At 37.7% G+C, this 72,089-nt stretch overlaps 2 protein-coding genes and 1 long non-coding RNA gene across 3 annotated transcripts; 1 reads left to right on the top strand and 2 right to left on the bottom strand.

Moving 5' to 3' along the window:
• Positions 1-39,487: 39,487 nt before the first annotated feature.
• On the bottom strand, positions 39,488-41,439 carry LOC149207591 (uncharacterized). The gene is made up of 2 exons (XR_016252675.1): positions 41,165-41,439; positions 39,488-39,702 (listed from the first exon to the last, which is right to left on the bottom strand). It is a non-coding gene; the product is annotated as an uncharacterized LOC149207591 (long non-coding RNA).
• On the bottom strand, positions 41,438-42,112 carry LOC149207590 (transcription termination factor MTERF8, chloroplastic-like). The gene has a single exon (XM_089398085.1). It carries the CDS (start codon positions 42,110-42,112, stop codon positions 41,438-41,440), a length of 675 nt encoding a protein of 224 aa, XP_089254211.1.
• An 11,272-nt stretch (positions 42,113-53,384) lies between these two features.
• LOC149207589 (serine carboxypeptidase-like 46) lies at positions 53,385-56,830 on the top strand. Its single transcript, XM_089393917.1, has 10 exons — positions 53,385-53,853; positions 53,953-54,063; positions 54,240-54,335; positions 54,472-54,564; positions 54,693-54,778; positions 55,257-55,553; positions 55,687-55,811; positions 56,074-56,166; positions 56,241-56,358; positions 56,445-56,830. The coding sequence occupies exons 1-10, from the start codon at positions 53,811-53,813 to the stop codon at positions 56,625-56,627; spliced, it is 1,245 nt and encodes a 414-aa protein (XP_089250043.1). The 5' UTR covers positions 53,385-53,810; the 3' UTR covers positions 56,628-56,830.
• Positions 56,831-72,089: the final 15,259 nt, after the last annotated feature.

The raw sequence follows: 72,089 nt of genomic DNA, 5'->3' as shown, positions 1-72,089 counted from the left end.
TTCTTGGAGGATTATGCTTAGTCTTTGGAGGGCTTATTTACAACTTTGAGGACTTGTTTACATTTACATAAACTCATGAAGATTTTCTATACACATGACATGACTCTTTGACATATAAATAAATTCTACAGACATCAATAAGAAGTCTTTCACCTAGAGACACTTCTTGCTCATGAAACCCATGTAGCAAGGCATATAAAAATAATTTATTTCCTTTTATTACATTGTTTACAAAGATCATGTCATTATGAAGGCCGAACCTAGTTACACTTTCTTCAACAAGAAATAGCCTAAAGAACTATTAATTTTGTAGCATCAGATAGGTGTTTTAGTCTCGACATTGGTTAGAAAGGCTTAGAAACACAAGAAATCAAAAACCAAAAAAACTTTCAAGAGAAAACACCTAAACATGACTCAATTAAGTTAATTAGTCAATAATTAGATGACTCAATTAAGTTAACTAGTCAATAATTAAATTTTTCCTAAGTCTAACTTAGGAAAAGTGATTAATTAATAGGAATTAATTGAGAAATGTGAGATTTCTATAGAAACTCGCGTGGATCAACTCAGAAATGTTCTTAGTCATTGATAAAGATTTAATCATGGTCGTTGGTGAGCCAACGAGAGATTATAAGAGGAATTTGATGGGGTTGGAGCAAGACACGCTAGAGATCGATTTTCCTTGGTAGATCGAGTTATCCAGCAACAACAACTAAGTAGGGGAAAGAATTTTGAGCCACAAGGGAAGCAAAGTCAATGAGGGGCAAACATAGTTCTTCTGGAGGTGAGTCCAGCTCTGGATAGGCAACAACAAGTGACAGAAGCATTCCACAATGAAGTTGTGCAATAGATTTAGAAGGCAGTTCAATTTAGCTAAAAGCGAGGTCGATTCAACTTCCAGAGGCTGGAAAATTTTTCCAGAGGTTTGGAGAGTTATTTCCAGCAGCAGAGGCATGAAGGACAACTTGATCTGTCACTGATCTGAGCCACACATGTGGAGATATGCGTAGAAGGGCATGCGCAAGGGTTGGATGACTAGTTTTCAGAGGGAGCCAGAGGCCGAGATTGCTTGTGGGGAGAGAGAATTTTCTCTCTAATTATTTTTGTCAGATATTTTTTGATTGGATAGCCAGTTGGGCATCCCATTGATTGTACTCAGATTATTCCACTGCTACATAATAATAAAACTTTCATCTACTACACTGATTTCCTCGCATTAGGTATTTCCAGGGACATTTGTCCAAAAATAATGGTGTCAAATTTTTATTATGTGTGTGCATTATTTTCTTAGTTCCTATTTTTGCTTCCGTAGTTTTTTTATGGTTTAAAAATTGCAATGTGAATTATTCGATGTTTGTCATAGCAAATAAATTGCTTCATAATTAATCAATTAGAAGAATCATTTCTAGTTGTTGCATTTCAAGGAAAATTTCACAGGAACCACTTTTCCTAAGTTATTTATGTTAATTTACCCATTTACATGAGAATAACCAATAAATTCATTAATTATAGGTTATTCTCGTAATTTTACACAATTATGTGAAGATAGTGTAAATATTTTCACAAATTTTAATTGTTCCCATATAAATAATTTAATGAATTATTTTTAATGGCACAATCTAACTAATAGACAAAATGGCATTTTCTCTTACAATTTGGTGATACAATTTTCAGCAAGATTGGTATCTCTTGTTGTCTAAAATGTGTTTTTAAATGCATAAAAGCATTCAACGCCCTGAAAATTCCCCTCCTCCCAGTCCCCCACCCCTGGGTACTTGAAATTTGTAAATTAAACAATTTAATATTATGATTCTTAAATATTTTCTATCGGATATTGGTAAAGTTGGCCATGAAAAAATGCCCCGGAAAAAGGGTCATTTTGTCTATAGTTAGACTATGTTATTTTTTATTATTTCTAAATATTTACCACTTTTTTCAAGTTGTTTGTGTCCTCTAGAGATGACTACAGGCTTAAAATTTGGCTTGAGAAACCATAACCCAGTGGCATTGCCATCAAAATCACCGAGGGATCACACCCAACCTGGCCCACCAATGCTTAACGTGACTGGATTTTTTCCCACAAAGTTTCGAACCAATGACCTTCACATCACGGTGTGTACTCTGGAGTGACTTAACAGTACACCCCATTACCATCTATTCTACGCCCTGTAGGATAATTATTTCTAAATATTCTAAATGTTCTCATGAGAATAATTTATTAAATAGTTGTGTATGAACTATTTCCAAGTATTTTACCCTTTCAACTAGAAATAATTTAATAAATAAGTTATTTATTAATTATTCTAACAATATTATCCAGAAAGATGGAGATTATCTAATAGATTATTTATGGATTATTTTCATTAATTAACTCAATAAATCATTATTTTTGAGTTAGTTACTCAAAGAAAGGTCATTAACCATTATTTTTTACCTTTTTTCTCACAAAAATAATTAAATCTCAAACTAGTTAGATCTTGATTTGGTTCAACAAATATCTTTTAATATTTGATCTCATCAAATCTAGCTAACATTTTATTATAAATGGGAGAGATTTTCCTTCTCATTTCACCATGGCCATTATCATCATCTAACTTATGATCTTATCACATTCAAACTCTTCACACTAGTTGAGTTCCTTTTATTTATTATTCTTCTTCCTTTCATTTAACTAGCTAGAGGGGATATCATTTTGCAGGTACAGGATTCACAATAAACCCTCCCAAAGAGGAGGTTTATGGAACCATTCTTCAGCATACTTCTCCATAGGTGACATCATGTTAATAAAAAGTCATCCTTGGGTTTCTATTTGGAGTTACATTTACATTATATCTGCTTTAGTTCTATTTCTTCATTGTTGTTTTCAGATCTATGAAATAACACATTAATGTGTAATCATTCTAGGGTTTAATCACTCACTTGTTGGACTATTTGCAATCTATAGTATAGTTCTTTTTGCTAAACCTTGTTGCAAAAATATACCAACAATGGCTCTAAAATATCCTTTGCAAAATTTTGCACTAGGAATACATAAGGAAACTTAGTATAACACCTTGACCTTAAACCTCCAACTGATTGAAAATCATTGAGGTTTTGTTTGAGAGGTTAATCCATATGCCCAAAAATTTATTAATAAGCAAAGGCATGGATCCTTCATTCTCCATCTTTTTACACCTTTTGTAAATCACTCAAACCATTTTTCTAGGGTTCCACCCTCTTGGGAATCTTGTAGTTATGATGTTTGGGGATATTCCCTTTGAACTCTCACCTTGATCACTCTAAGAAATCTAGCAATCTTATTTTTCCACCAAAACCCTATTAGTGGAGTGTGATGTAGAAGTTTTGGAGGTCTTTGGACCTAGTGTGGTCAAGCCATTAGATCTTCAGGATCCATAATGGCCCCCTCTAAGTTGTAGAGGGTCTTGTACTTGAGATATTGGACCTTATATCCACAAGTGCGAGATTTTGTTGTAACAATTATCAACATTGTTTCTAAGTGTTATAGTCATAAATTTCAAGCTCTTCATGTTTGGAATTCTATAGGAATGGAAATTTGCAACAACACATAAAATAAACATGGAAGACATCCAACTAAGGAAGAAACTATTGATCCATAAATGTGTTTAATGCTCTAGTTCTACATATTTTCATATATAATTGCACTTGATTTACACACGTTTATCAATGATTTGTGGCATCACGAATTCAAAATATCTAGAAATATTAAGAAAATGCACCTTTAAAAATTATATTTATTACTAATGAGTCATGTTACAAATCTTATCAACGGGGTTACAAAAGTCTCTACAACCTACTAGGATGGGCACACAGGGTAAGGGGCCATTGTCACCTTGGCCCAAACCCCTACCCTTAGGCCCAATTTTCTCCTAAAAGACCAAAGGAGGAATCCCACTCAATATCTCAACCCTCCCAAGCCAGATCTGTGCCTTAAATGGGGTCAAAAGTTGAGGTAGTGGAGTTAATTCAAATCTATCATATTGGTTTTTGTATATAAGTATGCAATAGAAAAATAAAAAGTAGCAAAATACTATATCCATTGATATTATATACAGCATGTGAGTACTCAAATTTGATGTAGAAAAAATATTATAATTAGTTTTGGAGTTATTAGAGTTATTTTCAAGTTTGGGTTACTGGTTGGGGGGTTACCAAAAAAAAATTGTTGCCTTGTAACTGCAAACAACAAACTCTACAATAAATCGTAGGGACAACAACCAAATTATCCTTATCAAACCACCCAATGAGTTCTAAGAATTCCTAAATCGCTAATATAAAGGCGAGGAAACTAAAATATGGTAGATATATCTTTAAAATATCACTCCTAAGCTTATGAACAAGAGTAAATATCAATTTCTAGCAAGCTATAAATTGTATTTCAACATTCTTGGGATCAATTCCCATTGGATGTTATGCCTAGAAAATTTAAGTAATTTTATTTTATTTTTATAACACCTAGAATTAAGTGTGTTTTTTTACTATAAATCAACAATATAAATTTATACTAAAGTTTATGTGCAAGTTCCAAATGAATAACTTACTTGGTATGAGCAAATAACCTTAACGAATGTTGCATATTCCTTCTATAACAACCAATAAAATGCAAAGTTCTACAATCAAATCACTTGATACATAGGGGTAACGATATACAAAACTAGTTCCAACTCAATGTATCAAAACTCCACTTATATTTAGTTTTACTTTAATATCTCGAGGTAAATAATATTATTGTTTATGGTAGCATTTTGAAAAAAATCAGCAAGTAAGTTTCCTAAAAACGAAATAGAGATGGAAATTTTTTTAGTTTCTTAAATAAAATGGTAGCTGCAATTTTTAGCTTGTACCAAAATAACTTTACCTCAAAAGTTGGGTTGTTAAACACACTCCTCTCTAAGTTAATCTTGTGACACCCCCCTTGTTGCGTTAGGCACGGCGTAACAACATGTGGCACTAGTCATGCAAAGTATATAACGCATACCCAACAAACAAGATCTAGGACATCTAATACAAGTCCTTGCATGGTTCTTATAAAGCTTTTGACTTTTGGCCTTAGGCTTACAATGGTGGTGAAATATATTGTGAAAAAATAAGCGTACCCTTGTTGACATGAAAGGTAACAAGTCCCTAGTAACTTCCTTAGTATCCATAGGCTTCGATATCAAAATGAAGCACAAAAATGAAAAGATTCTTGTAAAATTTCCGTAATTGCAGCATAAATTAAGCTTTTAACTTATGCAGTTTATTTGTCTTGAGAAATTATTATGGAAAATAACAATTAATTCACTATTGTAATCTTCACAAATAAAATTCAAGCACTGATAAAATAATGCACACATGAAAATTTTGGACACCAAGATTTTTAGACAATATCCCCTAGAAAAACCCCAATGTGGGGAAAACCTGTTCAGTGTATGAGGGCTTTATCATTATTCTTCAGTAATTTGAGAAATATAATTTCTTACCTGATACAGGTAAAGCTTCGACAAATAATAATCTCCACTAGAAAAATAATCTAGAAACACATATTCTCCTCTACAAACAAAATCAACCTCGTCTAGAGTACTCGCACTCCTCTAGGCAATTTGCATTGTTAACTGGAAATGTGCATTGGCTTCTCCCAAGAAATCCACTCAACCTCTAAAAATCATTCCTTGTAAGTAAAATTGCCTCCAGCACTTTTCTTGACCCACTCTCTTTGCCTTCGGGTGATAGATCTGGCATTGGCACACTGAAATGAACTCCTCTCTACAATTCACACTAGCTAACTGGTTAACTGGCGCCACTGATTCGACCTCATATTCTGCAAATAAAATCGATCTCCTTCTTGCCTCTGGAAAATAGAAATCATTATGGAAATATCCTCCAGAAATCTTCTCCCAAATCTTTGTTGAAACCTCGTTATTGGTGTCTCCCTCTACTTTAATTGTGCCCTTGTTATTTTTCTAAATTAGTTAAGTCAAATTGCTCAAGTGTGTCTCTCAAACCCCATTGACTTGCTCTTATAATCTCTCATTTAGCAATAAACAACCTGATCTAATCACAATCGATGTCTAAGATCATATTGACCCCATCAAGTGACTTTTATGGAAGTTTCTAGAGCAAAATCAATTTTCCTCAATTAATCCAATTTAATTTAACCAGTTTTCCTAAGTTAGGCTTAGGGAAATAACTAATAATTGGCTAATTAATCTAATTGAGGTGTTTCTCATGAAACCTTTTATGGATATTGGAGAAAATGTGTTCCTTGGCCTCTTAGACACCATATAGACTAGAACACTTTTATGTTGTTACCAAAAGCTAACACTCCCTCTTCCCATATTATCCCTGAAGTAAACAAACGTTTCCTTACCCAAGGCCTTCGTAGGAATATCTGCAACTTGTTGCTCTATGGGAACATGTTGTAGCCAAATTGAACTGTGTTGCACGCAATCTCTGATGAAGTGGTATCTTATGTCGATATGCTTCGACTTATCATGGAACACTAAATTCTAAACCAACCTAATGCAACTCTAATTATCATAGTAGATATTGGTCAAATCCAATCACTGACAAAACAAACCCACTAGCAGCTTCTGAAGCCAAATAGCTTCGCATGTAGCCATGCTAGCTACCATGTATATTGTCTCTACAAAACTCAATGTCACAGACTTATGCTTCCTGTTGCAGCAAGATACCACCTTTGATCCAACACTGAAGCAACACACTGAAGTGTTTTTTCTGATCCACTGAACTGTGTGCCCAATCTGCATTTGTATATCCACACAAACTGACACCATCACCTTGAGCATATCTCAATCCATACTTGAATATGCCACACACATACCTAAAAATGTGTCTCGCTATTGTCCAATGCACCCTCTTTGGCTCTCCCATAAACTGACTGAGAGTGTTGACCACGAAATAGATGTCTGAGCTTGTGTTGACCACATACATAAGAGATCCAATGAACTGCCTACATAAGGTTGAGTCCACGTCTATGTCCTCCGATGTGTCTATCTCCCTCCAATTGGTAATCATAGGCATGGACATAAGTCTACAGTCCTGCATCTTGAACCTCTTCAAGATATCCATGGTATATCTCTCTTGTCCAAGGTAGATCTCCCTGTCTGTTTGTCAAACCTCTAGTTCTAGAAAGTAATGCATCAACCCCAAGTCCTTCCTCGGATTATGACACTGGATGACATAGTGACCACATTGACTGCAACCAAAAAATTTGACCTTTGATAGGTCATTTTTCTTCTTATCTCTTTTCGAGCCTTGTCCCTTATTGTGACCCTTCTTCACTTTTCCCTTCCCTATTAGGGACACATTTTCTTATTCCTCCTTCACCTTTATTGCCTTGTCGCTAGCTCCTCCTAAGTGAAGTCACTCCATAATCAATCCCAATCTGGAAGTTTATCTTACCCAGAAATCACTTGGACGAACATATGCCATTCCTTGGTAAAACCATTGAGTGTTATACGTAATAGCTCGTCATCACTCGGCTTATCTCCAACTGCAATTAGTTCATCTCTAACAGACCGAAGTCTGGTGAGATAGGAAGTAACATCATCACCCTTATGCATCTTGATGATCCTCAACCTTTCCTTGAGAATCATCTTCATGTTTTCTATAGGATCGTGGTACAATTTTATGATGGCATCCCACATTTCCTTCATTGTTCCATTTTTTGCGATATGTGAAATTATGTGATCCCTAATGTGATCATTGACTCCATCAAGAATCATCTTTTTTGCTTTGGAATTCTCTTATATGCTACCAATTGCTATGGATTTGTTGGTATGATAACAACATTCTCCACAAACTCCTTTAGACCATACTCATCCAGTAAGAACAACACCCTAGCCTTCTGTTGATGGTGTTGGACCCACCAACATGTAAGGGGATCTCCCCGGTAAGAAGTCCCAATTAGACCTTAGACAGTTTGGTGTAGGAGTCCCAGTAGTGGGTCATACGGTAATGCCTTGACTGTGATTTCGCACAGAGGCAAGTAAGATAACTCTGTTGGTAGCAAGGGTGTGACAGCTACAGCAAGCCAATGAAGGTGCATGAGAGGTTCTAACACACGGGGGTTGAGATGAGTGCACCCGTTGGAAACCTATAATAGTACTCGGCTTGGAAGGAAACACAAGAACGAAGATGCATCACAAGTTGGAAAGCAAGTTAGCGATCAATCCAAAGTGATGGTTAAACCAACAGAACATTTCAAAAAGATTCATACATACTTATACAGAATAGTCCATACATGCATGCATAAGCAAACAATATATATATCATTTAGAGTAAACCAGATAGCATAGAATACAATACAACATATGCATGAAACGTGTTGGATCTGTTATATTGAGAAGTGTAAGTTCCAGTCATACAATACATCCATGTCCAGCCACCATTTCCAATAGTGGAACGTCACATCCACAACCACCTGCTCCTCCAAAGAGATGTACTAGCTTTGCGCAGTGGAGAAGCCAAGGCTCGTTACAATACTATCCAAGCTTTTTCTAAGATACTCCTATCGAGGCTTGGCTAACCAAAATCCTTTACAATTAGTTATGAGGTTCTATTCATAGCAAAGGGTGGGGTGACCCTTGACATTCCCCTTTGTGACAATTCATCTACCCTCATGAAACTTCATCTACTCTATGACTGTTACATTCAACTATTGACATTTGAATTTCCACTTGACAAGACGTTACATTGCAATGCACATGTGCTCATGTGAGACAAAATGGCTTGAGCAAGCCAGGCAAGACATCACTGATACTCGGTCTGTTGCGGTTAGACCAACTCTTTGACATGCTTGTGATGGTGAAGGTGGTGCGCTGATGCCAAGCTTGGTCGTCCGTGATGGTGCGCATGAGCTCCATGGTGACATCTTGCTGAAGCGAACTCTTGCCTCCTTTGCATCTAGGTGCATTGGTATGGCTCCTTCATCCAACTCGTCTGCTATCATGCGCATGGTCTTCTTGGTGCAACCGAATCGGAAACACACTGATGCATAGTGTCTATCATGATCTTCCAATGTGCGCTAGTGGTCATGCGCACCAATTGTCAACTACATGCTCAGCTCCAGTCAGACTTGCTTCTTGTCTCCGCCTTGGTCATTGTGCTGAATGGGTTGGATCGCATGCATGTGCACAATGACATGCATGTTGTTCAATCCCTTGCATGAGATCAACAACACTACTCACCATGTCTGCTCCGTGCAAGCTGCTAGGATGTATCTAGAACTTGTACAGGCGCAGTTTCATCTGTGGGTGCACGTTGCGCCCCCTATTGTTCCTATTCCTCCTGCAACTAATTCTCGTGTCTATGCAAATCATGTTCTTCCTTGAGTTGTTGCTTCAGCACATGCAACTCCTTCTTTGTTCCGTTCTCTATCTTCGTGCGATTGCGTCGTCACCTCATAGCCTGACTTTCCAAATTTGCTTTCATCATCAGTGGATTTGCTTGAGCTTACAACTTTATTCCGCCTCTACGTTGCCAACAACCTTCCCTTGTGTTTGTTGCATCCGATATGCTGCGTTCAGCGGCTGTTCATGATGATACTCGTTATGATGTTGCTGCCATCACACCTTGATGTCCTTGCCTATGAACAACTTGATATCTTCGTGAGTAGGCAAGCTCATAGACACTTGATCGACTGCTTCCCCAAGTGTGCTCTTAATGGTGTCTTCGACTCTGCGCTCCTGAAACCATTGTACCTGTATTGTTGAGAGGCATATGAACACATGCTATACCTAGAGACATGGAAACATTCATGGCAAGCAATTTGTCAGTCGAAAATCAAAATGAACTTGATAACTGACTTGCAACATAATTGTGTGACTAATCATGAAGGTTGCGCAATTTCCGCCGAGAGATCGGGAGACTGACTGCCAAGACTGCGCAAGGCATAGTCTGGGCTGCTGGGAGGCTGACTGACTGCTGGAACTGTGCAATGCATAGTCCAGTCTGGCTGCTAACTATTGCAATTGTGCAATGCGTAATCTCAGCTGGCAATGGTTGCAGGGTCAGTGAATGCATTGCCCAATTCTCTAAGCCAGTGGTCACTGTCGCTCATATTTGCGCAAAGAAAGCCTAGAGAATCGCTCCTAGGCAGAAATGTGCATTTCTGGAGAGGAAGGCAGAGCCTTCCCTCCCAGGATTGCGCAATGTTGTATTGGTGAGGCAGAGTCCAGGCCGATGCTGCCCAGACTTGCCAACAGGAAATTTAATGTAAATGTGAAAGCGAATGCATGGCGATATTGAGTGTAAGCATGAGAGAATTATCGTGCATGCAAAATTGACGATCGTTCATGAAAAACAATTTCATGCATGCGACAACAGTGAGATTTTAATGAAAACTGAAACGGTGCTAATACAAGCTAGTATGGATCAACATGACAGCGAACGCTCACTGAAATCAAACAGAGATCGTTCATACAAAGAAAAAAAGAAAAAGCACTAGAAATGAAACACAAGACATGGAAAGTGGGCTTACCCCAAAACAACTGAGTTGAATGTGTCGACAACTCCTAGATGTGATGTGGGATGTCAGAGCTACAAGGTTGATATGAGGAATGAGCTCTGCAACGTCCGATTGATGAGTTTTTACAAAATCAAGGTTGTGACGCGCATCAAAAACTAGGGAAAGCGACACTTGGTGGGAGGTTTCTGAAATGATCCTTGCATATAACCTCCAACTGCCAAAAATAGGTCCCTGAAACAAGGGATGTCTTTTCATGCCGACTTGGGAGAAGCAGCTCATGCATGCAAGTCTATTTTTCTCGGTCCTAGAGGAAACTAGTCAACCCAGCTGCACATGCAAGACATTGCTCAACTACTGGGAGAAAATGTGCATTTTTGGCTAGGAGCTGGGCTGGTTGCTCAGAAGATTTGCGCAATTTCTAGGCAGAGTGACTGACTGCTACCTAGATTTTCGCAAACTCTGGGCTGACCAGCCCAGCTGAGAAGGATTGCGCAATTTTCTGGGTGAAACTTGCTCAGCGGAATTGCACAATTATGGGGCCCAGCAGGCTGTCAGTCACGATTGTGCAATTTCTGGAGGGAAGGCTCACTACCCTCCAAATTTGCGCAAATTATTGAAGGAGCTACTCAGCGTGCTGCTGGACCAAGTCCGGATGAACAACTTGTGAGGGGAATGCATCAAGGTTTGATCGACAATCTGTCTGTAAGAAAATCACTGGAGCGTGTGTACTTGACGAAGCAAGACATGTTGTTGTGAAAGGTTGGTAGGGAGGATCCAAAACGAAATTAAGGAAAAATTTTGGAGGGTGGTTGTAGTTGCTACAACACTTGGAAACACACTGGTAGAACTCCAGCTCTCTTAATGGACCTTGTTCGTGAAAAACAAGTCTAACACCTCCGGAAGTATTGTTTAGTTCTCAGTTCATCTTGGTTTCCACACTTGCTTGATTGTAAGATATAAGATATGCCACGCTCTTGGTCGATGACACACATTCCAAGCCAAATCAACACAGTTGTTTCGATTGGGTTTGGAGGGTATATTGGTGCACAAGCAATATAGTCGTCAGAGTCTTAGTTTCATCTCTAGTGTTGCTTCGCTGCCAACAGGGCTAGACAGTATCCCGACGGAGTCACATAGAAACACAAACATGGCTCTGCTACCATCAATCTTGGTCAGTACCCCGGTGGTATTACTTGCATCACCTCTCTGCACAGGAAGCCTTTTTCTTCTTTCGCCTTATTCATTTTTCATTTTTCAAACTTTTTCACTTTTTCATTTTTTCATTTTTCATCTTCATAATTGTGCATAACACTTATTCATTTCAGAGGCGGAAGAGGGATCCCCACTTATTAAGAGCAGAAGAGGTTGTTCCGGCAGAGGAGTAGTTTATTATACCTTTGTCATTCCTGTTAAGTTTTTCCCCCTCACCTTACTCTACTTTACTAAGCTGACAAGGATTAACCCAAAAACAACCGACTAGAGTGGGTGACACTAGTGAGCGCGCAAGTGTTGTGTTTTCACCAAGGTTCACTTCGAACAATACGTATTTTCCATTGATGTATCATGGACTGAAGAAAACAAGTTCTTACATAAGAGAGTGGACAACAGATAACCAAATGTTGATAGTTGTACAAGTCCTCTCATACTTTACCCAGCTTGTTTCAAGAGTCATACATGGTTTCATGCGAAACTAACCTACGAACAAAACAAGCAAACAAACAACAAAGAAAAGCAAAAGCAGAAGCAAAAGCGAAAGCAAAGCGAGTAAGCAAACAAGCAAGCAAGTGAACAAACCAACAAAGCAAGTAAGCAAACAAGCATGCAAGCAAACAGACTGAAAGAAAACACTACTCCTACTCCTAAGCTAACGGTGCATGGGCCATCTCACGTGAAGTGATACTTCCAATGCAGCCACCGGCACATTGGTTGACCCATGTTGGTGAAGGCATGGTTCGCGAACAAGACAACTATGTGAACCAGCAAACAAGAAAGATATAATAGTGAAGACAAACACACTCTGAGTTTACAAGTGACCATAGAACAGAGATGAGTGAAAGCGCATGACATGCACTATGTGGAGCTGCCATGGTGTTTTGCTACACTGCATGCAGATGTTGAGTATGTGCATTCTCTTGACTGTGACATGCAAGCAAACGTGAGAAAGTTAAACCACTTATGTTGTGCATGTGTGCTTGTTGTGTAAGATTCCTCCAACGCATGAGCGATGGGATCGTGTAGTTCAAGTGGAGGAAGTGAAATCTGGGTGTTTGGTTGATATTCAATGCAAAGTAGAGAGTGATGAGGATCCTTGAGTGTTTCAACAATTTCTTGACTGGAAGTGAAACCAACCTCAGGACAGCGAGGGCCTAACATAACCATCAGCTCAGGCTAAAGTGCCTCGACAGTCTGTGGGGTTTCGACTTCGTTGACGGATAGATAATTGTAGACCAATGCCTTATATAGATTAACAATAATTGAATCAACATCATGATCAGGTGAAGAAGTAGAGGGATCACGATAGCCAAGATCAGAAAATTTAGGATGTTTGTCAGCATCCTCATGATTTGATGAATCGGGTAGAGGGGTAGATGAGAAGAAAAGATGTTCACCCTCTGTGTTTCCATAAATCACAGATGACAGATTGGATGGATTTCCGGAGGAAGATGTGTCCTCTATGCACTGTGATGATAGACTCATATCCGACGTGTCCTGTGAATGATCGGAAGTAGAAATGTCCGGAAATGGGTTTTCACAAGGGAAATCAGCAGTGGGAAAATCACAAGGGATGTCAGGATGAAGCGGATGAGGCGCGTTGGAAGGGATTCATCCTTCACCGCGGGTTATTCTTTAGATTCCCGCACACACTCATCATGAATGATGGCACAGGTTGGTTGCATAACACCAACTCCGTCGACAACTTGATCCTCGCTCACAACAGGTGAGGAGTTCAGAATGGAAGAACACAATACAGTACAATCTGTAGGATCAACAGAACGCAAGGACGAAGGTCGAGGGAACAAATCCACGAGATAACCGACAGGTTGCAAGACAAATATGCGCGGATATCAAGAGCAGGTGGGGTGGGAGGATGTGACAGTTCAACAGAGGTATGTGCATGATCTCCCACATCACTCTGCAGTGGTGGAGCTATTTGATGAGGTGAGGGCGGACAGTCACTTGTGATAGCGACTGTGCCTGCTCATGATTGCGCAATTCCATCACCGAAGTATGAGTGAGATTCAAGTGATTTCAAGAATTGCAGATTTTCAGATATGTAAAGAAGATACTCAACCTCCCATCGAAAAATTCCCAATCAATATCATCTTCAAGAAAACGGTATACAAGATTACAAAAACGTGTGTAAAATTGTTCAACGGATTCATCGGTGCTTTTTGTAATTCCAAAATTTCTTTGTTGAGTGCTTGATAATTAAAGTGATTGAAAGCACGGTCTATCTCTGTGACCAAATGAGCAAGAGAATGAACAGATTTTTCGGGTAGCGTGGCACACCAATGCATTGGGTGCCCTCGAACTTTTCCGAGATGATGAAATCGTTTCCATAAGACACACTTCGGAAGAGAAATTCGGTAGTTAGTCATGATAGATATGTAGAGATTCCAAACAGATGTGAGGACTCAGCTTATCATCTAGCCCTCCTTCTAGCGCCAAAATGTTGACGGTGCTTGTTAATTTTAGGTATGTTCTATGCTAGAGAAATTTATTTCAATTTTCACAGTTAGCTCAATATCTTTTCCAGATTAGAAATCACATCAACATTAAAGTAAACTGCAGATAGAACATAAATATAAATCGCAGAAGACAAGCCAAGACAAGAGGACACAAGATGTGGCGCCAGCCAGGGACAAACCCCAATATGGGGAAACCCTTGATCAATTCTTCTTTTATATTCTTCAATAGTTCAGCAGAGAAAGAGAGAGAGATAGTACATTTACAATAGAAGTCAACACTTTCACTTTCTATATTTGTATGAGATCAGTTGAAGACATGTTGCTTCAACTGATTCTCCAAGGTAACTCCTTCACCTATCATAGCGCTGCCTTTCATCCATTTGCTGCACATAACCGTGTGACACCATGTTGTATTGTCACAGTTTTGAACCTTGATGACTGCGCTGATCTCATCTACTCTCATCATCATGTTGCCCATTATGTTGCATCTTCCATCATCATGCAGCCCTATTCATCATCATGATTAACATGCCCATCATGCTACATCTTCCTTCATCATTCCTTCCGCTCAGATCATCATGATGTACATTCATATTAGTGTCATCGAGATCAAGTTTGTGAGATCATATTTTATACCATAAGTCAGCAAATCATGGCTTCTACATGCTGCTCAATAATCTGATTCAAAACCGGTCAAAACATTGACCCAATACACAACAACCTTGCCTCCAAATCTGTTGTCCTACGCTGCCCTTGATTGTTCCTAGTTAGGGCCCTTTAGCACACTGCAATAGCCCTCAAACAATCCCTGAACAGTGCTCAAACAACCTTCAATCCCTGCGGCACACCTTAGTGTGATCCCTCTGCTTCCATGCTAGAGATTAGGGCACAATACAGCCCCAAAACAGACCCACGCAAGTGTTTTGCTATGGTGGTATGGCTTGCGGCCTACCACACAGCCTACCTGTAACTTACGTTCTACCCAAATAGAGTTCTCTTGCCCTTTCAACGTTCCACAACAGACCTACCCTTCTCCTTACCTAACTCGGCCTCCCAACAAGTGTGAACAGACTTCAATACAGCTCCAAAAGGCTCCTACGCTGCCTCTTTCCCACGCTGAAGTGTCCTCTGCCTACAGCCCAATCTAATGTAAGAAGTTCGAGTTCCTTTTTTGCGGATTAGGCCTCTTCTTAACAATGATATGACCTGTGTATAAGAGTCTTCAAGAACTACGTATAAGGTCTCCATGATCAACGTATAAGGTCTCACCATGAACAACGTATAAGGTCTCTGTTTGCTGCATAGATCATCCTCATAAGCCTACGGCTTACTATGGTTAGGGCATCATCTTTGGGCTAGCATATCTTCATTGTGTCTCTCCTTCACCAAAACCCAAAGACGTGGAGAGGAGGAGACCACACATGAAGAGGATGTGTGTTCCAAATGATTTCAAGTCCTCTATATTTATACTAAAACGTAGATGATGAATAGACACAACTATTGGGCTTCTAAGCCTACATTGGATGCTGGCCGACTTGACAATATGTTTTATAATACAAATAAATTCATAACTTCATAAATATTTATCAGAATCGGATGATCTTTAGATCAATCCTACACCTCTCGATGAGAGGGATCCAATAAAAATATCAGCTACCATAAATAAGATGACCCACATGGAGTTTGGCCCTAGTTGTCAATTTTAACACTCCCTCTCAACTAGGGAGAACTCCATCTGCTGATCCATATGTTCAATTGTATTATCTCTACCTTCAGTGCCATGCACTTCTCTGCTCTACTCAGCTCTGCTCTGCTCAGCTCTCTGCTCTGCTGAACCATGAAGAAGAAGAATTGATCGAGAATGTGTCATACCATTCTCCACTGACCTGAAGTCAGTCTCAGAGTGTGTACCACTGGTCCCAGACCAGTCCTCAACCGACCCGAAGTTAGTGTCATAGTAGGTACCACTCTCATTGGTCTCAGACCAGTCCTCTACTGACTCAAAGTCAGTTTCAGGGTATGTACCACTGGTCCCAGACCAGTCCTCTACTTACCCGAAGTCAGTGTCATAGTGAGTACAACTCCTACAACTGGTCCCAGATCAATGAAGGTCATCCTAGCATAGGGAGTACGGTAGATACAAAAATGCGTCCATCGATACTACTATGGTCCCTATCCTCATTTCCCTGCTCATTGATCAGATGAGAGGTACTTCCCATGAGTCCCAGACTGCATGGGTAGGATGCCTCGACAGGAGAACTAATCATCCTGTCCACAGGAGAGCAAATCATCTTGTCCCACAACAGAGCAAATCATCTTGTTCACAGGAGAGTGAATCATCCTATCCACACGAGAGCGAATCATCTTGTCCTCAATCGCCATGGAGAACAAATCATCCAGGCTCACATGAGAACTAATCATACTATTCATCGCGCGCCACTAGGGGAGGGTGAGTCACCCTATGGTCGTATGTTGCTCCAGTAAGAATCGCAAGCCCCCAGAGCTCCCAGAGCTCAATGTATGCAACATGCAGGATCCTTTTACAAGGGTCTCTCGACGACTCCAAGTCATTCGGGAAAATCACAAATTTGATCTTTCCCTGGGGCTTTGACAAAGTGTAGCGAGATGTACATCATCTCAGTGTGATGGAGCCTCCTTGTTCATCGACTTATCATATCCCAAATATGTCAGTATCTAATGTCTATCTGCTGGAGCAATCATCAAATACGAGATTCCTCTATAATCGAATCCCACCTCTGGTTGTCACAGAGAATCACAGTGGTACTCATCATGTGTATAATCAACTCACTTAAGCGCTACTGCAACCATGCAGCTTCACACGAGTTCATACTCGTAGCTATGTATTCGATCTTGATGGTGCTTATTTCAACCGACTTCTGCTTCTTGCTCATCCATGATATCGAAGCAAAATCCAAAGAGAACCAGCACTGAGAAGTGCTCTAATAATCCTCCACATTGCCTGTCCATTCAGCATTCGAATAATCATGCAGTTTCATTTTCGGCAGTGTATCTCAAACCATGAGAGATTGTGCCCTGAAGATATCTCAGAAGATTCTTGGCACCAACCTAGTGAGGCTCAACCAGATATGAGCTCACCATGCTAACTGCAAAACATATGTCCGGACAGAAGTTCACCAAGAACATCAACATGAATGAGTTTATGAAACTCAAAGGCATTTCCCAAATCTAGTATGACATCACTACCATATAACTTCTAAAAGTTAAGATCCTCGAGGTAGTCACAGGCATGCAGTTCACCATTCCACATCTGGAATCCAACTCCCTCTTACTTCTGCAAGTGAGAGGGTCTGCACCTGTTTGAAATAGGTCGTCCTCAGAAGGTGCTGGTATGAGAGGTCTATCATCCACAACCTTCAATGGTTTGGATCGATTTCACTCCTAGTGAATCTCAGCTTCATCAAACAGCTATTGATCCTCTCCTACTAAGCCCGGGATGTTTTGCTTCAAGCCATAGAGGGCTTTCTTCCACCTACATACATGAGATTCCTGATTATCAATCTCAAATCTCTTGGGTTGTTCCACACCTGTTGACCTGCTACATGAGGGGAATGGTCTCATTGTAAGATTTTCCTTCGGTAAATCTTAGACATGTACTTTCATAATCATTTTGAATTCAGGCTTCCCTGTCACCATCTGACTTACAGACCTCTGGTGTCAATGGACATGGTCCCTAGTGGACTTTTTGTAACTTGATACAACCCTGAACTCAAAAACATCTTGAAAATTATATTTTCAAACATGTACCTTTCCATCGACGAGTGCCACCTTGAACTCTTCGACTTCCATTGCTAAAATGTGTTAGCCTCCTGTTGCAACAGGTATTCATCTTTCATGATCGACATTTTTACATGCAAAATATGTCATACTTTGCATGCTGCAATGTTCCATATTTCCTTAAGAGGCCATCAGAGTGTGCTAGTCCAAATGCCACTGTTGTATTCCAAATTTTGATGAGTTAATCCATTTTGATGAGTTTTCAGTTAAGGAAAGCCAAACAGCTTAATCTTGGCTTCCCTAGGTTTAAATTACTTGTTTTAGAAGATAGAGAATGAATATCTGTCCAAATAGCTTAAGCTTGGCAGATGAGTAGCTAGGTAGAGAAATGAAGGAGCCCAACTGCTTAATGTGGGTCCTTGGAAGAGATAACAGTACATTTAGATAAGAGGGCAGTCAAAAGAAAAGAAGATAATCAGGGTCTGCAAGTCTAAATGCACCCAAACCAAAAAGAAGAAAAAATGTTAGGTAAGTAGGCTGGGTAAGTAGTTTTGAGGTTGCAGAATGAATAAGTGTGATCAATTTTGTATTTCAAAGTGTTATTTTACTTCAGATCACAAGTGCAAGGGAATTTTCCCTTGGAGCTGCTCAAGCGAGGCATGATTAACTTCCCTTTCTTCCTTTCCCCCAAATCATTCACTAACTTCCCCTAAAGATGTTAAGATGCGCTTGATATCTTTAAAAATTCATCATATTCCATAGCATTTGCCTAAGCAAATATCTACTTTGCTTAAGGATGCTTATATTTCTTATACAGGTCCTGCTTCCCCTTAAAGCCTAATATTTCTATCCTTGGCGCTTTCTTTACAAAATTCATATTAACTCCTAAACTCTATTATGTAAATTCGTCTTGATTTCTCCTTCCCATACTAAAAAATATAGTAAAAATCTCCATTATTTACATATCCCCTCCTCTGGTTGAAATATAGCCATAAATATTGCTTGGGAATTACTAAGTTTACTTGAAACTTAGTAAGAACCCTCATTTTGCTCAAAAACCATCTTCCTAAGGTATTTGGTTTCCTTCCAAAACACAAAAAACCCCCTTCAAATGCTATCGGACCCCTTCCAATGCATTAAGGACCCTTCCTAAAGCTTAAAAATCTTCATCCGATGCACTAAAACCCATCTCCGATTGCATTAAGCCTTCTTCCGATCGCATTAGGCCTTCGCCGATTAACAAAACATTCCTCTGATCTGTATTCCCCTCCCTCCGACACGATATCGCTGTCGGAGATGGCAATGACTTTGTTGGCCCATATATATTCACGCCCCGATGGCAAACCACTGATCGCGAAGTCGCGATCGGCCGTCGCAAGGTTTCTGTACCTATATATATATGCCCCCCTCTCATCCGCCGATGCGATATTGCTATCACACCCGAAAACATATCGCATCGCGCTCCACTCATTTTCGCAACTGCATCATTTATCCATATATACCTCCGCCTCCCCGTAAAACTTGGTTATATTGCAAAACTTAAGTTTTACCGCTAACGTCATTTTACCTGAATATATGGCATTTCCGCAATATTTCCTATTTTCGCACAGCCGCATGCCTTATCGCTTTTCCGATATCGGTGATCGCTCCCATCGTGTTGTATATATAAAAGCCATCGGCCCCTGTCCCCGCCGATTGTTGATCGCCGATTTAATCCCTGCCATACTGCCACGTCACCCTGCCATGTCACTGTTGTACTGGGACCCACCGCTGACGTCATACCGGCGTCATCACTGAAAGAAGGCGCGAAGGGCGAAAATCGCAGCAAAAGAAGCCAGAAACGAGAAACAGAGGCAGTTTCTAATCGCGCATCGCTAAGAAAAAATGACCAAAATGGAAGGCTTCATATTGCTCGGCTACCAGCAGGCCCGAAAATTCGCAGTTTGACAGGATTTCTTCATTTATGTTCATATTCAAATCGGCCAGCGCCGATAGCATTCCAGAGGCCACGAAAAGCATTTGCAATAGCCATTTTTGCCTTGAAATGGAAGAAAAGGGGCGATTTGACAGTTTTTAGCATATCAAGGGAGAGAAAGTGGCCTGATTCAAGTGTTAAAGAGTATCAGAGGAAAGATAAAGCCCAGATTAAATTAAAGAGTATCAGTGAAGCAACGAAGAGTATCAGATCGACAATATCAAAGCAGGTGAACATTAAAGGCCTCCATCCAAGTCAAAGAAGCAGTAAAGGCCATTCAAAACTCATCAGATCGAGATTAGTGCACATTAAAGCCACCTAAAAGCAACAAAATCGCCTAAGAGGTGCAGATGAGAGAATAAAGGCACAATTATTGCAGAAAACATTGCACTGAGCCACCAAGGGCACCATATTAACTCATTTTGATGCAACTACCTCTAGCGCAGCTCAAATAGATATCTTCTTGCATTAATTTCAGGGCAAGATTAGATTAAAGAACTTATTTCCCTCAGATCTGTTTAAGATCTGCTGTAATAGATATTTTTGGATATTTTCTCTATATAAACCACCTTGATTCATTGATTAAAGGGTTGGTTGGCTGGTAATCCTCATTCTGGACTTGCGTTGTATTTTCGAGAAGCTCTGTAATCAAAGACTGTTGTAATGCTTTGGATGAAGAACTGACTGTTGTGTTATTAATGGCCAAAGAGTGACTGTGGAATTCCTGTGCTACTACATGGCTTAATAAGTGTTTTTGTAACTCTGTTTACAGTTTACATACGTTTATGCCACCATTGTGTTACCATCTAAATAGCAAGAAAGAAGAATAGCCTAGGTTTTGCTTGACTGCACCCTATGCTCAGTTCTTGTTATTTCTATATGTTTTCTTCAGAAATGGTTATGAACATGCATACTTAAATGATCATGTTTACCCTGTTTCTTTCGCATATGACTGTTATTTAGGAATTCTTGATTGCTCCTAGAGAAACTATCATTCACCTTCCCTCTCTGTTAGCTAATGAAATATTCTCAATTGCCTTTCATCTCTGACCTTCATTCCATCTTTATTCCAACCTGATATTGTTCTATGTGTAGCTATCTTGCTCTATATTCCTCTTGTGACCAAGAAAATGCAACAGTAAGCCCTAATCCATGACTCCATGCCCAATGGTTTGAACTTCTCACTCTATGCATCCCAACTCTGCTTGAAAACATCATCCTTCCCACCAAAATCAAAACAAAACCCATGTACACCATAACTAGCCTAAAATCAACCCAAAACAAAGTTAAATCATAAAGAGAGAGCTCTCTCTAACTGCAGGTACGCTAGGACCTGCAGCCCAAAGATTGGTTTGTGGTTACCTCGGTCGTATCCCTTAAGGAGCTAAGGGACAACCTGAGTGATAACAAAATGGACACCAGGTTCTTCTTGCGATCAGGTATATAAAAGAGATTTTGTAAATGAATCGAGTTACCCTCATTCAATTCAGAGGTAACATTCCTTACACCCTTTTTCGGAATAGGTGGCATCAGCTCCAAGTATAATCCCACAATTGTTTCCGTCTCTACCAAATTAGAGACTGCACCCTTCTATCTGATGAAGTGTCTTGAAGCACTACAATCAATAAGCCAGATTTCCAAAGAATCTAAAGGAGAGGGCCAATCCAAAATAACGCTTCTTTATCTTATCAAAAACAACATTTGATTCTTCATACTTGGGGTTCCTTGCTTTCTATGAAGAGTCTGCCACTACCTGTCATTCCTTTGATCATTGAAGATGTCCCTGGAACGATTGGTAGGCCATCAGAAACTTTCGTTGCGCCAGTGTGATGATATTCTCTACTTCGACTTCACCCTCGATGAATTTGAAGAGGGATGAGGAACCCATTGATTCTTTTGTCATGTCCCAACTGTCTTTGGTGGTTGCTCTTTCACTCTTGCTCGGGCATTGTCTTCACCTCAGCTCTGATACCATGTTAATTTTAGGTATGTTCTATGCTAGACCAATTTATTTCAGTTTTCACAGTTAGCTCAATATCTTTTCCAAATTAGAAATCACATCAGCATTAAAGTAAACTGCAGATAGAACATAAATATAAATCGTAGAAGACAAGAGGACACAAGATGTGGCGCCAGCTAGGGACAAACCCCAATGTGGGGAAACCCTTGATCAATTCTTCTTTTATGTTCTTCCATAGTTCAGCAGAGAAAGAGAGAGAGATAGTACATTTAGAACAGAAGTCAACACTTTCACTTTCTATATTTGTATGATATCAGTTGAAGACATGTTGCTTCAACTGATTCTCCAAGGTGACTCCTTCACCTATCATAGTGTTGCCTTTCATCCATTTGCTGCACATAATCGTGTGACACCATGTTGTACTGTCACAGTGTTGAACCTTGATGACTGAGCTGATCTCATCTGCTCTCATCATCATGTTGCCCATTACGCTGCAACTTCCACCATCATGCTTAACATGCCCATCATGTTTCATCTTCCTTCATCATTCCTTTCGCTGAGATCATCATGATGTACATTCATATTAGTGTCACCGAGATCAAGTTTGTGAGATCGTCTTTTATACCATAAGTCAGCAAATCATGACTCCCACAGGCTGCTCAATAATCTAATTCAAAACTGGTCAACACATTTACCCATTCCACAACAACCTTGCCTACAAATCTGTTGTCCCACGCTGCCCTTGACTGTTCCTGGTTAGGGCACTTTAGCACACTGCAACATCCCTCAAACAATCCCTGAACAGTCCTCAGACAACCTTCAATCCATGCGGCCCACCTTAGTGTGATCCCTTTGCTTCCACGTTGGAGATTAGGGCACAATATAGCCCAAAACAAACCCACACAAGTACTTTGTTGTGGTGGTATGGCCTGCAGCCTACCACACAGCCTACCTGTAACTTACGTTCTGCCCAAATAGAGTTCTCTTTCCCTTTCAACGTGCCACAACAGACCTGCCCTTCTCCTTACCTAACTCAGCCTCCCAGCGAGTGTGAACAAACTTCAATACAGCTCCAAAAGGCTCCTACGCTGCCTCTTTCCCACGCTAACGTGTCATCTGCCTGTAGCCTAGTCTAAGGTAAGAAGTTTGAGTTCCTTTTCTGCATATTAGGCCTCTTCTTAACAATGATATGACCTGTGTATAAGAGTCTTTAAGAACTGCGTATAAGGTCTCCAAGATCAACGTATAAGGTCTCACCATGAATAGCGTATAAGGTCTCTGTTTGCTGCATAGATCATCCTCATAAGCCTGTGGCTTACTATGGTTAGGGCATCATCTTTGGGCCAGCGTATCTTCATTGTGTCTCTCCTTCACCAAAACCCAAAGACGTGGAGAGGAGGAGACCACACATGAAGAGGATGTGTGTTCCAAATGATTTCAAGTCCTCTATATTTATACTAAAACGTAGATGATGAATAGACACGACTATTGGGCTTCTGAACCTTCATAGGATGTTGGCCGACTTGACAATATGTCTTATAATACAAATAAATTCATAACTTCATAAATACTTATCGTAATCGGATGATCTTTAGATCAATCCTACATCTCTCGATGAGAGGGATCCAATAAAAATATCAGTTTCCATAAATAATATGACCCACATGGAGTTTGGCCCTAGTTTCCAATTTTAACAGTGTTGGACCCACCAACATGTAAGGGGATCTCCCTGGTAAGAAGTCCCAATTAGACCTCAGACCGTTTGGTGTAGGAGTCCCAGCAGTGGGTCGTACGATAATGCCTTGACCACGATTTTGCACAGAGGCAAGTAAGATAACTCTGTTCGTAGAAAGGGTGTGATAGCTACAGCGAGCCAAGGAAGGTGCATGAGAGATTCTAACACACGGGGGTTGAGATGAGTGTGCCCCTTGGAAACCTGTAATAGTACTCGGCTTGGAAGGGAACACACAAGCGAAGATGCATCACAAGCTAGAAAGCAAGTTAGCGAGCAATTCGAAGTGATGGTTAAACCAACAGAACATTTCAGAAAGATTCATACCTACTTATACAGAATAGTCCATTCATGCATGCGTAAGAAAACAATATATATATCATTTAGAGTAAACCAGATAGCATAGAATACAATACAATATACGCATGAAACATGTCGGCTCTGTTATATTAAGATGTGTAAGTTTCAGTCATACAATACATCCATGTCCAACCACCAATTCCAATAGTGGAATGTTACAGCCACAACCACCTGCTCCTCCAAAGAGATGTACTAGCTCTGCGCAGTGGAGAAGTCAAGGCTCTTTACAATACTATCCAAGCTTTCTCTAAGATACTCCTATCGAAGCTTGGCTGACTAAAAACCTTTACAATTAGTTATGAGGTTCTATTTATAGCAAAGGGTGGGGTGACCCTTGACATTCCCCTTTGTGAAGTTCATCTACCATCACGAATCTTCATCTACTCTATCACTGTTACATCCAACTATTGACACTTGAACTTCCACTTGACACGACGTTACATTACAATGCACATTGGCTCATGTGAGACAAAATGGCTTGAGCAAGCCATGCAAGACATCACTAACACTCGGTTCATTGCGGTTAGACCAACTCTTTGACATGCTTGTGATGGTGAAGGTGGTGAGCTGATGCCAAGCTTGTTCGTCCGTGATGGTGCGCATGAGCTCCATGGTGACATCTTGTTGAAACGAACTCTTGCCTCCGTTGCATCCGGGTGCATTGGTATGCCTCCTTCATCCAACTCGTCTACTAGCGTGTGCATGGTCTTCTTGGTGCAATTGAATCAACAACACACCGATTCATAGTGTCAGTGTTCATCTTCCAATGTGTGCTGGTGGTCATGTGCATCAACTGTAAACTACATGCTCATCTCCAATCGGACTTGCTTCTTGTATTCACCTTGGTGAGTGTGCTGAATGGGTTGGATCGCATGCGTGCACACAATGACATGCATGTTGTTGAATCCCTTGCATGTGATCAACAACATTACTCACCATGTCTGCTCCATGTCAGCTGCTGGGATGGATCTATAACTTGTACGGGCACAGCTTCATCCGTGAGTGCAGGTTGCACCCCACGTTGTTCATGTTCCTGCTGCAACTCATTCGCTTGTCTGTGGAGCTCATGTTCTTCCTTGAGTTGCTGCTTCAACACATGCAACTCCTTCTTTGTTCCATTCTCTATCTTCGTGCGATTGTGCCGTCACCTCATAGCATGAGTCTTCAAAGTTTCTTTCATCATCAATGGATGTGCTTGAGCTTGCAAATTTGTTCCGCCTCTGCATTGTCAACAACCTTCCCCTTGTGTTCGTTGCATCCGGTATGCTGCCTTCACCTGTTGTTCATGATGTTGCTTGTTGTGATGTCGCTGTCGTCACATATTGATGTCCTTGCCTATGAACAACGTGATATCTTTGTGAGTAAGCAAGCGCATAGACACTTGATCGAATGCATCCCCAAGTTTGCTCTTAACGGTGTCTTCGACTCTGCTCTCCTGAAACCATTGTACTTGTACCGCTGAGAGGCAGATGAACACCTCCTATACCTAGAGACATGGCAACACTCATGGAAATAAATTTGTCAGTCGAAAACCAAAATGAACTTGAGAACTGACTTGCAACATACTTGTCTGACTGATCATGAAGGTTGGGCAATTTCCGTCGAGGAAGTTGGGAGACTGATTGCCAAGACTGCGCAAGGCACAGCCTAGGTTGCTGGGAGGCTGACTAATTGTTGGAACTGCACAATGCATAGTCCAGTCTAGTTGTTGACTGCTGAAATTGCACAATGCGCAATCTCAGCTGGTAATGGTTGCAGGCTCAGTGACTGTATTGCGCAATTCTTTGGGCCAACAGTCATTGTCCCTCAGATTTTTGCAAAGCAAGCCTGGAGAACACCTTTTAGATAGAAATGCGGATTTCTGGAAAGGAATACAGAGTCTTCCCTCCCAGGATTGCGCAATGTTGTCTTGGTGAGGCAGAGTCCAGGCCAAGGCTGCTGAGACTCACCGACGGGCAACTAAACGTGAATGTGTAAGCGAATGCATGGTGATACTGAGTTTAATCATAAGAGAATGATCGTGCATGCAAACGGTGAATGAAAGATTCAGAAAATGGAACAACATGCATGTGGGTGAGGCAAGTCGCCGAATCAGCGACCGTTCGTGAAAAACAATTTCATGCATGCGACAGCAGTGAGATGTTAATGAAAACTGAAACAGTGCTAGTACAAGCTATTATGTATCAAAACGACAGCAAGCGCTCACTAAAATCAAGCAGACAACGTTCATACGAAGCGAAACACAAAAAGCGCCAGAAATGCAACACAAGACATGGAAAGTGGGCTTACCCCAAAACAACTGAGTTGAATGTGTCGACAACTCCTAGATGCGATGTGGGATGTCAGAGTTGCAAGGTTGATGTGAGGAATGAGCTCTGCAGCGTCCGATTGATGAGTTTTGATAAAATCGAGGTTGTGACACGCATGCCACAAATCTAGGGAAATCGACACTTGGTGGGAGGTTTCTGAAATAATCCTTGCATGTAACTTCCAACTGCCAAAAATAGGTCCCTAAAATAAGTGATTCCTTTGCATGCTTCCTTGGGAGAAGCAGACCATGCATGCAAGTCTATTTTGTTCGGTCCCAGAGGACACTGATCAACTCAGTGGCACATGCAAGAGGCTTCTCAACTGTTGGAAGAAAATGTGCATTTCTGGCTGGGAGTTGGGTTGGCTGTAGAAGATTTACGCAATTTATGGGCAAAGCAGCTAATTGTTGCCCAGATTTGCGCAAATTCTGGGCTGAGTAGCCCAGATGGGAAGGATTGCACAATTTTCTGGGTGAAGCTTACTTAGCAGAATTGCGCAATTCTGGGGCCCAGCAGGCTGCCAGTCAGGATTGCGTAATTTTTGGAGGGAGGGCTGGATGCCCTCCACATTTGTGCAAATTCTTGAAGGAGTTGCTCAGCCTGTTGCAGGACCAAGTTTAGATTAATAGCCTGTGAGGGGAATGCATCAAGGTTTGATCGATACGATGTTTGTCTGCAAGAAATCAATGGAGCTTGTGGACTTGACAAAGCAAGACACGTTGTTGTGAAAGTTTGGTAGGGAGGCTTCCAAACGAAGCTAAGGAAAAAAATTTGAGGGTGGTTGTAGCCGCTACAACACCTTCCAAACACCAAAGTTGGAGTCTCCATCCAACCTATCCCAATCTCTCAATATTGGTGTGGTCATCTTTGGAAAATCAGTAAAATCAAATAGACTCGAGAAATCAAATCGAAGAAATTGAAATGAGTAAAAACACTTGTATGCTTATCTTCTTATGCCCTGCGCTAATTTACCATTGCAAACCCTTTGTGCCTAGATTTGCTCTGATACATGTAAAATTTCCCTAATTGCAACAACCGAAAATTAATCTTCTAACTCATGCAATTTATTTGTCTTCAGAAATTATTATGGCAATAATGATTAATTCACTATGTAATCTTCACAAATAAAATTCAAGAACTGAGAAAATAATGCACACAAAATTTTTATACAATAGTCCCTGAAAAAAACCCAATGTGGGGAAACCAATTCAACAGATGAGGGTTTTATTATTATTCTTCAACGATTTGAGAAATACAACTGCATGCATGATACTAGACAATCTCTCACAAATAATAATCTCCATTGGCAAAATAATCTGGAAACACAAAGTCTCCTCTGTAAACCAAATCGACCTCCTCCTAGCCTACTCCCACTCCTCCTAGCACTTCACACTACTAACTGGAAATGTGCACTGGCTTCCGCAGGAAAATTTGCTCAGCGTCTGGAAATCACTCTCTGCAAGTAAAATGGCCTCCAACACTTTTCTTGACCCACTCACTCTGCCTTTGGGTGATAGATTTGGCACTAACACACTAAAACGAGCTCCTCTTTACAGCTCGCACCATTGATTCGACCTTTTCTTTTGCAAATAAAATGGATCTCCTTCATGAATTTGGAAACGGAAAATCAATGTACAAATCTCCTTCATAAATCTTCTCCCAAATCGCTCTTGAAACCCCATTGTTGGTGTCTCCCTCTACTTTAATTGTGCCCTTGCTAATTCGCCACAATTTGGTAAGTCGAATTGTTCAAATGTGTCTCTCCAAACCCCGTCAACTTGTTTTAATAATGTCTTATTGAGCAATCAACGACCATGATCTAACCACAAATGATGGCTAAGATCATCTTGACCTCATTAAGTGACTTTTCCGGAAGTCTTTAGAGCAAAATTGATTTTCTTCAATTAATCTGATTTAATTAACTAGTTTTTGTAAGTTAGACCTAGGGAAATAGTTAATAATGACTAATTAATCTAATTGAGGTGTTTCTTGCGAAAACTTTTTTAGGTATTGGATAAAATGTGTTCCTTAGCCTCTTAGACAACATAAAGACTAGAACGCTTATCTGCTGCTACCAAAAGCTAACAATTCCAATGTATCTACACAATAGAAACTAGTTTTTATGGTTTCTTGATAGCACATCATGGATTTGGATTTTAAAGTGACTTATGCTAAAACTTTGAAACTTGAATATTAGCAGCAAACAAAATATTGTAATCCAAGTAAACACTCTGAAACTTGAATATTAGTAGCAAATCAACTATTTTAATTCAAGTAGACACTCCGACTATCATATTATGCATACCCATGTTAATATGATAAGGAGTACATTAATTGATGTTCATGTTCTTGTAAAGCTAAAGTATTTGATCTCCTTCTATTTTAAATGAACTTAGACTTGCTAAAATGTGCTACGCGTGATGCCATAGGATATGAAGATGCATATCCTACACTAATTATAGGGTGCTTGGTTGTAAACTTGTAACTCATTGATAGGATATCTATTTTTGATATTGATAATATGACATTGGGACTGTTGAGAAATGTAACTCGTTTCGATCTTCACAATTGTCATTTGACTCATGTAATGATGTAAATCTTATTTGGAGAAAGAAAATGATGTAAAGAATAAATTGTTTTTGGAGCATGGGTTTCATGCTCAATTTATTTTTCATTAGGTCTCCTATGGTCTACATGAGACAAAGAGTCATTGTTATATTTTAAAATACTCTTTTAAGCACTTGTATCAAAGAAAGAAAAAATATTTTGTATATGGAAATGTCAAGAAGGCTCCTAAGAACCAAGTCGGTCAGCCTACATGAAGTCAACCTTGTGAGGGATATTTGAGCCCTAAGAAAGGCTATAAAAGAAAGAGCATTCGACCTATTGAGACACACATCATCACACGTCATCTTGGATTCAATCTAAAGTTAAGAAGGAATGTGAGGGTCCTAGGAAGGCATTAAAAGGTTAGTGAAGGAAGCGATAAGCCCTTGAAGAAATCGAAGGTATGAATTTACATGTTTTTGCTCACACATGCGAGAAACCTAGAGTTTTTGATGCACTTCAGGTTCCAAAATTGCAGGATAAGTTGCAGACTTCACTTGGAGAAACAAAAGGCTAGAAGAGCCTTGCTTTGAAGGAACATTGTCTCACTACTCTTGGAAGACCTTATCTTGCATTAAAGAAGAAAGTTTTGGTGGATTACTTGGTTCTTGGTGGTAGCCTTGGTCTAGGGTTTGATCATGGAAGTCTATTTTGAAGTTGATTCTATAAAAAGAGAAGTTATTTTGGGTTTTCCCCTTGGAGGGGTTTTATTTTGACTTGGAGCCTATATCTTGTGTTTTGATGTGTATGGCTGTGATCTTCTTGTTTTGGCATTTATTTGATGATAAGAACATATGCATAATAGAAGAAGAATAATAATATAATGTCACAAATAATTGTCATGAATGGAAAAGATTAATTAAATGTTTCCCTAATCAATTTTCCAACATGTTATCAGAGCTAAGGTCAGAAGCATTAGCAGCTAGCTAGGGGGATCACTAGTAAGATTTTGTATTGCTCCTAGAAGCCTAAAAGAAGGGATTGATTATGCACCTTGTTAGTGTCAGTTAGTTATGCCTTTCACCAATGATCAAATATGTTTTTACCAACTTTTGTTAGGGGTCTCAAGTCAAATTTTATCATTTCATTAGGTTTGAAAATAAAATTTGGTCATTCGCTGTTGTGTCTAGGTCATTGTTTCTCCCTTCACTTACTCATGGTCTTCATCACTCATCATGATCATTGTCTTCTTCGAGGTATCATATCTTCAGTCAAGTGTCTTGGGTCATGAAATGGTTAAATTCCTCGTTTTAAGTCATGGTCTAAGGTTTCACTCCATGTGTCATCATGACACCATATGTCAAAACAAAAAACATGTCCATCATGTGATTCAATGGGTAAAGGGAGTTAACAACTTAGGGAAAGCAAAATAAAGGTAAAGGTAACTTTTTATTTCAAATAAGACAATGTTGCAGTACACTACCTCGTCTCATCATTTCTCAAAGGGACATATGATGTCATCCCACTACCAAAGCAAAAATCAACTTTCAAGCTACAAAGGACCATCATATGCATCCTTCATTTTGAAGAACTCAGTGAAAAGCCCTCTCCTAGGGTTTCACTGTGCTTTTGGTCTCCAAATGCTTTTGCTTCATTGCAGTGAGAAAAAACCTAGTTTTTATGTTCCATAAGCCCCACACATACCTTATATACCCCTCCCAACCATTTCCCATACCCATTCCCTTCATTTCCCCTAAACCCTAGCTCAATGCTATGTTTTTGCAAATTTCTATGCTAGGACTGTGTTTTGGATATTTTCACACATTTCCCTCACTCTTTTCAAGAAATTCCACCTCCCTACACTCCCTAACATCTATCCCTACCCCCAAAAAATTTCCCAAGAATTTAGACACTCTTAAACCCCTTCATCTCTCTCCATTTGCAAAAAATGTCCATTTTCTCTTTGAGGCCATTCGCTGCACATAGGGACAATTTTGTTTCAAAATATGTTTCTGACCAAATGGAGATGAATTTTACAAAAATGAAAGAGGTTTTTGTCAATAACAGGCCAAGGAACAAAACCTCCTTCAGTTTATGCACATGTGTTATGATTTGAGAGAAATGCCCAAAATACACTTGCTACGAGAGAGTTGCTCAGTATTTTAGTGACCAATTACAAACTTAGATTCTGAACAAATGGAAAAATATTTGGGAAAACTAGAGGTTTTTGTTCACAACATGCCAAAGAAAAAAAACCTCTCTCGGATTTTCAAAATTATTTATGGTTAAAGAGATATCGCTCCACCTTTCACCCCTATTTTCGCAAAAAATTGGTAATTTTTGGCAATCATCCTGCCAAAAGCGTAACGTGGGCCACACTGCGCTTTTTCTGGAGATATCCAAATGGCAAAAACTCTACATGGTTGGATAGCTTTTGACCCCTACATCAACTTTGGACACCTGGCAGCCCAATTCATCAACTTTTACAGGGTGAAAATGGCCAAAAACCACCTAAAAAACACCTTTCTGCCCTGTTTTTAGAGGCCACGCTACGCTTTTTTACCAATCTTGGGAGAATTGATTTTTTAGGGGCTATACTTGATCATTTTCAGTGTTTGAGGAGTCCATTGTGTAGCAGACAGAAAGAGCTTTCCAATGAGCTATCATGAGCTCAATTTGGAGTTCAGGAAGGCCTCCAAAAGTGACATGCAATCTCACATTGCGCTTTTCACAAAATTCACTACGCTTTTTCCAGGAGGCTAGTTTCTTTAGCAGTTCGACCTAGTTTGACTTTTTCACTTATGTAAATGATGTAATTGAGTAATCCTAGTGTAAATATGATGTAATAGTGGGTGATTAGTCTTTGTAAGTGGTTTTGATGTAAATTTGGCCTCATTTATGAGAGTGGTTGGAGTCAAAGTTAATTGAAGAAGTTGTTTTTAACTTCCCTAGATAATAGCGTTTGGTTAGAACACCTTATGGAAAAGTTCCTAGAGTCGTGGATTCGACCCTTGAGAGTGGGGAGATGTTGTTCTGGTCTTTATGTATCACTTTTTTAATGATAGAATAGGTTGGACATCAGAGGAGAGAACTATTGTAGCTTGTGCTTACATTTTTTGGAAATCAAAGGATACAGTTTGCAACGATTATCTAGGAATTCATGTGCAGTAAGTTTGTGATGTTTTTTTATCTGTTGCAGCGTTATATAAGAGATATTCATCTTCTCTTTCCATTCATCAATTATTCAATGGTTTTCCTTACAATTTATAAACAGAATTCTTTGCATAAAGCTCTATTTTGATGGAAATATCATTATGTGTTAATTTCCTTCTTGTTTAATGAATTCATGTTTCATGCTCATTAAGAACTTTTTCTTCTTCTAAACACTACACTGCATCAAAAAACCCTAAGATCCATCACAGAGTTATTGCTACCTTGCTCCTCCATATCTTTGTTGTTGTAACCCTTTGATCCTTTGACCTAGCTACGTTTTTATCCCTTATCCAGCATCAACACCCTAATTTTTCCAAAACCTACTTGAGCCTAGCTATCTAGCCTAAAATTTATTATTTTTCCAATCAAATCATTGGTTGTGATCATAGAGAGAGCCCTCTCTAGTTTGGTAGGGCTAGCTACCAAACTGAAAGCTTGGTCTATGGTTACCTCCGTCGATCTCCTCAGCCTAGAACATTGTGGAGGATAACACACCTGAAGTAGCTGAGCTCAAGGAGACTAGGTTGAAGGCTTACAAAAGACTATTTTTAGGTTTATTTTGTCTCTATAACAAGATCGAATAAGGAGCAGATGCTAGCCACGGGCTTAAAGAGCAAAAATAATTATGGTTTGGGGTAAATCTTCCTCCCAGGTCATCTCAAGATATACAACACAAATAAAAGAGGGTTTATCAAGACATGTCAAGGGCAACTACATACCTAAAATGAAGGACGAAGGTCGAGCTCCTATAATGCCTATCAGAGAGGGACGAATAGGCCTAACTAAGTGATATAATGTCTTCTTAAAGGACCAAATTTACCAAAAAAAACTACAGTAGGTTAGCAATAAAATAAAGGGACAACGAGTTAAGAACCTTGTTGAAGAAGCCTAGTCATAGTCACTTGAGAAGGAATTAGGTCGAGTTATAAGAGTTGTAACAATGGTTACAACATGCCCTAATTAGAGCTTTGATTTCTCAAGGAAGTGCACAGAAGCCTAGTGACAAAAAGAGCAAATGAATAAGCCTAGTTGCATCCACAATTGAAACACAAATATCTGGATGGTTTTTGGATTATCTTTGCATGGTAAATGTGTTCACTCTCTCTATGTTTTTTTTTCTCTGTAAAGACTAATTCTATTAAAAGGAAAGAAGAATATAATTACAAGGACGCAGAAGCCTCAGTCTAGAGCATCTGAGTGCTTTCAGGTCATCAAAACTATCCCATAATTGGGAAAACCAGTTACAGTGAACAAAAAACCATACATAGGAGCGGGAATACAACGACAAAACCAAAATGAGGATTTGAGATAACCCCTTTTGAAGCAGTCGAGACAGACACCGAGAGACAGAAAAGCTGTACATGTCAGCAATAGAACCACAGACTACCGAGCCACAGAAACATAAACAAAACCACAAAACCATGAACAGCCGAACCTAACCAGTGAGCAGTAAAAAAACTCTGAGTAGACATGAGGGGGTCCAAGTGGCATCACATGGGGACGTCCTGGTCCAGTGACTCCTCAACAACGGGGCAAGCATTGCCATACCAAATTTCGCCATCCCTCGCCACGTCACCAGCCACGCTGCCACCTGGAGGATCCAGCGTTGGACGAGTTCCGCTTGAGCTGCCCGCAATGGCCATCGAAACTGTGGCACCATGAGAGCTGCCACCTGGTGGTCGGGTGTTGCCTAGAGTGTCACCCTCCTCATGCTGCTCGCCACGCCTTTCCACCTTGCCTTCATCTGTCGGGTTCTACTCAGAGCCATGGCTGCCCGCAACTCTACGAACACCCTGAGAATGCTCTGCCGAGGTACGCGCAGGAGCATGAGGCTGAGCTTCTTCTTTAGAGAAAATGATGGTGATATTAGTCGTGATGATGGGCTTGTTCAGGCTGCTCTGAAATTTGAAATGAGTCGACTGGAAGGCATTATGCGGGAAGGTTCTGTTGGACGGGTTGGAGGGGGAGAATTAGCTTGAGATGAGGTCAGAGAGGCAGGGGTGGTGGCTGATCAACGGACTGAGCAGCCTGAGAATGCACGCGACCACCACGGCTCCCTCCATGGCGGCTTCTCATGCGATGACGGACCATGGCTAAGCAGCGAAGGGGAAGCTCAGTAGAATGGGGCTCTTTGATGGGAAGCCGAGAATGCACAGCAGGATCCTGGACAGGGTTCAGAGAGCAAGGCTGGGAATGGGAGAAAGGAAACCCAATTCCAAAATCAAGAACCAACAGGAGCCAACAGCAATTGCCTGTAACTGTTCTGTTGCAGGGGATTCCTGCTTGGAGCGGGCAGAGGCTAGAGGACGAGGTGCGAACAGTGGGGTTGAAGGCCGAATGCGCCATGTTTAAACCATCAGCTACCTTGTCTCAGCCGAAGTGAGCATTTAAGTCATTCTACAGGCGGACCTGCTCTCGCCTTAGGTGAGCCTTCATGTGCCAAGTCTGGGCATGGATAATTGTGCTAGCCGGCAGCTGGCAGGGCCGAGCGCCGTCACACCTATTTAGCGCCATTAATGAGCTTGAGAATCACCCGCATCCGGGGATCACTCTCTCTATGTTATGAGCCAAAGTCTGTTGGAATAAATTGCAGAAGAACCTAACTTTGTTAAATGACAAAGAAAGATTCCAAAAAGCCTATTTCTAGACTGAATATTAGCCCAAGTGTCAACGTATGGGAGTAAGAGGCTAAGGAAGGAAGGTCGCAGCTATAAGTGGCCTATTTGGAGCCTATAATTAGCACTGACATGGAATAATGAAGCAAAATTGGAGGGCTACATAGATAGAAGATGAAATCCTTATGGAGGACAAATTAAAAGGCATCCTAATAAGGACAACTAGTGGATTTTATAGCAGCTTCCAATAGAGGACAAATGTACGTACTCCAAGGTATGTATGATTGTTTCATGACTAAAGGGTCAGTATAATGCATTGGGGTTTTTTGCTAAAAGTCTAAGGTTTGTAAATTTTGTTTTGTTAAAAATTGTGATATGTAGGGATTATAAACCCTAGATGAAACTTGGATAAGAAAACCCTAGTGAAAACCCCTAACCCTAACTGGTTTGTTCCTCATAAGATACCCTAGATCTTGACTTCTAGGGTTTGTAGAAAATTTAGGATCTATGGTAAAACTTGGCGAGGGTGGAATTGAATGAAATCTAGGATATGACATCAAAACCCTAGGGTTGATGTTTCTAAGGGGAATATCAAGGAGTTCAGGGTAGGTGTCTAAGAATCCTAGGAGAATACCCTCTATGAAAACCATGAAACCCTAGGTTGTTATCATGCTCTTGTACTTGTATTTTGCTTTGTGGTACTTGTCGGTAAATGTTACAGGTACATAATGAAGAAAGAAAAATGAGAAGGATGGACTAGAAAAATAATGACAATAATGATGGAAGGAGGGAACTATAAGGACCCTAAAGAAACTAATGCTAACAAAGTCATTAAAGGAGTAAACATGTATCATTATATTTTTCTAGAAGAATCTTGATGGCATCATAGATAGAAGCATGTGATAGTAGCATAGTTAAAGTCTACTTGTTTGAATTGCTTGAAATCATCTAGTCCTTTAAGAATGAAAAGCTTGGGGACCATTCTGCATAAGTGTTCATCCATACATTGTCTAACATTATGTTAGAGGAAGTCATTTTGCTAAGGTGGATCATCATGATCCTATAAGAGTCATCATCTTGGAAGGCTCTTGAAAGAAACATTATGAAAAGATTAATATATATTCCATATTGTACAGAAACAATATGTTGAAAGGATGATGCAATGCAATTGGTCAAGTTGCAGGCCCATTAATTGAATACATTTAGCTAAATGATTGTGTGAAAGATTAAAAATACATGTTTAAAGTAACTTTTGGTAGGATTCATATAATCCTAGAAGAAAAGTTAGTCATAAGTTATGCATAATAAATCTTTCATTTGGTTACACAATACCTAAGAAGAGGAATTTGACTTACTCTGAATAGATAAGAATATTAAGACTTTCTCGCGAGAATATATGCATAAATATTAGTGAACAACATCTAATATAATCTATGGAAGATAATGGTAACTTGGTAATCAAGTTCGATCCTTGGGCACTCTGATGCATAAAGAAAGAATCATATGGAGATGGAACTTGAAGATGTTGATGATGAGAAAGTTGTCACAATGAGGTAAGTCTGATGTTAATATTTATTGTCAGTTATTTGGTTAACATATTGTTTTATTACCTAGAATAATGTTGCAGGATAACAGTTGAGGCAAGTTCAGTTGTATGGAATGTATGAAGAATGTTGAGGAAAGCTCAATATTTGGTACCTGGCAACTGTGAAGTCAAGATGCGCTCATCTTGGGATTTAAAGGTAGCAGTGCGACAAGATAACTTGAAGGTCAAAGGAGATCATTTTCTTAGGAAGATATGATCAGCTGGAAACTTGGGAAGGCTCAATATAATGCCTTCATTGAAATTGACAAGTTGAAAAGTGATGTGCAAGATTAATGACCTAGAACTTGTCACAAGATTGAAGAAGATGGCTCCATGATACCTCAAAAGAAGCAGGCTTGATACGATGAGATGCAAAAAAAGGAGGGAGCCAGGCAAACTATGAAGATCTGGCAGTTGATACTCTTACGAAAACAAGCTAGAAAGCTTGTGGATATGACTTCCCAATTAGAAAGGAAGTCAAGAATCCCCTCTATATTTGAGAGGGAGTGAAGTAGTCTCCTTAAATAGGAGCAAGGATCTATTCCCAAATTAAAAAAGAGAATAGGGATATCCTCCCTAGTTGAGAGGGAGTGGTGTTGGAAATCACATGTGCATTCTCTACTTCATGTGTCAAACACTTCACTAAGACTAACAGTCATAAGTCTATGTGAAGGCCTTGAAGAGAGAATGGTATAGGATTGGATAAGCATCTGTGGTTTCCTTGAAGATAAAACATGCAAGAAAGGAAATGGATCAACACTCTTTGAGGATATGACAGGTATCCAAGATAAGAGTGGGCGAAGAGGACCGATATTCTTTGAGGATTTAGGGCCAAGAATCCAAGATAAGAATAGTCCTAAAAGGACATACTTTGTGGACATCTGGATGGGGTATGTTCCTTGTAGAGGTAGTGCGGTATCACACATAAAGCCTCCCAGCATAATTCTCTTAAATGAAGTAGAGCTTGTCTAGTTAGGCCTCAAAGACAATGTTGGTTGATCATAATGTTGATACTTACAGTTAGCTTATAGCTTATCAATCTGACTTTTCTTATGAGAACTTTTCAAAGGGTGTATTATCCTTGTACCGGTTAGACAATTATGAATACCTCCCTAGTGTGTTGTAACTAGTTTCGGTCTTCACAATTGTCATTTGACACATGTAATGATGTAAATCTTATTTGGAGGAAGAAAATGTTGTAAAGAATAAATTTTTTTGGAGCATAGGTTTCATGCTCAAGTTATTTGTCATTAGGTCTCTCTTAGAGTCTACATGAATCAAAGAGTCATTGTCATATTGTAAAAGACCCTTTCGGGCGCTTGTATCAAAGAAAGAAAAAGTATTTTGTATATGGAAATGTTTAGAATGCTCCTAAGAACCAAGTCGGCCACCCTACATGAAGTCGGCCTTGTGAGGAATATTTGAGCCCTAAGAAAGGCTATGAAAGGAAGAGCATTCGACCTATTGAGACACACGTCATCACACATGCATCTTGGATTTGGTCTAAAGTTAAGAAGGAATGTGAGGGTGGGTCCTAGGAACGGAAGAAAAGGCTAGCGAAGGAATGGATAAACCCTTGAAGAAATTGAAGGTCTGAATTTACGTGTTTCTGCTCACACGTGCGAGAAACCTAGGGCTTCTTGATGCACTTTAGGTCCGAAAATTGCAAGGTTCGCTTGGAGAAACAAAAGGCTAGGAGAGCCTTGCTTTGAAGGAACATTGTCTTGCTGCTCTTGGAAGAACTTATCTTGCATTGAGGAAAAAAGTTTAGGTGGCTAACTTGGTTCTTGGTGGTAGCCTTGGTCTAGGGTTTGGTCTTGGAAGTCTACTTTGAAGTTGATTCTATAAAAAGAGAAGCTCTTTTGGGTTTTCCCCTTGGTGGGTTTTTTCCCTAGCTTGGAGCCTATATCTCATGTTCATTGTGTATGGTTGTGATCTTGTTTTGGCATTTATTTGATGGTAAGAACATATGCATAACAAAAAGGAAGAACATAATATCACAAATAACTATCATGAATGAAAAAGATTAATTAAATGTTGCCCTAATCAATTTTCCCACAAGGACGAGTGGTTCCACCCAAGCCTCCAACAAGTTCCCTTAGCACTTGATTATCTTTGACTCTTTATAGTGCATAAAGTTCCCTAAATACTTTATTATCTTTGACTTTTTATAGTGTAGGCAGATAATGCTAGATCAAGTAGGTCTACCAAATAATCAACCAATCTTAAAACAATACAAAACATACACTTAGAGGTATTGTCAACACTAACCATGTCCCAACTCACAATTATATTGTGATGGGACCATTGATTTGACAAGAGTGTCCCAATTCACAATTATATTGTGATGGGACCATTGATTTGACAAACTCTTGTGCAGAACAATTATGATAATTATGACTGACAAGGTGGGTTCTTTAATGATTTAGTTTTGCTTGTTAACTGCAATGATCTTAATAAACATTATTGACCTATTAGTTCAAAGACATTATGAGCAACTGAGAGGTCATGATGTCCACTATTGTTAAGTCTAATAAGTATGATGTTATGAACAATATTATTCATTTATTAATGCTCGTTAGAAGTCGTTTTTGTTGTCGTTATGTATTTTCCTAAGACTGAGATCGTTATTTTGGGTTAATTATGTACTCCATCACGAGAAATTTACTGCAAAATTAGAAATCAATTGCACAAAAATAGTTATACAACAACAAGGAAATTCCTCTGTTTAGGGAAATAAAATAAGAGGCACAACCTGAGTTAACATTTGTAACATATTCATGAAAAAAAAACAATAGTTAAGACTCCTAACCTTGAAGAACTCCAGATACATTCCTCTACATGCAAGTTGTTGTTTCAACCTTCAATTTTCACCAATATACCAACGCTTATGACTTGCAATTCTGAAAGATGTATCATGTGATATGGTGGACCCTCTAGAATAGGAAAATGTACAAGTACAATATCCTTTGTGATTATTATCGGGTATCTATCCCGATTAAAATTTTGGTTTTGAGAGTTTTTCAAGGTTACATGAAATATTTAACAAGATTGTTTAGAAGTGTTGAATATCTTGGAATGCACGAGTTTAGTGAGTTTGGGTGTCTGGAAAATACACTCAACTCAAGGAAATATGTGGAATATTGAATGTGCTACATTGAGAGAGGTTGGATGGTATATGGATGAAGTGTGTGAGAAATAATCAGCGTGCTTTGACATTGAAGTGGAACCATGATTCAGCAATGGTTAGAAAGGCATGGGGATAAAGAACCAGGCAGTGGCCTTTTCCATATTACTGGAGATATCTAATACAATTGTGCAAAATCAAATTTTAATTTTATTCCATCCCATATCATGCATTGCAGAAAATCCAAAAAAGTTATTTGCGGTTATCCATCCTTACATCTGTTCATCCAAGGAAACTTGTACGCTACATGAGAGAAGCGCTTGCACAACATGACCGCTTGCAAGTCTGCAAGGCACAAAGATCAAACGCAGGTTACATGAATAATCTTAAAAATATAATATGATGTCAATTACATAACTTGGGGTTAAGCCGTGCAAATGAGGACTTCGTATTTGACTATACCCCAATACCATAGAGCAAGAAAAAGTTTAAATAAAAAAAAATGGTGAAAATAGAAAACCGTTGTTTTCTATCAAAAATGCATATATTAGTAACAGATGAAACAACCAAAGCAATTACCACTGCACTACCTTCAAATAATTCACAAAGACGGTTTACAATTGCACTACCTTTAAAACCTGGAACAAAATCGCCAGAACATTTTAATAACAAATATTTCACAAAAATTGTCGTTGATATGAACTATCAATTCAGCTATCTGTTTTTGCATAGATGATGTTTTTACTGACAGGACAGGTAAGTCTTTAGAAGTACAGGACATGTAAGCCTTTAGAAGTGTTGAATTTTTGTAGCTATGGTTGGTTTTCATAATTACATTTTTATCATTGTAATGTAAAAAGAATTTGTAAAACATGTTCTTTTTGTTGGATTAAAATAGAAAATTTTGAAATTTGAAAATTGAATTTTTGGTTTCAAGATTGTTAAGTCGGCCCCAATGAAGAGACACACCCATTGTGAGACAGAACATCTATATAAAGACATTTGACCTCCACAAGAGCACCACTTGATCTCATCACAAGAAGACATTTTCTGGGCATCCAAGCGAAGGACAAAGAAGAAGAAGAAAAAGAAGAAAGATGAATAAAAAGACAAAAATCTCTCTATCTTTAGCTCGCATCTCTCTCTAAACTTGCACGTGTGACCTTTTCTGGGCAGCAGTTTCTGAGCAGGCCGAATTTATGGGCAGTTGTTGGGTAGCACATTTTGGCCAGGCTGAAATTCTGGGAGGCCAAGTTTTTTGGGCATATTTTGGAAACCGATTTTAGGCCTAGAGAAAATCTGATTAGAGCGAGTTCCCGGAGGCTTGACTTGAGGGTTGTGGACCAAGTTTGATCATAAGCACAGTTTTGACTAGCCACATTAAATGTATCTCTTGTTGAACTGAAGAATTTATCTAAGAAAAGGTTGCTGGGTTTTTCCCCAAAAGAATTTGTGTTCTCTTTTTGTGCATTGTGATCTCTATGGTCTTTATGGTTTATGGTTGAATTTCAGAAGTGTAAGGGTTAATGATAAACTGAAATTATTAAAAGGAGATCTATATCATTCAAAGTAATTACCAATAATTCAGAAAAAATATTGTACTAATCAACAAAATATTCTACACTTGAAAAATCAACCAGAGGTAGCCCAGATATTATTAACTAAAATATTTTGCTGTTAATATAAATGGGAGAGTTCATGTTTCACAAGAAGGTGCAACAAAACAACATCTGTCATTTGACTTTTTCACTCTGATATAAAGAGTCTAAATATGCATTTAAAGGCAAATAATTAAGGTGAGTTGTACCCATAATTGTAAAGCATGAAATAATACAGTCGAACTGCTCCTGCTTTTAAATCTGCTTCTCAAAAATGCAGGCTGGCAGCTCTATGGCTTTGACGTTACAAGTACTCTTTTTTAACTCTTGTTGTGCTAAGGAAGCCATAGTAGTGAAGCCTTCATGTACTATGGCTGATGAAAAGAACGTTACAACTAGAACTGGTGCACAAGAAAAGTCGCATTGAAGGTGCTGATGAACTCTCAGAACATACGTGAATCTCTTTGATTGAAACATGTTGTCTACTTGTCAATGCTAAATTTTCCAGCTTTCCCACCATGGTAAATAGTCCGCAGAACTGAAGATTTAGAATGCCTGTTAACATATTTCTCCAAGAATCGATTTTCTGTCATGTGGAAAATCCGTATAAAAGGTATTTTCAACTCTTGCACTTGCATGGACGCCAATGCCTCCATTACTCTAAAACGAGGAATTATCCTCTTTTCCAAGCTGTATGTCAACAGAAGCGGATAGTTCACAAGATCAGACAATGTAAGTTCCACATAATTGACCATAAAATCTACAATACTTTTCAGATTTTCCTCTGAAAGCCCAAGAAACCGCAGATCCCGACTAGATAATTCCGAAATCTGTTCTTCTGAGAAGCCTAACTTGCTCAAAAACTGCAGTCTTCGTTCGAGGTTTTGTTTCCCCACTTCCCGAATTAGTGGCAAAGCATATGCAAACGCCTTTGATCTCTTTATGAACCCCAAGTCCTCGGCCTGTTTAATTAACTGCATAACTTTTTCCTCGCAAGTCATGAGCAAACTAGGCTGAGTGGCCACTAGCTCTGATAATACTTGACCCTCAAAACCCAACCCTTGCAAAAGTGAAATTACAGATTTGAAATTATCCTCTCTGGCATCAAATAGGAGTGTATTGGTTGTGAGGAGTTTGGAAATATCCTCTTTAGTCATGAAAGTCTTGAGGAGAGAGAGTTTAGACTGTACATTTTTTTTTGCATTATAAAACAAAAACTTAGGGTTGCAAAGGACCACCCTTCGAATCTGGGCAGGGGTGTTCAAACCACAGCCATTTAATAACTCCAATACTTCTTCCAAATTCTGGCTCGATTTTGCACGAAGGAATCTATCGCCATTTCTAAACGATCTTGCAACATCTTCCTCTGATAAACCGCATTTATTGAGGAGAAATTCAGTGACAACCCTCCTCTCTGGTGGAGTTGTAGATGGGTGTGCTGTTTGGGAGCAGAAATTGGGGAATGTTATGTGGGGGTTTGAAGGGACTATAGGTGGTAGTGAGGAAGGAAAGAGGGAAATTAACTCGTGCTGAGATGACAACAGGAGTGGGTAGGTTATCAGTCGTTTCCAGATCTTCAACTGAACAGACATCGTCTTCATCATCTGTGCAATAAAATTTGAAAGAGAGAAAAGAATTTGAAAGAGTTAATTTACCTGGGGGAGCCGATGAACAAAAGGCGTGCAGGTCAAAGCTCGGAAATGGCTGGCAGGCTACCATAAGAGAGGTGCCAGTATCAGTATCAATGAGCAGTTAATTAGGGTTTCGAGCCGTGAAGCGACTGAGGGTAGTTTATGAGGGTTTAGGGATGTTATGCTGTGACAAAGGGATGGACAAATGGGCGTATACGTTGGCTAATCATATATGCGGAGTTTCGCTTTCTATGTTTTGGTTTTTTTTGAAGGAATTTGGAGATCTCTTTCGCAGATTATTAAGTAGTGAATTTTTGTGATTTGGGGAATAAATTTATTTCTTTTGTAAATATAAGCTATTTCTTTTTTGGTTTTGGATAGTTTTGTTGAAGTTTTTTTTTGTGGTTAAAGAAAAAAAAAATTAATTTGTTTTTGTGGTAGGTATGTTCGATCAAGCTAGCTCTTCTTTTGTTTCGTACAATTTTGTTGAAGTTTGGTTCTAGTTTTCTAGTGGTACAAAAAAATCTTCTTTTAATGTACTTGCGGATGAGAAAGTTTGTTGCTATGAAAAAAAATTGGAAAATGGTTTGGTTTGCAAGTTTAATAGGTACTGGCCGCAGCTGGTCGATCTACATAAATGGATCTATGAGACATGGAAGCACATTTTGACTAACCAATTAAATATTTACTCTATGTCACGAGGTTTCTTCACTGTGGATTTTTATAAGATTTAGGACAATAAGGCTATTTGTGAAGTTGGGTCGTGGTTTTGGGGGAATGATGGCCTCTTCATGTAACCCTGGACTCCCACTTTGACCTCGTAATGACATCAATTTCTACAGCTCTAATTTGGGTAAGGCTTTCGAACACTCCCTTACATTTCTAGAATCACACATCGCTTTCCTCCATTGGGAATGCGCTTGGAAAATTCTATCATAGTTGTCGTGAAACAACAACAACAAAAGTCAAGACTACTTGTGTCCGCATTTGCGTGGAGATGGACTTCGAAAAGGGTTTCCTTGTGGAAATTAATTTGATGGCTCCAAACTATGTATGAGTCCAAAAGCTCGACTATAAGAATATCTCATCTTGGTGTAGAGCATGCTATGAAACTAGACATGTCATTAAAAACTACCCTAAGTGCTCTCAAAATAGCAAAGATCAGGAAAAAAACCTCGAAGGCCCAAATGGTGGGAAGGTGCACAAGGTTATCACTATACAGTACTCAAAGAAGAAAATCTTCAGGACGAGAAAGAACCAAAAGACAAGAAGGACGCAAATTCAGTCAAAGAAATCGCAGTTGCGGCAACAGAATCTAAGTAGGAAAAATTGCTTGTCAATGTGGATCCTTCGATCACCAATAAGGATTCCCTAGTATGCATCAATAGTGGGAAAAGCAACAAACCCTCGTGGAAAATAGATTCCCTTTGGAAACCAAAAGGATTCTCATTGAAAAGGAAACTTCTTAGGTAGATTGGGCAAATGAGGAAGATTTTAAGAATAATATTGATCCGAATGGAAAATGGCATCAATCCATGGTACTCATCCACCCATATTATTCATTAACCCATGGAATTTACCCATGGTATTGTAAATGGCATCTGCCCATGGTATTGTAAAATCCACCCATGTTATTCATTCACCCATGGAATTTACCCATGGTATTGTAAATGGCATCTGCCCGTGGTATTGTAAAATCCACCCATGGTATTCATTCACCCATGGAATTGACCCGTGGTATTGTAATTGAAAAAAAAACTATAAGTAACAAGTCACATTTTGTAAAAGGACAGATTTGTCCGCTACAATGTAGCCTTTACAGTTCAGAGGCATGTAGCCACCACATCTCTTCTCAGAGATAAGCTACCATCGCCTTAGCTGGTTTATTTTCATTACTATTTTAAATAAAAGTTTTAAAAAAAACTATAAGTAACAAGTCACATTTTGTAAAAGGACAGATTTGTCCGCCACAATGTAGCCTTTACAGTTCAGAGGCATGTAGCCACCACATCTCTTCTCAAAGATAAGCTACCATCGCCCTAGCTCGTTTATTTTCATTACTATTTTAAATAAAAGTTTCTTTGTGGTTTTGTTTATTGGGCATTCTCCTATTTTTCTTCTGGCAATACAAGTTTTTCAGATCTTGGGGGTCTCTACCCCAAGATCCATTTCAATCTTTCAGATCTTGAAGGTCTCTACCCCAAGATCCATTTCAATCTTTCAGATCTTGAAGGTCTCTACCCCAAGATCCATTTCAATCTTTCAGATCTTGAGGGTCTCTCCCCCCAAGATCCATTTCAATCTTTAAGATCTTGGGGGCCTCCTCCTAAGATCTGGATCAGTGGTATCAGAGCAGATTACGATTCCATGGGAATGAGGGTTTGATGCATATTTTAGTTTCAAATTTTGCAGCAATATTCAACAAACTTCAGGCATGTGCTGCAACCTCCACAGAGCACTTTCTTGGGTCAAGCAGGAAGAATTTTTATTTTTTCATTTTTTTGCAGGAATTTTTTTGGGCGGCGACTTTGCAGATCGGATCTAAAACATTTGGTACAAAATTTACAAAAAAAAATACCAGATCTGGATTCCTCTCGAAAAATCACCCAATTAAAAAAAAAAAAAATGGGTCGAATCGGAGTTCGGATGTGGGAGATATCGCTGATTTAAACTCAGCTATTTTATCAAAAATTTTGTGATGGCGGAACTATTGCAGCACGAATTTGAGATCTCAGAGTGTCCAGATAAGGATTTCCAACTCATGGGAAGATGCAAAATGATCCTTCTACTTCTAAAAACAGGTTATAATAAATATTCTGAGTTATATTGGCCGAGTTATGTCCATTTTAATTCTGGAGCAGCATTCAGAGTGGGTTCCCTTTGGAGACGTGCCCTCCCACCCCACTTTAATAGGCAACTGTTTCACATGCATCAGTTTCAACATAGCAACATCCCGCTTGGGTTATTTGGAGATGTTCCCTCCCACCCTAGGCTATGTAGGCACCTGCTACTTGATCAGCAACCAACATCATTGTTATGGGTCAACCGCATAAAATCCTTGTCATTGAAGTCCATTTGCTAGGCCGCACACTGTCAGAATCACAGTTGGTCACAAGCATTACAGGGTATCTCTATCCTCGGATCTTCGTTATCAGGGTTTTGGGTTAACCACATCTTCAGTGGCTCTTCATATTCAACAAAGGCTTCGCAGGAGGGAACTTTACGCAATGGGGACCATTGCTTCTTAAGGAGAGAGGAATGATCCGAATGGAAAATGACATCAACCCATGGTACTCATCCACCCATATTATTCATTAACCCATGGAATTTACCCATGGTATTGTAAATGGCATCTGCCCATGGTATTGTAAAATCCACCCATGGTATTCATACACCCATGGAATTTACCCATGGTATTGTAAATGGCATCTGCCCGTGGTATTGTAAAATCCACCCATGGTATTCATTCACCCATGGAATTGACCCGTGGTATTGTAACTGAAAAAAAACTATAAGTAACAAGTCACATTTTGTAAAAGGACATATTTGTCCGCCACAATGTAGCCTTTACAGTTCAGAGGCATGTAGCCACCACATCTCTTCTCAGAGATAAGCTACCATCGCCCTAGCTGGTTTATTTTCATTACTATTTTAAATAAAAGTTTCTGTGTGGTTTTTTTTATTGGGCATTATCCTATTTTTCTTCTAGCAATGCAAGTTTTTCAGATCTTGGGGGTCTCTACCCCAAGATCCATTTCAATCTTTCAGATCTTGAGGGTCTCTACCCCAAGATCCATTTCAATCTTTCAGATCTTGAGGGTCTCTTCCCCCAAGATCCATTTCAATCTTTTAGATCTTGGGGGCCTCCTCCCAAGATCCGGATCAAATATTGTGCAATCGTCGAAGAATGATCCACCCGAATTTGCAGAAAAAACGAGTTAGATTCAAGTTGGGAAGAAAAGAAAAGTTTTCGTAAAAAAAAACAAGAAGTCAAACCATATCAAAATAAAATTATAATGAAAAATGGAATGTAAATATGTTTATATTTTGAGGGTTTTTGGAAAATATTTAGTTGGAAATGGACAGAAGTTTTTGTGTCATGGTGAACTCATTTTAGGGTTTGGATTGAGCCTTTGTGCTCAATCTCAAACCCACAAGAAAGATTGGAATATGTAAAAGTTTTGGCCTTGTAATCCATGTTTTTTAATAATACAAATCTCTACCCATTTGGTTTATAGGTATATATGTGTGTATTTGTGTGTGTACGTGTGTCATTTTAACTATAACAATTCAACATTTATCTCTAAAAATAATTTTTTTTGTTCAGAGTTGTCTTTATATGTAAGGAAATAGGTTAGTGGCATAAGACCCAAAGTTATCTAGCATGAATGAAATTTGTCCCCTTACGACTGTCAAGGTAATACCAAGTGGTATGGTTTTCCTTGAATAACAGTGATGAGTCACCTTACATTCTCAAGCGATGTAATAGTTATCCCATTATTAATATAACATCTAAATTATGATAAATTTTGTTACTATTAAAAAACAATTCACTAATTATCTCAAGAAAATTTGAAATAATCTTTATTAAAAATATAAACCATTTAAATAATTAACCATATAAAATAACTTGGGTTTAATTATAAAATCATTTTGATGAAAATTTAGACAAAATGTAATTAAAAAGATAAAATATAAAACATTTAAATAGTTAATTATATAAAAGTGAGGTTTATGTAATTATAAAATTTTATTGTAGAGTGAATTAAAAAGTAAGAATAAAGATTTGTTGAGTCATGTGTTCTTCTCTATGCTTATTTGTCATTTATGGACCATGTGATATTGCTTTACAACTACTTTGGTCAAATTACTTGGTCTCACTCATTGCCAGTGGAGTTAAGGATACTTCCAATAAAAGATATATTGATAGGTTCGTGTTGATATAGTCAAAATTTTTATCCTATCATAAACTTGGCAAAAACTTTTTGAGAAACTCATTTTTTATGATTACATTGGTAATGATCAAACTAATGGGGGTTATACAGAGTCGGTGTGATCTATGTATCGACGCACCTAATAATATTATGATTCTAATTCTCTAAGATTTTTTATTATACGTTGTTTTAATGTCACAACAATAAAGTTCTCACAAATATTGTATGTGCTTATGTACTAAAATATTCTCTAACCAATAATTAAACATTAATAATATGTGCATGTGGCTAGAGAATTGAGGCACTCATGGGCCAAAGTGGAATTGTGAAGTAAAATTCATGGGCAAATGAAGAATTATAAAAGAGATATTAGTTTTTATTTAGATATTAAACTTTTCAATTCACTAAGTTGTTAAAATAAATAAATATACATAAAAAAAATGATGAGTATGTTGGACAATAATCATAATCCGGAAATTAGAAAAATTAAGGGTATAATAAAGGTTGCAAGCAAACCATGGGTAAAGCATACATTGATAGAAATGGACAATAGCATTAAGATTCATTTATGAACAACTTCATCAATGTGGGACCATAACAATATAAAGATTTAAGATAATAATAAACTAAACACATAAGGCACATAAGTGTAGTCCATAGAAATGGACAATAACATTAAAATTCATTTATGAATTACTTCATCTATGTGAAATACTTTATCTATGTAGGATCATAGCAATATAAAGCCTTAACATAATAATAAACAAAGCACATTAGTGTTGTTCAATTTTGAACAAATTTTATTTGTGTTAAGTGATTTAAATTCTATGAAAAAAAACTAAAATTTGTAATTGAAAAAAAATTCATAAAATGAGGTATATTTATACAGGGAAATAATTAACAATTTGTCATCAAAATCTTTAAAATTTATAAATTACATAACTTGTTCCAAAACTATTCATTAACAAAAAGGTCAAATTGAATGTAATATTCTTTAACTTTATAACCAAAAGCTCTACATGATGGATAGATATTGTCCCTTTCATAATTCAAATTAATATCTCCATGAAGGATGGAATTTGATAGTGAAATTGTTGTTCATGGTGTTTTTCTAATGTTCCCCAATAATAATAATAATAATAATAATAATAATATATAATATAATATAATATTATTTATAAGCAAATAAATAATAAACCATAAAGAAAAGATAATAAATAATAAACAAATATAACAATAACAAATAAATAAAATAGTAAATAACAATACTAGAGTTCTAAATAAGTAGATATAAAAGTAAAACTATAAAATAAAACTATAAAATAGTAATAAAAAGTAAAGTTAACAAAAAGTGAAATAAAATAAGAAAGAGTTAACTAAAAAAACTATAGAAATAGTAAAAATAAGTAAAGTTATCAAAAACTAAAAATGAATCAAATAAGAAAAATAAATTAAGAGAAAATTTAACTTGAGTAAATTTTAAAATAAGAAAATAAAAGTTGCATGTTGACACATGGAATGTGTGCATGCGGTTCCCCTTCTAATGTTTTATCTATTTAATAGACGGTGAGGAAGATGAGAGATAATTCCATGATTCCATCATCCATTCTCTTGGAAGAAAAGTGTTGTGAGTAAAAGGATTCCCTGGCAGTAGTACATTGATTGAGGGCTCGGTGGTGGCCAGTTGTAGAAAGATTTTGTGCAACTGAGCCTATGGTTGGATGAAGAGTCGTCCCCAAAACTTTGTTGCAGTTAGCAGGATTCAAATAATGTTCAAGTCCAAAATGACAAGTAAGGAATATCATCGCTATAGGTAAGTTGCTTTTGCTTCTATTTCTTAAAAATTCTATTCTAATTAGTTGAAGAGAAGTGTGTTGATAGTAAATCACATAATTGATCTTATTAGTTGCATGTTTTAATTTCGGGTTGTTACATATGGATACAACCCTTGAGGCCTATAAACTCTATCATGCATGTATAATTTTAGTAAAATCTATTATATAAATTAGATTGTTAAATTTTATTCTTAATTCATTTAAATTTTAAATTCTTTAATATTGTTTAATAGATTTGAGTATATTAATTTATGGAGAAACAAGTTTTTTTTTTAAATAAAAAATTGGGAAATAATTAAAAAAAAAAGTTTTTGTAATTTTTATTTTACTTTTTATCTTATATAAAATTAAGGAGATTCGTCAAACTATATCTGGGTGTATTTAGTGATACCATGAATATTCAAAGCTCTACGTTTTTCAAACTTACAACATTAATTTAAAAAAAAAAATAGATTTATAGAATCAATTAGATGAATTCGAATTGTGTTTGAATTTTGAGCTACCGTCAATAGCCTGGCCATTTGGGTCACGGAGTTGTCTTTAGTGCGACTTTTTGGAGATTCCGGTGACGGAATCCGGCGGAAAAAATTGAGGTTAAATCTTGATTTGTATTATTTAAAATGGTTTTTTAACTGCATATTTGGATTTAGCACCCTGAAAAACCCTGGGACGCTTTGATTGTGCAGAAATTAGCTATCAAACTTGCGATTTCAATAAATTTCTGCCGGATTTTGACCGGAAAAACCCACCGGAAAAGCTTCCAAAAAATCTGTTTAAAGACAACTCCTTTGGGTCACTGAGCAACTGTCAGTAACTTGTAGGGCATCTCAGGAGTGAAGATAGACCAAAGTTTGGTCTCAGTAGACGTTAACCACCAGCACCACCATCATATTTAAAATTTAATGTAAATCAAAATTATTTTAGATAAATATTTTTTCTTTTTATTTTAATTTAATATATAATTTTTTTTAAATAAAGTTATTTTGAATTGGATATTAAATTTATATGTATATATATATTAAATCAAGTACCATTTATACTATATATTAAGTTTATATTTAATCTGCATTTAAATACCATTTATAATATATGTTTAGAAGACCACTTATCCTAAATATTAAGTTTATAATTTAGATAATAAAAAAATTACTTTTTATTCTAATTTAATCTATATTAATTTTAAAATATAGTTCTTTTAAATTGGATATTAAATTTATGTATCTTTAGCGAGAGCAATAGAGTTCGTTGTTTACTTTGAATCAGATCCAAATCTAGTAATCGGATAAGTTTACGCCATAGAAGCAAGGATAGAAAGCACAACTATCACACATAGTAAAAATATTTTAAATCAAGTATCACTTATACTATATATCAAGACTATATTTAGTCTGCTTTTAAATACCACTTATAATATATATTTAGAAGACCACTTAAATTGAGTGTTAAACCTACAATTTAGATAAATAATTTTACCTTTTATTATATATAATTATTTTAAATTAGATATTAAATTTTATTTAAATAATATTTTTTTTAAATTAAATATTAAATTTATATATATTTTAAATCAAGTATCACTTATACTACATCTATATTTATTCAAAATAGAAAATCACTTACTCTATATATATATATATCACGTCTATGTTTATTCAAAATAAAAAATCACTTACGCTGATTCAAAATTAAGGACCACTTACACTGAATGTTTAAGGACCACTTAAACTAAATGTTAAATCTAGATTAAACAAAAGAAACATCTGTAATCACTATATCACATCACAAAATGTGGCCTATCAAACAATCCAGATTTGATTTGATTCCATTCCGCAAACACTCCCTCGTTATTGTGAATTGCCTCCAACTCCAACCATAATACAAATTTCTTCATCAACCAGCGGACTGTATATTCTAAAGCTGCCGATTAGATATAATAATAATCATTCATGGATTTTGGACCGGGTAGATGCAAAAAAATGTCATCTTTTTCTATTATATTAGGTGTTGTTTTTGATGATGATGATAATGGTTAAAGTTCACTGAGACCAAATTGGTTTATCGGACCTGTAATTTCTTAATTTCTAATTGTCTGGCTCCTTGTCTTTCTTGGCGAGATCGGTGATGTAGCTTTCTTTTTCTTCTCTAGGGTCTTCCAACTTCCTTTATCTTGCATCTCCCTCATCTCTTCTGGTTCTTGGGACATTGGTGTCTTAGCTTCGCGATCTATTGTGTTCCTCCTTTTGGAGATAGTCGGAGAAGAAGTTTGGTCTAGAAGATCTGCTTCGCTGTTAAATGAAGATTTATTTTGCGTGTTATTTGAAACCTCATAATTGTCGATGCTTGAGGGGTTGTTGAGTTCACATTTTTGTTGTTCGGCGGGGCTTTCCCCCTGCTTGTCTTGAAAGTTGTTTCTATCTTGCCTGATTTCTTGTAATTCAGAGTTTTCTCGAGAGTATTCTTCTTGGATAACAGTGTAGTGTTCTTTTTGTGCTCCTTCCCACCATGTAGATCTGTGGTGATTTTTTCTAGCAATTTTTTTTTTTTTTTTTAATTATTATTAATGGCAATACTCTCTTCAAAGGCCTTGGCTGCTCCTGAAGCTGATCTGCTGCACGCCTTCCCGGGCCAAACACATGCAATCAGCACCTTCAAGCAATACAACGGATATATTACCGTTGATGAACAACATGGCAGAGCATTGTTTTACTACTTTGTGGAGGCTGAGTCCACCCATCCCCAATCAAGGCCATTAACATTATGGCTCACTCGAGGTAATGATATATATTATCAATAATTTGCTGGATATTTAACTATGGATTTGCTATATAATTTAATTTTACTATTTTAATAATCTGTTCTGTTATGTTGGGTATTTAACTATGGAGTTGTCTATAATTCGTTTTTTTGGAGATTCCAGTGACGGAATCCGACGGAAGAAATTGAGGTTAAATCTTGATTTGTTGTAGTCCGACGGAAGAAATTGAGGTTAAATCTTGATTTGTTGTAGTCCGACGGAAGAAATTGAGGTTAAATCTTGATTTGTTGTAGTCCGACGGAAGAAATTGAGGTTAAATCTTGATTTGTTGTAGTTAAAATGTTTTTTAACTGTATATTTGGATTCAGCACCATGAAAAACTCCTATGACACTTTCATTGTGCAGAAACTAGCTATCAAACTTGGGATTCCAATAAATTCCTGCCGAAACTAGCTATCAAACTTGCAATTCCAATAAATTCCTGCTGAATTTGGCCCGGAAAAACCCGCCGAAAAAACTTTCAAAAAATCGCGTTATAGACAACTGCTTTAACTATAATGTTATATAGTCCGTTTATAATTTAAGACATTACCGTTGGTTATATAGCCCGTTTATAGTTTAAGACATTACGGTTGGTTAATCTCTTAGAAACTTGGAGAAAAACCAGTGTTCAGTTACTAGATTTTCCCAGTGCCCCAAGCATTCACATTTTAGTTGATAGTCACTTCAAATTCTTAGATACAGTTTTCAAATTCTCAGATACAGTTTTGCCGTAAGGTGAATGAAAATTCTTGAAATTAGAAATCAGCAAATCATACCATTAAAATTGTATTTTAGTTCTGTTGAATAACTAAAAAGGGGGGTAATTTTTTGAGGTGAAAAAACCTGCATTCACTCACTTTTCCTGACTTTCTATTAACGGATGCAGTTGTCTATAATGAGATTTTTTGAAAGCTTTTTTGGTGGGTTTTTCTGGTCAAAATCAGGCAGCAATTTATTGGAATCGCAAGTTTGATAGCTAGTTTCTGCACAATCAAAGCGTCCTAGTCGTTTTTCAGGGTGCTGAATCCAAATATACAGTTAAAAAACCATTTTAACTGCAACAAATCAAGATTTAACCTCAATTTCTTCAACTGAATTCCGTCACGGGAATCTCCAAAAAATCACATTATAAACAACTCCTTAACGGATGGGTTCAACAAAAACTAGAAATAGAAATATGGGTTTAGGGTTCAACAATACTGGGTTCCCAGGATGGATTTTTCTTTGTATGGCGGAGGGAGAAAACGATAAATTCAAACGCCAAGACACACTTGCATCGAATTTAAACTCCACCGTTAATTTCACTCGACTGCCGACAAACCGGCAGGACCCACGTTCGGTTTCTGTTTCGATTTTGTGGAATGAGGAGTGTTCGGAGGGACCCACCTCCGGTTATGGGTCCACCTTCCTAAATGCAGCGGAAATCTGGAAGACGCGCATTAATTTGGCTCGCCTCCTCTGCAACGATTTTTTTCCTTCCAAAAAGAAATCAGAGCCTCAAACCCAAGAGGTTAATACGCCCAGGATGCACACCCTCTTTGACAGGCTCTAACAGATGAAATTTTAAGGAAAGTAGAGCATATGAAGAATAGATAGATGAAATTTTACAAGGAATTAGAGTGAAAGATGACAACATTTTTTATTTGGAGGGTTAGAATATGGGGATCATGATGCAAGGGGATGATATAAAATCATGCAAATGTAACTACTACTATTTTATGTAAGTTGTTTTTCCTTATTGAAAAAAGTTTAAGACATTGCCGAAATTTGAATTGAATATGGATATGGAGGACAACGCAGGGCCTGGATGCTCATCACTTGGGTATGGAGCATTCATGGAGCATGGTCCTTTTAAACCCGGGGGTCACAATGGCGAACTTTTGTTGAGAAATAAGTACTCTTGGAATACAGGTAACAACTCTGTTTTTTCTTGGATTGATTAGCAAAAATTTCCATGACTTGAAGGCTCAAACATAACTAGAAGCTAACTATATACCATGACATTTACCATGTGCAATTCCTTGAAACATAACTAGAAGCTAACTATATACCATGACATTTACCATGTGCAATTTTATTGATGACAGAAACAAACATGCTATATCTAGAGAGCCCAGTTGGTGTGGGGTTTTCTTATTCCAACACTAGTTCAGACTACCAGTATTATAACGATGCAATGACTGGTATGCTATTTGTTATCCATATTTCTTTTTGATTGCTGCAATGAAATATGTTCTTAGATTGATGATCATGGCAACTGTAGTTTTTGGGCAATATTGAATAAGATTATAACTGAACAGCAAGTGTCAACTAATGCAGCTGAAGACAACCTGTCTTTCCTTTTGAATTGGTTTGAGAAATTTCCGGAATACAGAGGTGTAGATTTTTACATAACAGGGGAGAGTTATGGAGGTATGACCTAGCGTTATCTTTTAACATATATTATGCTCACTTGTTCTTTTGAGCTCTTTAAAGCTGTTCATGTTGGTTGTTGTGTATCTTGTTTAACACTAACTATGTTGGTTGATGTAATCTTGCAGGACACTATGTGCCTCAATTAGCAACTCTTGTGATGGAGCACAACAAAAAGCCCAACATCAAGCCCATTAACCTCAAAGGAATTGCTGTATGTCTATCTTCTTTCACAATCATTTTAGGATTCTTCCAAGTAGATTTTGTTTACCTAAAGCTCATGTGATTATTGCATTCATTAACTACAAAGGGTCAGTCAACCAGGACAACCTTCATAATGAATGTAGCTAATGAAAAGGTTAAGGGCTTTCATTTCTAATCGTGCTATTGGGCAATCCCTATTAAACATGGGTTTTGCTTTCTATTTTAAGCTTGCTAGGCTCAAGGTCCAGCTTGAAATGTAACTCCATTCCATGTTAGTCTTGTAAGGCCTGTACCAAGGGTAAAATCACCGAGGAGATTTGAGTAATATTATGTTGTTGAGAGAATGTGCATTTCATCGTGAAACAATGAGTTCTTTCTCATGGGGGGCTTTTGTTTTTATTGTTGTAATCAAATCTAATCTATTTGTTTATCTATCAGTGCTCAATCCTTTGTACTGACATTTGCTTTGCCCCCTAAATTGCTTGCAGATGGGCAATCCTTTGTTAGACATAGATATCAGCATAAGCAACGATGAATTCTTGTGGTCAAATAGTCTCATCTCAGATGAAACTTACCAACTGACACAGTCTATGTGCAACAATTCCAAAAGGTGGAGGGAAACATATGTTCTTAACAATCTGTCTGAGGATTGCCAATATGTGTTCAGCAAGGTGAAAAGTGAAACTAGAAATATAAATTTGGAAGATGTTTCCTTGGGGTTATGTCTAGATGCTGGAGGATCCCAGGCAACAGGTTCTAGAAAACCAAGGAAATTTCTACATCAGGTAAGTCATTTACTCATCATAAATACAATTTGATGTTGAGATTGATAATCAATATGTGGTAGCATTGATTTCAGCCACTGTTGTTTCAGCTAGACAGAATTCTTCAGGATTGATCTCTGTTGTTGTTTGACAGGTTGAACATACTTTCACTAAGATTGACCTGTGCATACACTTCAAAATAAACCAATATCTGAACAAGCAAGAGGTGAAGAAGGCACTTCATGCAAACACTAATCTACATTGGGAAGCCTGCTCTTGGTATGTTTTATAGCATTTATATATTTGTTTAGTTTTGTATTTAGGATTATGCATTTTTATTTCATTACTAAGCAATCCAAAATTTATATCAAGAAAGATGCATCATGGGGCCAAAATTCAGTCACAGAGAATCCCCCTCCACTTCCCCTCCCCCACAAGAAAATTAACATTTCTGCTTTGTGCTACTTAATTTATATTTTTTAAAGTTTGACTATTGAATTCTGATAAATTTTGCAATAGCTAACACTAAAATTGGATTTAGGAAATTCCTCTATGATCAAACAAACAGAGGAATCAGTATGATACCAGTCCTCTCTGATCTTCTAAAGGCAGGTCTACGCATTACACTTTACAGGTAAATCGTGTTTTTGAAAGCATTTAAATTATGTTCCAACATTGGATTTACTGAAAGTAAAATCAAACCTACAGTGGAGATCAAGATTCAAAGGTGCCATTTACAGCGACAAGAACCATTGTCGAGAACCTGGCCAAGGAGCTTAACTTATACACAGTCATTTCATATGCCCCTTGGTACAATCACCAACAGGTAAACTCTCATCTTTTTTATGTAAGAACTCTGGTTATAAGCAGCATTTATGTAGATAGTGCTGATTAAAATTCAAAATTGAGCAGGTGGCAGGATGGACTCAAGCATACGGACATTCAGTGAACGGCAAAACTGAGAGTATTTTGACTTACGCAACAGTCAAGGGTGCAGGACACGAGGTTCCATATAGTAAACCATCTGAAGCATTGACTCTATACAGATCGTTCATCAGAGCGTTGCCTTTGCCTGCTTCGGTAAATAGCCTCTAGTGCAAAGCCAAATAAACTACTACGTTATTCCTATACAAAAAAATAGTTGTACCCTGTAGTGCAATGGCATTACTTCATATGTTAATACTGCATTGAATTTGTACAGAGCTTTCAACGTTCATCAAAGGATTGCCTTTGTCTGTTTTCAGGAAATGGCCTCTACTATAAAGCCAGATACACTACATTATTCTTATACAAGAAATATTTGTACCCTATAGGGCAATGCCAGATGCATTTCTTCATATGTTAATACTGCTTGCTCTGTTCTTTCACCATATGTTGTTCGTTATTCATGGTAGTGCTTCCTTATGAATATAGCGTTTTTTCTCAATTTTGCAAACTTAAAGAGTATTGCAAAAGCAACCCAATAGACCTAACCTTGCTAATCCAGTGAAACCCAAGCTTAAAATCATGCCTTCACAGTAATGGTGGGCCAGAATAACCTAACAAGGGAGACGACCAAGCTTTGTGGCAAATCCAAAAGAGACCAAGACACAACTAGAGCCAAAAAGATGAACCCAAACGCAATCATCTCTTCCCCAAACCCAGTTTACTCAGGTTGTATGCCATCTTTAGCACGCATGATAGGAATGAGTTTATGAAGTTATTAATGAAGTTTTTCAATCATCAAAAACCATTTTAATCTTACTCTCTTCTGATTGCATTGGAAATCTCAATACTTACTGGAAATCTCAATACTATGCGTAAAACATTTTCTTAAAACATGGAGATATGTGAAATGTTTTATTTATTGAATTCGCATACATGGAGATTGATGTTTGACTTAATCCTCTATTAAGAAATTGCTTGTATTTTCCCGGACAAAGTGGGATCAAGGGCCATGTTTTTCCTTAATCCCATAGAAAGTAGGGCATGTTCTTTCTTAATCCCCTCTAAACAAAGTATAACAAGCTATGGCCCAAGTGAAATGATTCCCCATGGGAAAACAACGAATAAATCCCGGCTCTTTTTGAACAACTGGAATTGAGAGCACTATGTTATTCCTTAATCTACGCTATCGAGAGCCATATAATACAAACACGTTAGTCTTTCCCAAGCTCCAAAAGGAATATGTCATGCCAGAATCGAAATACATCCATAAAAGGGAAGCATTGCATTCATTGATTTCCATCAGTTGTGCTTACACTCTAGTTCCTTAAGTTATCTATGGGATGTGACACTAGAACATCTCTGATAGATTATTTCAAGTCGATTTTTATTTTGATAGGATATATTTCATGTCGCTAATAGAGTACAATACAATCTATAATCCTTTGTCTTTTGTAAATTAGTTGTTGATTTTAATTCCCGGTAACAGAGTGCAATACAATCGTTATCCTTTTTCTTTTGTAAATATAACCAATATTTTATATTACTTGCATTTAGATTTTGAATTATGAAACCAGCGAAACTAAATAGTGAGAACCATTCATGTTAAGTTATTGCAGATTTTCTTTAATAAATTCATAATGCCAACATAGATAAATATTTCAGTCCGGTTTAAGTGCAGTTATATATACAACACACAGGGTGATCGGAGTAACACCACTATCATATACCATTAGTCTGTTACTGGTGATAGCAGTAACAATATTTAGTAGCTATCAAATTCTATCGGTGTGCAAGTGATAATGACTTTCAGAACATACGGTCTGATTTAAAATACTAACATTGTAGACACTAATACAAAAATTCCTAATAGTTGTTCAGCTGTTCCACACGTATGCCAATGCACACATTGGTATAACAAATTTTCATTAGAAAGAGCTTGCCATGAGGTATTATGTGTCAAAGGGTGGAGAAACATTAAAAGTGGGGAGGGTGTTAGAGCATTAAGGCTTGCCGAGCGGTATTTGAAATGAGTTGGTGGCATTTGGACACTTCGGACTGGCAGTTATATTAATGTTTGTGACATTAGATGGTACAGGTTTGTGAAGTGGCAGTGGAACAGTGGAGGGAGGTTGAGGTGGAGGGATGTGGTGCGGTGTTTGTGGTAGTGGGAATGAGTTGAGAGGTTAATTGGAAAGATGAGGTTGTATTAAGGATGGTGGAGGTGGGTGGGGAAATGGTAGTGGAGGGAGGTTGAGGTTGAGGTGGAGGGATGTAGTGAGGAGTTTGGTGGTGATTTGGTGGCATCTTGGGATTGGAAGGAGGTTGAGGTGGAGGCCTAAGGCGGGGAGATGGCTTCAAATATGACGATGATGGAAGTGGGTAATGAAGCTGAGAACCAGAGGGAGGTGGTGGATTTTTGTATGGTGATGGTGAAGGGTGGCTAATAGGAGTTTTAGAATTTGTTGGTGGTGGTGGTTATGGCAGATTTGTGTAGGTTGGTGGTGTAAGGTGGCTAATAAGAGTTTCAAGATTTGTTGGTGTTGGTGATGCAAGCAATGACGACCTATGATGAGAATGGGGTCTATTGATTGGATGCTTGTGTGGAGGATTAGGACGCGAAGTGGTGGTGGGAGAAGGGAGAGCAGGTTTAGACCTAGAAGCAGGTGGTGGGGGTGATACTTGTGGGGATAGTGGAAGTTTTGATATTGGAGAGCCACCATAGGAAGGAGAAGTAGGTGGTGCGAGAAATATTGGTGGAAATGGCAGAAGTTTTGGTTTTGGAGAACCACCACATGAATGGGAGCTAGCCCCTTGGAGGTGCACTACAACATTAGGTGGGCTGGTTGTAGGAGGTAGAAAGGGAGAACCATGCCCAATTGGTGAATGAGCACAAGGAGTGCTAGGAGGGGGTATGGCTTCTCCTTCCATGGGAGGTTCATCCTTGCAAGGTGGGTAATGTGGCTTTGTAATGAGCTTGGGATCCAGAGGAACATGAATGCATTTGGTCGAACTATGGTTGTTCCTAGTAGGGACCCCAAAATGCTTAACCCTGTTGTGGTCTCCATGAGCTGGTGTTACTAGGCATAGTGATCGAAATGCTATACGATGGGGGTTTTGCTGTAGAAGTTGTAGTGGCTGGTATTGTGGAAGCACTTGAAGGAATAGTGGGCATTGCTTTTCATCTAGATGGATATTGGTAGCCACCCACCTATCCCACCTAGACCTTCAGTCGGTTTCATTTGTTTCCATGTTTATTTCAACATTTACTATTTTTAGCAGTTTTTCGGGTCCTAAACTTCCGGAGCAGTTTTGACCTCCTAAACGACGCTTTTTTGAGGTCCACTGTTGGCCCATGGTGAAAGACAGAGCCTGCAAAAAATATTGTAGTACTCGGAGAGACCTTTCCAACAAGGTATCGTATGCGCCAAATGAAGATTATATGACCAAGTTATGACCCCGTGAAGTTGGTTGCCCAACTAACCCCAATGGGGCCCACAGAGTCTTGGTGTTACATCTCCTGGGGTTAGGGTTTTGGTTGTTTAGGGTTTTCTCATGTTTTTCAATAATAAATAGGTCATTGACCCTCATTGTAACACAATTTAGAGGCATGTAGCTGCCACATCTCTTCTTAGAGATAAGCTACCATCACCCAAGTAGTTATTTATGTTGCATCTTTGTATTTATGGTTATATTTGTAATTTGTTGTGGTCCCGTTTAAATTTGGATTAGTGGTATTAGAGCGGTCTGCTCTTTCTTTGTTTTTCTTTGCATGTCCCCAACAAGGTTAGGATATAAGGAGTTAGGTCTTGAACTGGTCGAACATTTGCAAGACCAACCTCGCAAATCCCAACGGCCTCCCATGGGGGGAGAAAAGAAAGACGAGGGTGCAGGAGATCCTTTCAAAATCTTACTCGAAGAAGCCCTCAAGCGACAAAGGAATGTGATGATGGACAACTTTGCACTTCCAGCAGCTACTTTGGAGGCGTCACACCCTAAGGTACAAGTTAACTTTGACATTCCATGTAGGGATATGTAGCAATCCATGTCAGTGCTTCTGACTAGTTTAATAGTGCATCCTCCATCTCCATGGATTTGGAAGTCATCCTCCTCCACTTTGATCGAGAATATAGCATTCTCATCAATGGATGCCCAAAAAGTGGTAGATTATTAAGTTTTTAAAATCTTGTAATTTTAGAGAGCTTAATTGAAAAAGGAAAAGTTAAAGTACCCTTTTCAAAAACAATGTTTTATGTAAGGATTATAATATTTATTCTCTTTATTTTATTTATTTATTCGTTCATTCAAAACCAGCTTCATGTATATAATGTAATAAGTTAAATGTTATTATAAATGTGATATTATAATAGAAACATTTTATTTTTTCATTAAAATTATTTTTCATATTATAATATTGGCTAATCAATCTACAAAAGGATCTAGAATCTAATTGAGAAGCAATACAACTAACACAACCCCCTACTTTTTGGTTGTTAGGTGCTCAAGATTGGTTTAACCTTTTAATAAGATCATGTCAACCATTAATTTTATAGACTCAGGTATTCACATGGTTTCATTTGTTATTTGATAATTTGTATGGTAATTTCACAATTGGATTAAGTAAATGTGAAAAAGTAAACATGAATTTAGAGACGCAAGGTAGTTAATATTTGAAATTTCATCAATTGATGTACATGAGACAACAAGAATATGCTAGCATCTTTCATTTATGACCCTAAGATAAAGATTTGGATTAAAAGAAAGATTAATCTATGAAGTTAAATAAAGGGATGTTTATTGTCGTATTTCTCACTAATATGTTGCAAATAAATTATCCAAACATGAGAACAATTACTCAACTAGGTCATGTGCTTTCATTCCTAGAAACTAGGTTCTAACTCCTCATCAAGTGCACACTTGTTCCTAGAAAACAAGAATTTACGTAAGATAAAGTGGACTTTACCAACAACGGTTTATGAAGCCATAGTTTTAGCTACCCATGGTATTTTCCCATGGTATGCACTCTCACATAGAGATCATTATGCATGTGAGGGAAAATGATGCATGTACATCAACACACCAATGCGAATCCATGTTAGGTACCAAATTACCAATATCAAGCCATGTTAGGTACCGAAGTACCAAAAAAATCCTCAGAAAAAAGATGAAAAAGGGAAAACCCAATGGAAATCCCCCAACCTCCCCCTAGATGGATAGTTTACAGATCAAGGATCTGATTATGAATCAATACTCAATATCGATGTGCTTGGTCTTCAACCACTAAACTAAATCTCTATAGAACTATATGGTAATCTAACTGTCACAAAAATGGTTGTAGGATAGTAATACTAAATGCCAGACTTAGTGAGAATATGTTGCAACTAAATGGCTTGTGTTTTTGCATTGGTTGCACCTATATATCTACCTTTATAATTGATATAGAAATGGTTAAGTGTTTCTTGCTTGACCAAAGAATGGGACTCAAACAAAAATTGAATACATAACCAAAAGTAGAATTATGATCTGTGGCATCACTAGCACAATCAGAATGTGCGTACCCAACTAGATCAAGAGAGCAATCTTCCAATTAATGGTATCCCAAAGTTGTAAGTACCCTTAACACAAAAGATAATTATCTTTGCATTTTTACAATGCATTTCATGAGACTCATGTATGTATCTCGAAACTACTTTAACAACATAAGAGATGCCAAGTATAGTATGGGTGAGATAAAGCAAACTCCCAACAGAACATTTATACTATACATTGTCCACCAAAGGGGTGTTACCACCATTCCCATTTTGAAGCTTGACTACTGAAAGAAAAAGTGTTACAATAGATTGGTAATTAGTTATCTGAATCTAGCGAGTAGATCTAGTACATATTTGGGCTATGGAATCTTGATTTCTAAATCAGATTGGGTGATTTCAAGATTAATAAATGAATGCAACAATCCAAATCACTCATGGAAAACTTATTATGAAGGAAGATTTAACCATAGCAATAGATGATGTTAAACTCCTTATGATTAGTCAATCATCTACTTAAAGAATTGTCAATAAGAAAGAGTCCACTTGTCAATATATGCAAACATTAGAATCCAAATTAAAATGAGGGAAATATTGGGACAAAAAGAAGGAATCCATCTTCACATACGAAGCTCATGGTGCCTTCTTGAGGCCATACAAAGATTTCCACATTCTACACACAAAACATGAATTTTAGATACACTCCTTTGGTTGTTCCATATACCTCTCCTTCTCAAAATCTTGATGAAGAAATGCATTCTTCACATCCATAGAATGAACCTTCCAACAATGAGTAGCTATAATGGCAAGCATAAGTTCAATGGAATCCATATTTGCGATATGTGCAAAGGTCGCATTGTAGTCTATGCCTTAGACATATACAAATTGTGTTTTGTACTCACCCACAAGTCCATTTATTGCCATGTTTGTTTGATAAATCCATTTACATTAAACAAGTTTCCTAATAAGAGGTAGTGGAGCCAACTCCCAGGCTTGGTTCTTCATTAGATATTGATACTCCTCCATGACAACCTCCCAATATGGATTACCTGCAACTTCTACTTAAGACTATGGATATATAGCAATGACCATGGATCAACGGATGGACATCGAAGGTTCTATAGTGGTGAATTCTTCTAGACTACCTTGAAAGTCTGAGCAAATTCCCCATATATTTGTTGGATCCCCAACTAGAGCACCTACAACTTGAAGAATTTTCTATGCCCAAAGTGTTTTGGACATTGGATCTGCAACAAGCCTTAAGCCCTAGATATTGAATGATTACATTTATATTATTATATTTTTCAAGGAAAAAAATCGTAATTTTCTATTATATTTTGAAAATTACATTCTAACTGTAACATGAGCATTCTCTAAGGTCCATCCAACCATATAACTTATCAAAATAAACATAGATACATTGCGATGAAACATAACCTTACATAATCTTACAATAGAGAAAAATACATCAAAAGACCATTTAATCAATAGTCAAGCATAAATTTTGGCACCCTCCCATTGTGAAGATCATAACTGAGTTACATTTATATTATTATATTTTTCAAGGAAAAAAAATCGTAATTTTCTATCATATTTCGAAAATCATTCTAACTGTAACTGTAACATAAGCATTCTATAGGGTCCATCCAACCGTATAACTTATCAAAATAAACATAGATACATTGCGATGAAACATAATCTTACAATAGAGAAAAATACATGAAAAGACCATTTCATCAATAGTCAAGCATAAATTTGGGCACCCTCCCATTGTGAAGATCATGACTGAGTCAAAAGCCACCTTGTCCATGCCAAGGCCTGTCGCAAAACCATAGTTGATACAATCTGACTACTGAGAGAGAACGTAGCATGTTACCATACTGTTATCTGCATCATTTTCATCCAAACTAGGTAAGCATAAGAGCTTCATATAACATGTTACCATACTATTTCCCACATCGAAACCGACCAGAGACCTATCCGTGCATAAATACAACATATAGAAGTTGTCCGTGATGAGAAAAAAATAAAAACACTGGCTCTGTGCAGATTGTCCTGTATAAATTGCCAACACTATGAAGAAGAGAGATAATTAGACTGCATCTAGGTTTCCCTCCTTAAAGGACCTATGGAGTTGAAAGCTTGTTCAACATCATTGTGTCAATCCACTATATGCCAGGTGCCCAAATCCAATGCAACACCTTGTGCCCAAATCCAATGCAACACCTTCTTTAGACAGAGCATCGACCTTGCTATTTCTCTCCCTATGAATGTGATACAAATATGCCCAAATCCAATGCAACACCTTGTGCCCAAATCCAATGCAACACCTTGTTCAACATCATTGTGTCAATCCACTATATGCCAGGTGCCCAAATCCAATGCAACACCTTGTGCCCAAATCCAATGCAACACCTTCTTTAGACAAAGCATCGACCTCGCTATTTCTCTCCCTATGAATGTGATACAAATATGCCCAAATCCAATGCAACACCTTGTGCCCAAATCCAATGCAACACCTTCTTTAGACAGAGCATCGACCTCGCTATTTCTCTCCCTATGAATGTGACACAAATATGGCATTATATTTAAGAGGAGGATCTCTTCTACTATAGGATTTATAGTGTATATACAAATATGGCATTATATTTAAGAGGAGGATCTCTTCTACCATAGGATTTATAGTGTATATATGGTATCTGGAAATTTATGATCTCTACATAATTATTTGTTCCCTGTCTTAGACCAGATTTCATCCTAAATGAGTGGTGTTTGGACAAATGTAGAGCTGCTCCTCCCTCGCTACTTCCTTCCGCAGAAACGATCAATGACTTCTTCAGGCATTATGCAGGGGTGAGTAATAGTTTCTGAATTTGAAATTAATGCATATATGGGCAAGGCATTCACAGTCACCTTATCCAGAGCGATGGATCGATCCTAGAATACTTCTGCATTACAGGCTAACCGTATGCTCCTTGATAGTAGTAAAGGAAGAAATTTGAGTTTTTATGGATGGACAAAAATACCACCAATGCTCCCACGTTACGTTATACATTTCACCTTTCCACTGAAATATTATATCTAAAGCCGCTATGGCTGACTCCCAAACTGTGTCAGTGAAGGGGCGTAGGAGGAAAGACGATTTATAGTTTCAACATTCCTTTTGCATAAAGGGCACTAAAATATCCAATGATGCCACGCCTTAAGAGTAGGTCACTTGTAGGCAACCTATTTTTCAGTAAGCACCACTGAAATAGCCTCGCCTTTGCCAAGCAAGCAATCTTCTAGAGCTTCCACCACCACCAAAACACATTTGGTGGTTTCTCTTCTTCAATTGAAAAGACATAACCATATTTCATAGAGTAAATTCCAAAGGCATGAGCCTAGATCAGTGCATCCTCACTCTCTCTTATTCAGAAATGGGTCACGTTAAGGTTTGCAGTGAATCTATACTAAATGCCAAACCAATTATCACGGAGATGAAGTTATTGGGCAGCGCCTAACTAGCCATATATAGGGTATTCAATGCCCTGGAAGATGCACGGGACATAACCCGCTAACACGCGAATTGCGAAATTCGCCACTAAATAAAAAAAATCAATTCGTGTGTTAGCGGGCTATGTCCCGCGCATCTTCCAGGGCATTGAATACCCTATATATGGCTAGTTAGGCGCTGCCAAGTTATTGAGGCATCAATCCATCCTTGATCCCATAAAGTCATGTTATCGTCATCAACAATCGGTGCTAAGGTATGTTGACCCTGGGCTCGGAGGAAAGCAATTAATTCAGCTAGAAGACAATTATCAAAGTTATCAATGACTAGTTGCACTATTATATTAGTCATGTAGAAATAGATTTTGTAAAAGGACATCTTAAGATGATTCAATTGGACTTGAAGTGTTGGAGACATCTATAGACTATGGATAATGAGCATGTTTTTTTTTTAATGCAATTTTTATCATGAGTATGGGAAGTTTGCCAAAAGTTGTTTTAATACTCAAACATCTCAACCACTTTCTAAACTATCTATATTTTTTCAAAATATTAGGAAGTAAGGATCTTTCAAACAAGTTTCAAGAAGGGAAAATAAACAATAGGAAAAAGAAACAATAGTCTACGAGGAATTAACTCGATATCAGGCCTATGTGATGCCGGAGCATTAAACCCAAGAAACCATTTTTTCTATACCCAATAGAGTCATAAGATTTTTTGAGAGGGAGAGATTTTCTCCAACATTAATTTGTATAAAATCTAGAAATTTTATGTAATTACATGTGTCCATGCCCAAAAGAATTTGGATTGTTATGGTCGTTAATTTTTTTTGTTGAGCTGGAGCTTTATGGTCAAATGAGCCTTTGTAATAATGCCAAGTGACAACCTAAGGTGTTAGCTAGTTTTTGAGTTGTTAGGACAAATGTTCATTTGTCTCGGTTTGTTAGGATATTTTCCTGTCTAGTAGAAAAAGTGCATATATAGTAAAATTCAATGGTGAGGGGTCTCTCTCAGTGGTAGAGTGAGATAGAGGTTCGGGAAGGTCTGAGAAAAATTAGCTCGATGGAACAAAGCTAGAAGAGCCTTAGTGAGCTTAGGTGAGAGTCTCATGAATCAATTTTTGTCCACCAAAGCTAGGATTTAATTCCCATTCAAAGGAGTTAATAGCTTTTGGGAAAGCAAAGTAAGGCATGTGGCACCTATTCAATTAATACGTCATGTTGTAACACTATGAAACATTTCTTAAAGGTTGAAAGAGTCATCGAAAAAGGGTTGGGCCACACACCCTCGACCAATCCCTGTTAATCACATGAGAGATGAATCGTTCAAGCTCATAGTTGGTCGGTTCCTGTTGGACTGGTATCACATCGCTCATCCTCCACCATTGGATCATTTTCAACCATTCTGAGAGGTGACAAGGTAATGAACCCTCATCGATTTGAAACCCAAAATCATTGTTTGTCATCGATCTCAGCTCTCACCCTCCACTATTGAATGGTTTTCGACATTTAGGGAAGGTCACAAGGAAACAAGTCCTTATTGGCTCGAAGCCCCAAATGGAATCGAACCCTCGAATAAGCTTGGAGCCCTGAAATAGAGGTTGACCCCAACATTTCGTTGCTAGAGCCCTAGCTAGCATGAATTGGCGAAGTAAATGCGAAAGGGCAATGAATGCTCGTTGTTGATGCGGATACATCGCATATCCTCATAGAAAATTGGGAGAACGCTAGTAGAACATTGACCACCAGCGCACGACCATTTGGAATATTTTAATTGGAGACCCAAGTGCCTCAGCCAAGGCCTTAACAACAGAATCATAGTTGATGCATGTCTATAATAACTATATAAAGATATAAAGAATTTAACCCAGTAGCTCTAGTTGTGTACATTGGGTGTGAGTATTGGGTTAATGCCCTTGCGGGGTTTTAAACGAAACCACAAAATAGAAGGGGGGGATATTCCTTGAAATACGTATCAAAGGCAAGAGGTGGTTAAACCGGGAGTAGTGAGAAGGGTTCAAGCACTTATTCTCTTGGGAAGAAATAAATTCAATAGGAGTGTAATTTAAGTTATGAATAGCATTGTGTATGTTGGTAAATGCTTTCACAGAGAAAAAAAAATGTGGGTGAAAGTAAGATACAATAATATTTCCAAAAGTTCTTGTAGTTATAATGGTACAAGTCCAATGAAAAAATATGAACAAAGGGATAGTTGTAGTGGAGGAAGAATTGCAACTGAGAACTAGTTATTTTCTCGAGGGGAGGAAATCCTCAGCGTTGGACAAGTAAAGTTGCTATTTAAAGGCTTTATTTTAAGGAAACTAACAATTGTGAGTCACAGTCGGGATAGGAAATTGGTAGTAGCCATCACAACCCTAGAATTTTTTATAGATGAACTAGAAGCGCATGTGGAACTCTTAGAGGAAAAAGAGAAGATTGTGGCAGAAAAACCCTCACAATAGGAGAATTTGTGATAATTTTTTAAGAGAATAGAATTAGTAGTGTTCTCAAGGACTATGGCAGAAAAACCTTGCAATAAGGAGGCCGCATCTGAATAATTCAAGCTAAGGTTAGAAAGAATAAGGGGACAAAGGAATTCCTCAAGGAAAAGAGAACAATAGAAGTTATCAGAAGGTGAGAAATAGGTGCAACAACCAAAAGAGAATAGGAGGCCAAAAAGGTTCTAGTGATGGAGAACTTGTCATACCAAAAGGTTGAGCCAGTGGGGAGAGCTTGGTGAGGTATCTTGTGGAGGATGTTTTGCAGGTCATGATGAGCATGAGAAGGAGAAATAAATGACCATTGCTAGTCATGATAAGGGTTCAGGTAAATTCCACAGTAGAGGAAAGAAAGATGCCAAAGCAAATGGCATAAGAGGAAGAATCAATGAAGGGGTATTTGACAAAGAAATAATTGATTTAAATGAAAGATTCAACATAATTTTGTAGCTTCTACATGAGAGGGAAGAAGACCGGAGAGATGGTTGGGTTTTGAGGAAGAAGAAGGTGAAATGGTCTTTGCTACAAAGGAGGTTGAAGCATAGCCTAAGTTCTTCATTAAAGAGGAATGAACTCAGGAGAATTGAGTATGAAGGAGAGGATGTCTGCTTTTGTGAACCCAAACAAGGATCAATCCTTGGTGAATATGATGGAGATAAGTAGAATAGACTCATAGAAATTCCCATGAGTTGTGATAAAATTGTAGGACAACAAATGATGTTAGGAGCATTGGAAAAGGCTCAAGAGCCTCATGTTTTTAAAATTAATTAGTTTTGTTCATGTGCAGGTCATGAAGGTGGATAATTATTGCAACTTGTCTGTTAGGTCCCTATACTACTAGTGTAACCCCTTATTGTTATTACTGCAACCCCCTTATTATATTGTTGTGCCCATGTAGTCCCCATATTGTTATTATTGTTCCGCATAGAAGCCCACTATTGTTATTGTTGTGCCCTTATATTATTATTGTTATGTCGACTATGATTACATTATGACTCCTTAGACTCCTATATATAGAAAGGAGGTCTTGTCATTTGTACCATTCAAGAATTGTTCATTTGTGTAATGTAAAGGAGGTTGCCCCTTCGAAGAGGCTGATTTCTAAGGCGTTGATCTTTCTTTTCTATCTTTTTGTGAGTTGGTTTCATAACATTTGGTATTAGAGCTTTGGATTCTAGGGTTTCACTGCTCCAAACAGGGCATCGTGGAATTTTCGCTATAACTTTTTTCTGCGACATTTCAGAAGCTAACAAAAAAACCCATTTGAGCTGAAAGCTCACTGAACCTTGGGTCTGAATTTCAAATCTTGACACTCTATATTTTCGGAGATATGATCTAAGGAAGTTAGGGTTTTTGCAAGCTACAGAATTCCATCTCAAACATGTCATCGTGGAATTTTCACTATAATTTGTTTTCTACAAAGGTTCAAACTCTGAAATTAAAACCCATTTGAGTCGTAATCTTGGTAAAGCTCGAGGCCAAATTTCAGATATTGTTTCGCTATATTTTCGGAGATAAGGTCTAAGACATTTAGGGTTTCTGAAGGCTCCCTAATTACATACCAAATAGGTGACCTTGGGAAACTCATCATAACTTTCTCTCTGAGCTTTAGATTGAAATTTCATAAGACGTTACAGAAATAGGATAGACTGTACTTTGTTGTGTATTTTGGTCAAGTCCGAAGGTAGAAATAGTGAGATGTGGCATTTCTTACTAGTTCGCTCTACCAAACTAGTCTATAATCAAGTCATCGTAGGATATTTGGCATAACTCTTTCTTGAAGAGTCCAATATTGATCAGACTAGTGGGGTTAGAAAGAGGACTTAGAGATCTACCATAGGACGCAATTTCAGAAATGGGAGATCCGAAATTACAGAGTTATGGTCATTTCAAGATCGAGCTCCTAAAATTAAGAAAAAACAATATGAGGAAGTTTGATGGCAATGATCCGGTAAATTGGATACTATAGATGGAACAATATTTTGATATACATGATATACAACTATTACAAAAGGTATGTATTGCATCTTTAGATTTAGAATCGAATCAATTTTTATGGTATAAAGGGATTTGTTCTCGTAAACCACTTGTCACTTGGTCAATTTTCACGGAGGAAATGATAGCACATTATGAGGATACAAAGAGCAACACCTTCTTTAGCCAATTGATAAATCTCAAACAAAAGGGTTCAATTGCAGAGCACATTGAGGACTTCCAAAAATTAAATATAAGGGTAAATGATATTCCAGAGAAGCAAAGGATTGATGTCTTGATAGGGACTTTAAAGGATAACATTCAACATGAGGTTCGTCTTTGGGAACCTGATTCATTGGAGAAGGCATTCAGGTTGGCAAGAAAAATTGAAAGCGGAATTATGGAAACAAGGAATCCTACCACTCACAACTATAAATATGGAAGTGTTTTTTCTCCTAGCCCTCCACAACCTACAAGGTTTACACCACAATAATTTGAAGAAAAAAGAGAAAAAGGGCTTTGTTACATTTGTGATAACAAATACACTAAACATCATAAGTGTGGTGAGAAGAAATTATTTTACATAGATTGTGAAGAGGAGGAAGAAAAGGATCAAGAAACATCAAAATAAGAGGATATACACCAGAAACCAACCCCAAAGAAAGAGGAAATGAATCTAATCATATCTTGTAAAGCATTGCAAGAATTACCACTCCTCAAACTCTCAAGATAGAAGGACATATCAAGAAGAAAAAGGTTCAAGTGCCGGATTTTGACCGGAAAAACCCACCGGAAAAGCTTCCAAAAAATCTCTTTAAAGACAACTCCTTTGGGTCACCGAGCGACTGTCAGTAACTTGTAGGGCATCTCAGGAGTGAAGCTTCACGTTTTAGAATTCGTGTGCACCGAAACACACAGACCCACCGACTTAACTCATGCGTTGATTAATTCAAATTCAGTACATGTAATTTACTTAAAATAAAACTGCAGTAATTCGAATTGAGTAGCCGTAAGAGATAAACGGAATTTTGTGATAGTGGAGTGGCCTTTTAAGAGTAAAATAAATCTATTGTATTTAGTAGAAAATTATATAATAAATTGATTGATTGTGAAGCAAGTGGTAATAATAATGAATAGTTATGTAAAGTAATGTGAATTTTAATTGAATGTTATTTTTTGATAATAATATTTTTATTAAAAAAATAAATTATATATCACATAATATAAAATTGTATATATGTAGATATTATTAATTGTTATCTTAAAAATAAATGTTTATCTAACATGTGTTTAAAATATAATATATGTGTTTAAAATATAGGTATAGTTGACAAATTATATTTAAAATTGTGAATCTATGAATTTTATAAATTTCATAGTTGATAATAATTTGAGTGACATTTTGAATATAATTAATAACAATATTTTGAATATTGATAGAATTTAATTTTGAATGTATATTAAAGAAAAAACAAGAGTATTTTATTTACTTTGTGGAAAAATATATTAAACAAATTATATAGAAACAGATTGAAGTATAAATAGTTGCAATTGCAATTATTTTTAAAAGCATTTTGAGGCATTAACACTATTTAACTTTCTTGATTATTGATTGGTTACCTAATATATACTTGTCTATTAATTTAGGATGTCAATTTTATTTATTGTTGGTTTTCTTTTGATATAGCTATTAAGGTGGTGGATACTAATAGATTAAAGTTACATTTGACCTAGGGGGAATTCTCTCGACCTTGTTGGCATTAGTTTTAGAATAACTGATAATATGGTGTCCCTTATTAAATTATGTGAGTTTTGATGTTGTGTCAATTATGACTTGATATCATCAATTTATTATAGAGGTACCAAGTTTTCTCATGATGCTTATCCACAATAAGTCATCTAAAATATAATTTGTTGATTATTTTGATATCATCAATTTATTATAGAGGTACCAAGTTTTCTCATGATGCTCATCCACAATAAGTCATCTAAAATATAATTTCTTGATTATTTCGATAATGCTCCCTTTAGTTATTTATGGGTTGGTAGCAATAATGTGATCATGTGCCTATGTTGTATCTTAGTTACTAACATTTTATCTTTTAATAGAATTAATGTAAGAGTTTGACCTTGCAAGGGTGT

The sequence above is a fragment of the Pinus tabuliformis genome, chromosome 1_2 (assembly GCF_031772625.1).
Source record: "Pinus tabuliformis cultivar Carrire ecotype Pingquan chromosome 1_2, CPIR1, whole genome shotgun sequence".
In the NCBI taxonomy this organism is placed as follows: Eukaryota; Viridiplantae; Streptophyta; class Pinopsida; order Pinales; family Pinaceae; genus Pinus; species Pinus tabuliformis.
Note: the sequence above shows the minus strand (reverse complement) of the source record. Positions and strands in the feature narration are given on the sequence as shown.

Bases quoted from the DNA above. Each gene is read 5' to 3' on its own strand.
- LOC149207590 (XM_089398085.1), bottom strand. From the start codon at position 42,112: ATGACTAAAGAGGATATTTCCAAACTCCTCACAACCAATACACTCCTA.
- LOC149207589 (XM_089393917.1), top strand. From the start codon at position 53,811: ATGGGGATCATGATGCAAGGGGATGATATAAAATCATGCAAAT. The intron at 53,854-53,952 runs GTAACTACTACT...AGGACAACGCAG, and splicing joins TGATATAAAATCATGCAAAT to GGCCTGGATGCTCATCACTT. The intron at 54,064-54,239 runs GTAACAACTCTG...TATTGATGACAG, and splicing joins TAAGTACTCTTGGAATACAG to AAACAAACATGCTATATCTA.